At 40.5% G+C, this 72,089-nt stretch overlaps 1 protein-coding gene and 2 long non-coding RNA genes across 10 annotated transcripts; 1 reads left to right on the top strand and 2 right to left on the bottom strand.

The window, feature by feature from the left end:
• Positions 1-31,452: 31,452 nt before the first annotated feature.
• Positions 31,453-40,123, bottom strand: LOC110362094 (uncharacterized). Its single transcript, XR_002419135.2, has 2 exons — positions 34,875-40,123; positions 31,453-33,354 (listed from the first exon to the last, which is right to left on the bottom strand). It is a non-coding gene; the product is annotated as an uncharacterized LOC110362094 (long non-coding RNA).
• A 146-nt stretch (positions 40,124-40,269) lies between these two features.
• Positions 40,270-46,506, top strand: MYCN (MYCN proto-oncogene, bHLH transcription factor). Of its 8 annotated transcripts, none has more exons than XM_065055868.1 (3): positions 40,270-40,449; positions 42,938-43,743; positions 44,994-46,506. In XM_065055868.1, exons 2-3 carry the CDS (start codon positions 43,035-43,037, stop codon positions 45,590-45,592), a joined length of 1,308 nt encoding a protein of 435 aa, XP_064911940.1. In that variant the 5' UTR covers positions 40,270-40,449; positions 42,938-43,034; the 3' UTR covers positions 45,593-46,506. The 8 variants fall into 8 exon arrangements, with proteins under 8 accessions (XP_064911940.1, XP_064911945.1, XP_064911942.1 ...); XM_065055873.1 differs by lacking the exon at positions 40,270-40,449 and adding an exon at positions 40,530-40,710; XM_065055870.1 differs by lacking the exon at positions 40,270-40,449 and adding an exon at positions 40,744-41,448.
• Positions 46,507-57,084: 10,578 nt separating this feature from the next.
• Positions 57,085-59,232, bottom strand: LOC110362099 (uncharacterized). The gene is made up of 3 exons (XR_002419144.2): positions 59,026-59,232; positions 57,677-57,777; positions 57,085-57,272 (listed from the first exon to the last, which is right to left on the bottom strand). It is a non-coding gene; the product is annotated as an uncharacterized LOC110362099 (long non-coding RNA).
• Between the last annotated feature and the right edge of the window lie 12,857 nt (positions 59,233-72,089).

Genomic DNA, 72,089 nt, shown 5'->3' with positions numbered 1-72,089 from the left:
CTCTTCAGATCTTGACCTACTAGAAATCATGGACAAAATGCCACTTCAGACGAGGACAGGAATCTATACTGTACCTGACTTGAGCTTAGTGCACATGGGACATTTCTGACTTCTTGGATTTGCTGTGCTTAAGTACATCTAGTAAGTCCAGTATCAAATAAGACAGATCTGATGCTTTAGCAGCAGCAAATGTTGTAATTCGTGCTGCACAGAGCTGCTTCTGGGATGCTGGCAGCTTTGGGCAACTGAGCAAGAAGTACAAGATCCGACTTCTTCCCATTCTTCACTCTTACTTTGCTCAAGTGTAAATGACTATATCAACATATAAACAGCTCTGCTGGGAAAATTCACCAGCAAACTGTGCCTACATTGTGCTGTTGTGGAATAAAGCTATATAACACACACCCATGAAAAATGAGATACAGCTCTGTTTAATGGTGAAAAAGTATCTAGAAAACAAAGGAGAAAGTTATTCATATATAAACATATTTATAAAAGAACTGTACCTTTTGTATCCTAACAAAATTAATTCCCCATTTCTTTTTCATAACTTCTACCACTTTTTTTTCTGAAAGTGGCAGGACATTGTTTCAGTGACGTGGCAGCAGTTAACAGTAGGTCTCCTTGTCAGACCTGCAAGGAACAGCACCTGACTGCTTTCTGCCTCCTGCAAACCTGTTTAATTGAAAGTGGCTTACCTCTGGCTTTCCTTTGACATCTCCATTAGAGTGGGATAACAATTATTGCAAGGGAAGTGGACCACTGAAAATATTCCAAACATAAAAGACTCAAGAATTTGTATTTCTACTCACTCAAGCCTAGCAGACATGTAACATATAAGTTTAAATGTATTCAAGATCACAGCTTCTCTGCATGTGACAAAGATTGGAAACACAATTCCTAGCTGTAAATATGTAGTTATACATATACTGTACTTGAAAATCTATTTATGTGTATGTCTACATAAATGTGTGTGTGCATAATCTTGAATATGTGTTGTAGTTAGAGATGGAACTGACTTTTGTAGTTGGGCTTGGAGCTGGCTCATTAATTCAATGAGTTATGGTACCATGTTTCTATGACGGGTCTCTTCTCTGACAGTGGTACCCTGCTAGTGCACACACTGTTTAGCCTTGATGCCTCAGAAGAAATCTGTCCTGCAGTGGATTCCTTGTCCCGTGCACAGCAGAGAAAGCATTTTTCAGTTATACCACAGCTGCTTCCTCAGCTGGGATTTAACAAATGGGCACATTCGCCCAAGCCTGAGTGACTAACCTGATTTTCAACCTATACATTGTGTTGTAAGTCAGAATTCTCCTTTAGAGATCTGCTCCTGTTTTCATTGATAGGAAACTTTCATTAAGTTCAACAAGACTGGGTTCTGGTTTCAGTCCTATGAGATAACTAAAATGAGAATACAGTAGCTCACAACTGAAGTGTAATCATCATCTCTATGACAAACTTTTTTGTTTTAGCATGTGACCTGGCATACTGTATTTTATGCCCTGAAACAAAACAAGTGATCATTTCTTTATAATGCATTACCTAGCATGGAATAGAGATATGATGGAGTTTAGGCACCAATGATGTGGAGAGGTAACAACCTTTAATTAGCATTCCCTTTGTTCACCTCATGTCTAATGAAGCAGCAAATTCACAGTTCAGTAGCAAATGAGAGGTAATCAAAAGAAAAATACTCATTTGTTTAACTTGTGCTCATGTCCTTTTCAGATGAAAATCTTTTATTATTGTTTGCTTTTCACTTCTTTCACAGGAAGAAGAATGGATCCTGTGGATAAAAAGAAGTCCCCACAAAAGTATTCAGAACCGGCACCTTGTCAAAACTTTCAGATTGAGATGATCTCATATAAAATGTTGGAACCTCTTTGGTCTGCAGTTTCTCTGAGAAAAATAAAGGGTCATTACATTTTCCTATTATAAATCAACTATTTGATTCCCCTAAGACAACTGGTTTGTATTCTACCTCCAGTGCAAGGTGGCATAAGGCCTCTTCACATGACCAAGTGTAATCTCTGCAGGTTAGGGACCCAGCTGATAGAAAGTGTATGTTGCACTGTTATGAGAAACTTGCTACCTCTCCCTCAGAAGAGACAAATTTCCTGCATCCTGGAAACATCCAGATGCTTTGAAGACCCTCTAAGGATGATAACAGCAATCCTACAAGAGCATTGCATATGGTATTCAAACCATCCTGGAAATTTCTTGGCACACAGTGGTAGTAAACTGAGCTACAACCTGACTTTTTCCGTATTCTAAGGCTGCCCCTAACTATAGCTGCTGATTTGGATGAAGGATTTTCACAACTTTGCACATGTTTCAACAACATGTTCTTTCAGTTACTGATTCTTACTAAATATGCCCACTCAGCTTCTATGTAGGAAATAAAGAAGAATGTTATTTAGAATATTCATATGTATAGATTATCTAGTTACCTCAATAGCTAAAACTCACATTAATTTTCAAATTTGGGATGCTGTACATAACCATCTTGATGTTTGGTAAATAGCCTGCCAAACTGTGTCTTCATGTATGCAAAGTCATGTTAAATCTGTGGAGTGTTTATGATGGTACAACTGGAAGCAGAATCTGTTTCTTTATATGTAAGTAATATTATTAAAAGAAAAATAAATAAAATCTCTTAGAAATTGCTTTCTAGCTCAAAATATCTATTGCAGAGTTGCTTCTTGTCCACCAATATAAGGTTCAGGATGTAACGCAAATGAATGGGAAGAAAAAGAGAGCAGATATGTGGTAGTTGTTTTGCAGGAGCTGCTTTCAAAATACTTCTTACTATGTGCATCACCAGAACAAATTGTTGCTTTGAGCCAGATCTTCAGACCTTCAAATGGTGATTGTGCAGTTTTCTGAGCTCCATAGGTCTCTCTGAGCATAAATATTCTTCCTTAGGGATGAAACATGTGCCTGTGCTCTTCCTGGCTCATTAGGCTTAGTTCTTGACTGGGAAAAATGTTCAGTGATGGCCTCATTTAAATACCATAGGCTGTAGAGCTTCAAAAAGATAATTCATTCACAGTAGATGACACAGATTTGTAACCTTCCTTATGCCCTTTTTATGGAAATGAAATGCAAGACTGACTTAAAATAATTAACACTAGAAAGTGAGGGTTGATTTCCAGTTAAGAGGAATGTGTTGCTTCAGCTCTTCTTTTTTTTTTTTTTTGTTTTTTCCTCTTTCAGGACCTCTTAGATTCACATTTATATTGTTACAAGTGTTAAGCTGTACTGTTTGTGGCCTTGTTTCCTAAAGCTGGACATTTTCTTGAAAAAGGATAATAAAGAAGCTGAGATTGCGAAGTACTGCAGCTTCAGACATGTTCCTCCACAATGTTAACTGAATTTAAGCTCTGAGTATAAAAGCGTGTAACTGAATTTGGGGAAATTGCACATATATTGTCCTCGTCAGCCTTCCCTCTGTGACCCTTGAGAAATATTCCCTCAAGACCTAATTCTCTCTGCCATGAGGGACAGGGGCTTGCAGTGTCAGTGGTATTAGGGAAACGGAGTTACAAGAGATGTTTAAGCTCATGGAGCAGGCGGGTGAGAACAGAAAGACCTCAGAGAGCATCCTCTAAATGGCATCAGTGCATTTGTGAACAAGCCGCTGCGTTACTGACCACTGAGCGAACCCCTCACTGCCCAGGCTGAGGGGCATAAACTCCTCATTAGTGTACTCACGGACCATAGGGACCATTCATTTCCTGACATTGTGAAAGGGTATCACCAACATCAGTTTGAGCAGGCTGTGCCGTCTTCAAATATTAGTTAATCTAAGTCTTGGCAAACAAACAAACAAACAAAACCCACTAAGATAATACATATATCACAAAGAAAGTTCGCTTTCCAACAACAGTAGTTGGTTTAGTCTGTTTTCATGCCACAATCTAAAAGGAAACACTCACCACCACCCCCCTGCCAAATTCAAACTGAGTGTGATTTTATGCTGCATTTTATGTCCTTTGTGCTGCTTTGGGGCAGGTTTTTATTGTATGCAACTAGTAAAACAATATGTTTGTAGATAGTAATTTCCCATTACTACAACCTGCCTGACCCATCGGCCTGGGTGTAAGGAGTGGGAAGAGCAAGGAAGGATATGACAGAGCTCCTGCTGCTTTTCAGAGACACAAGAAAGACACTTGAGCAGTGTAATACAAAATGGAGAGTCCATAGCTAACATTCTCACATCTCTTTTGAATCCCATGTACAATGGATTCACCCTGTGGTGAGCCTAAAAACTGGAATAAACGAAGTCCATCTTATTATAAAATATTTGAGGGTACTTTAAGGTGACAGTGTGACACGAGGATAAAGACCAGAATCTGCCTTATCCTGTACATATGCACAGATGTAAAGGTAAATCAGAGGACAGACAGTGTTGGTCTTTACGAACATTAGATTAGATTAGCATATAAAGACTTTTTTCTTTCTTCTGGCCAGCAGAAGATGCGGTGAAGAGAGGAAAAGCCAGGGACAGAGAGCTGCATCAGCCACTGACGAGTGTTCTTCCCACACCCAGGAACTTCTCTGGGACACCTTTTCCTCACCCACAAAGTCAGCTTCAGTAATCCCTCCTCCCATCACCCCTCCACAAGGACAGCAGTATAGACATGCACCCTAGCCCCAAACAACACTGCTAGTACAGCTTGCTGTAGATGATAACAGGATCATTCAGCCCAGGGATGTCAAACTGATTTTCACCAGGGGCCATGTCAGCCTCGCGGTTGCCTTCAAAGGATCGAACATAATTTTGGGACTGGATAAATGTAGGAGTAGTTACATTTATCCAGCCCCAAAATTACGTTCAGCCCTTTGAAGACAACCGCGAGGCTGATGTGGCTCCTGGTAAAAATCAGTTTGACACCCCTGCTCTAGCCCTAGACAAAGAGTTACACCGGACTGATTTTCCTAGCTCGTACACCCAAACTACACCCTTTCGCCCAAAAACTGAGACAAAATGGCTTTGAAACAGCAGTATGACCTGGAAGCATTATGTGTTTTATGAACTGCAACTTAATTTGTCACACCTCTAGCTCTGCAGCAGAATCATCATACCAGGCACTGTCACAACAAGTAGAGTTTGAAATAGGAGGTTTCTTCTAGGCCAGGTGTGTAGCTAAAGAGATGTTTGCCCTGGAGACAAATCTGAAGGGGAAAAGTGAAAAAGTCAATGAAGCACGTCCATTTTCTTATGAATAAGCAATTTAAAAAGTCATTTATTAATTAATGCAATGAAAAATTCATTTTTAAATCTGTCTGTTTCTTATTTCAACCTCTTTGCAATTAAAAGGGTAAAAATAGTAATTATATGGATATTTAATTTCTTAACTAAAAATATGCAGTTCATGCCAATCATCCATCTCTGCTTAACTCTTGATAGTGCAAGCCATATCTGACAACCATTTGTAACCAAGCTGTCTTTATTTGCAGTTCCATATATGCTGTCACAGAAATAGCCAAGTTGTAGGATTTTGAGACTTAACTCTCCACAATTAAAGACACAGACATTACCTGAATCTGCTTTGCTTCTAAATTTGAAAGGTGTCGACATTTCTTGGAGAAATCATAAATGTTTGATTCCACCAATACTACTTGTTGCTTAGAAAGCTCTTGTCCTAATACTGATCCGGTGTGACCCCAGCTATCTCACACAATTGCATAATGTGAGTTTAGCACATAAAGACAGGCGGTCACAATAAAAGTGCTGCCAAACCCCTTTAGGGAGCCACCCACATAACACAGTGTCACGCTAGTGTGTGTCCAAAACCAGCATGTGGTGTAAGTAACCACACAAATATCTTTTTACTGAAACAAAACTTAAAATAGTTGATACCAGTTTCTATGAATTAAGCTTGCAAGAAAACCTCTTGGTGGGTTCATTTCACGAAACCTGTTCACAGAGAAAGGGGATTGATTGTATCTCCCCAAACCAAGAGAGCCTGTTTCCACGTAAACTCTTATCATATCAAGAGTACATCATGCTACACAAACACGGGGTCATGTGGTCAACCATTAACTTAAATGAAAGGAGTTACGGAAAGGTGTGACTGAGTTCACAAGCAAAATGACTTTGCTTTCATCATGACTACTGTAATGATACAACTATGCACTTTTTTAAAAGCACAGACATTTTTTTTTAAAGCCACACATTTGAAGCATCAGGAAATGATTCATTCTGTAAAATATTTAATCTCCACGCATCAAAGTATTACACGCATGCATTGCACTCATCTTCTCCAGTCATTTACATTCTGCTAAAACTGACATTTAGAAAATAACTAACCTCTGTTATCCAGCTACAGGCACTTCACTAGTCATGAAAGAAGAAAGTTCACTCAGATTGAAATCATTGAGACCGAGAGTGATACTTGTGACAGGAAGTTTATTAAACACCAAGAACAAAGTTTCCTTCACTCGGCTGCAGTGCAGATCTCCTATCCGTGGTACACATCTCACTTTTTCTTCCAAATGTCACTATATTTGTAGGATGTGGGGATACTTTGCCTTTTAATGTCCTAGTGACATCAGCAGAAATCCCACAAGCACAACGTAAGCATGACACGAGATTTAAATTTGACACAGTTTATCCGTCTTCAAGTGAGTCGTATATGAGCAAGAAAAGCAAATGCATGCAATCCTTTTGCAACTTTACCTTTTTCAAAGTGGTAAGTTTTGTGTCATGAATAACATCTCGGTATTTCCACTGGACACTTTTGTATTATATTATGTTGACTTGGGTAATGCAAATAAATCCCATCTCCAGCATTATTCACACTTAGATTCTTGTTCTATGGCTTGGAATTTATTTTGAAGTGGATGCATTTCAGCTCCTCTAGCACTTGCTAACATTTTCATTTGGGGAAAACTGTTTTCATCAGACCTGTCCTTTGGAGAGGCAGATCTATCTGTCACAATGAGCTTGCTTTGACTTCATTTAGCATGAAGGGTTTAATCTTTAACTATCGAGATGTCAGTGCTTAAGTTCTCATGATCCAGCTTCCTTATTTCTGTTCCTAATAGGAGCTGTTGGCATCTGCAGGCTAACTGCTTGTGACAGATCTTTTAATAGATTTTTAATAGCATTTTTAATAGATCAAGATTTTTTTTCCTATATTGGGTTTATCTTTCTAATCTTACCCTGGCTAGAATGGACTATGCACCTCAGGGTCTGCCATAAGAAACCCAGTGATACTTCTTTGTGTAATGGCTTGATTACAAAAAACTTGGAAAGCACTATAATAATGTAGAAAGTAAATTTAGGAATGTAAATCGACTGAAGGTAATAAGGAGCAAAAAGAATAAATGATTATTTGATTCATTCAAAGTCAGCTGACACTCTATAAAGCAACGTTTCCGTTCTGAACAGGACTACACACTTCTTTTTTTTTTTTTATTCATAGTTGTCGTCATTCTCCTGTTATTTGTGGATAACACACATAGTAATAAGTCTGCTAGTGATCATATGTCTAATCTTCAGCATTTTATCCTCATAGATTGAAGGATAAGAGTTTGCAGACTGAGCTACTTGACTGAAACAACATCTCTCTTTACAGGTTATCTCGTGTGATGATAGCTTCAGTCTACTTGCTGCCTCCGGCTGACTACATTCCTGACTAGCTGCAGATCATTTTATGCTATGCATAATGCTAATGCAGAAAAGCTACCTAATTTCCCTCTCCTCGCTCCCTCCACAGCTGTCCTAGCTACATAAAAAATACAGGAAAATGATGTCCCATTTGCAGTCTTCATGTGTTGTGACCAGCAATGCTGATAGAAAGAAAATCCAGAGTATGGAACCTATTGACAGAAGGTACAATTTGTTTTGTAATATGGCCAATTTGCTGTCAGCCTTTGCATTAGGAATCTGTTTATGAATATCTGGGTATATGCGCCTGCTCGTCAGAAACTAAAAATAATAGCTTTAAGAGAGGGAACAGAATTTGCAAACATTTCTCTTTGACATCTGTGGTCTCAGATGCTACTCCAGCCAAATGGGGGCTTGTCAATCACTATTTGAAAAGATCCAGAAAATAGCAGAGTTAAAACAACTCCTTTTTTTCCTTCTGAAAAGCAGTATCATAGCTGGCTAAATAAGGTCTCTACTGGAGGAGTGGGGAGCGGAACAGGGAGAATGTGCTTGTGCTGTAACATGATTCCTTACTCATCAGATGGCACCCATCATCATCACAACCACAGCCTTTCACTGTGCTGGAATAAACTAATTATCTCACTGACAACTCAGGTTTTAATTCCCATTTGTAAGCATTTGTCATGAGCCTTGGTCAGCTAGTTTTTAAAGATTTCCATGAATTATATATTGCTCCCTTTTTAAGGCTGCCTAAATAAGGACAATTACAATGCCCTGGAATGGGTTTCAATAAACACATTTGTGCTTGCTGCTGCCAGACAAGGCGAATAGGACAAAGCTTTTTACAGTGCTGATTGTAAATTAGAGTTCTAATACTCAGTTCTTCTAGAGCTGAAGACTATTCAATGTCCAGGACAATATGCGGGGAGAGATCCTCATCGTGTTGCAAATCAATGGAGCCACATTTTTAAAAGGGTAAGACTGGCCCCACAGAGTTTATTGACTTCAGTAGGGTGCATCCAAGTTCACATTTCCCTTCATTCTTCCAGTCTGAATGTGCATTACAAACACTTATCGGAGAGCAAATTAAAGCCAGGCTTCTTATCACTGAGCACTTAACTGGGATGTTGTTATGACCCTGCCTCCTCTTCGTCTATCGTCAATAAGGAACCAGGGTATATTTGTCACCCAAAAACATGGGCAGGTGGTACAAAGGGCAGAGTCAATGGATAAAATAAAAGTAGATTTTTTTTTTTCCAGTGGGAAAAAGAGCCTTGCAGTTAAATTTATTGTGGAATATGTGTACCTGATGGTATTGCGACAATGTGATACTATCCAGGAGTTGTTAATATTGCATTTATTATTATGATTCAGGGACCTTGGCAAGGAAAAAAACTCTCATACAGAAGTAACTAAATGAAACAGCCCCAAATCCCTCATTTTTGTAGTATCTGCTCAGAGTGCACTGCTCTATATAGTCTCAACGTATCAATGAGTCATTTTTCTTAATGGTGTGCATTGATATTAAATATCAGGAAACACCTTCAGGAAAAGAGCTATTTTGTCGCATCTCCATGTTGTTTTGCAAATTAACAGCTTGAGCCAGATTCATCACTGATGAAATTTTGTTCACTCCATTTGCATTAAATCGAGTTATAGCACAGAGGAATTGGTTTAGGTGCTTTACATTCTAGATCGTCAGCAATCTTTCCACATCACACATGCTTTCCATGTGTTTTACTCACATTTCTGGACACACGAAGGGATAAACAAACAATAGAAACAAGCTGCAGGTAGAGCCAATGTAGCACATTAAAGTTATTTATTTAGGCACTACTTCCAACAAATAATTAATACTCAGAAGTAAAGGCTGGTGTGTATATATGCACTAATTTTACATGACTGTTTCAGTTATAAAAGTACTGTTGCTTTTCTGGTTGCCTATCCAAGCAACCTATGTGATACTAAGTACTATAAGTTAAAAAATATTCTAGTATATAAAAGCTGTACCAGTTGAATACAAAAGAAGCAAATATCTTAACATTCTTTTCCATTCTAACATTTTTTTCAGGTTGGAACAGGTTCTTCCTATTCACCTCTTAGCTGCTGTCAAGGGTAAGGGCACCTTTCATTCAGCATCAGGTAACGTGAAAGCATTTACCTGTTTTTATCAAGTTAGCTTTGATAAACAGATCGGTTTATGGTATTCTTTTCAGTCTTTGAACGTTATTATGCTTCTTTTCTATACTGCTTCCAATTGTTCACCATCTCTTTTGAAAATGTGAACATCAAAATTATACATTATTTTTTTCTCAAGGGGAAAAGAAATGGGTGGGTAGTTACATCTAATGAGCAGGGTCATTTGCAGAAACAAAATCAATTCCCTGTCTATATTCCCTGCCTATCTGTCCACATATCTTTCTAAAAGTTCATGTTTAACTATATGTTAGTTATGGTTTATAAATCCATATAATGCTTTTTATTATATGGCTCTCTCTATGCTCAGAATCCCTTCCCCATGCCAACGTACACTTCAAATTTCCTGCTCCCAGAAAAATTTATCCTTGTTATTAATTATTTCTTTTGTTAATTTTTGTACTATAAGTATAAGCTGCATAGGGCTCTTGGTGGACCAAGGCAGGATACAAGGCTTGAGGGAGAGTCTAAGGTTGAAGGCAATGTTCAGATTATCATTCTACATGACAGGCAAAGATGGTAGAGATCAGGAAAAGCAGTAGCTGTGAAGATGTATTTGTTAGAAGTGGTGACGGCAGACAGGGAAATACATGTTTCACTTCAACCGTGCTGAATTTGATTTGTCAGATGATACAATGAAAGATGTTAGAGAGAGAAGGCAGAACTTTAGCTTCCACAGAAAACTGTATTCGCACCAGTATATAATGCAGATCCAAGTTCAATCCTGGAACTCATCCCCCCACACTGTCAAACCACTCAGCAGACCCCAACACATTCTGACCTTGCCACTAACACAGAAAACAGACAGGGAACTAGCAAAGGTCAGGGACCACTCCCAATTCACAAGTGAGATGAGACCATCCTGACATGAAAGGAAAGAAAATGTAACCCTGTGGAATTGGCCAGACCATGGTAGTTGTCCTCAAAAAGAGTGAGTGGCTAGGTTTTTAGTATGGATGCAGCCAAGTAATCATGTCTGGAGTAGACTGGTGTATATGTGGATACAGAGAACTCTTGTACAAGACATCTAGCAGCTGAACTGCTCTATGTCAATGGGAGTACCCGAAGATTAAATGCAGAGATCAGAGAAACTCAAGAAGAAAGATGAGAAAATCTTCAGAGATCTTAAAAATTAGTACTTAGCTTTAGAAACATGTTTGCATGGGCCAGCTTCCTAAGCAGTTTCAATGACTTTGACTGTACTATTCACCTCAGTAGCTTCCAGAGCACCTTTTATTATATTTGATGGAAGTCTCATCAGTAGTGATTTTATCAACTTCCAAGACATTGATTAAAATGTTGAAAAAGATTATATCTAATGCAGAAATACAGACACCTCTATGATGATTTTCTATTGATAGGAATTCTTGTGATCCGTCAATTAGACAACTCTTAATTCAGTATTATGCTTTATTGTTAGTGTACTGTGTTGTATTTTGAATAATAGTATCAGGCAATATGAAGTCATTCACCCTACAGGAGTCTAAATACAGCTACACAACTGTTTTCTCAAACAATCACGATCTTGTCAGAGTATCACATCAAATTCTTTGAGAAAAACTAATTTTTAGAAAATTATCTTGATCAGATCTTCACCCCTTTTTACCTGAATCCCATGTCAGCTCTCTCTCCCGCTCTGTGCTTGGATTTGTAACCCGCTATTCAGCCTGTAGTTACTCCAGTATTCCTATTTGCCTTTAATGAATAGTGGTACTATACTAACAAGTTAGCAGTTTCATGAAGTCGTCACATTTTTTCTGGAAGTTACAAGTAAATCAGCTCAGGTAAGGTATATAAGGAACCGATTCTTCAAGGACTCTTTGATTTAAAAAATAAATAAATAAATAAATAAAAAATGGGTTCTCTAGAAGATGTTTTTTCAAATCCTTTATGCTACCAGTTGGCTAGTGGACGCACGAAGGATTTAATCCTTCTCAAATTATACAAACTCATAGATCACCTCTCCAAATGCAGAAAATATGTATATACTGAGCAATTCTGTACTTTCCTTATTGTTGCTGCTTTGATCATGTCCAAGTGCTTCACCATTAAAAATTCCAATTCTTACTGCTTTTCATCAGGGGTTCTATCATTATTACGCAACTCTTAGACTCCTCATTTTCCTTATCACGTCAATTTAGTCTCTTTCATTTCAACTGTACATTGCAATTGCATTCTAGTGAGGAGATTTGATCCTCTAGCTGTGACTCACAGAGCATCCTATTTTTAGAGCTCTTTCTCCCACTGGAAAATAGCCCAGTGCTCTGCTAAAATAAAACTTCTACCATACAAACAAAGTTTTCTGCCTGCTCCCCATACTTGTTCATTTTCCAAAGTCCCAACAGCCTTCCACTGCACTTTCTATAGATTAAAAGCTAGACACAATCCACTGTCAAAATTACACTAAAAATGTAGAAGTATTAGAAAGGCAATTAAGAGATATTTTGAAGCAAAAGGCAAGACTAGCTGATCTAGAGAGGTAAAGACTTTCAAATGTAAGTATTAGACACTTAAATAGGGGCCCTAAGACATGTTAATTACACAATTAGATTGCATGCAGAGTATCTGAATAGCAAAACATGCAATTTAACAAGGGTAAAACAGAATTACATTGCTCTTTCACACTAAAGAAACATGCCAGGTAAGCAGAAAACACCATCTCCTTTTTTTTGCCTTTATTTTGGCTACTAGAAATTTTGACATTGTCCTAAATGGGAAATGGAGCAGGGTTATATCCTGAAACATGGTTCCCCCCCTGAGTTCAGAGTGTTATTGCCACGACCAAGCTCATTCAGCTTCTTGCAGCTGTGAGAAAATTGTAAAGAAGTGTTTCTCCTACAGGAAAATAAAAAGAGATGGCTGCTGAACAGCAAGCAAGAAGATTGATCTACAAGCTATGCTAATGTTGTGATTTCCCTGGTATCTGAGATAGTTCTGAAAATGTTTTCAGGAACCTGTTATGCCAGCATAACTGGTTCTGCCAGCAGTTAAGTGTTTACAATTGACAAAGGTCAGCTAGATTTCATGAGTTTCAGTGATGGAAGAATAAAACTCAACATATATATAGTGTTCAAAAATTATAGAACATTTAAAAGCCATTAGCTAAATTTATCTTTCCAGATAATTTCAACAGGCATAAACAATAAGTACATACTTTTAAGAGACTTTTTGCTTTTTGACTGTATTAATGTTGCAAAATTAAAAAGCTGTGATTGTTGAGGGGGTGCTGACACATTCCAGCTTGTGAACTGTCAATGCCCCTGAAGGCAAAGTTGTTTTCTAAACTTCAGCATCTTTAAGGCTTTTTTGCCCGCACACAAAAATGCCAGACATCAAACCAAGATATTGTAAAGGTGGCAAATTTGATGTTATCTGAATTGCTAGGAAACTGCATTAAGAATGTACAAATCTTTACAAGATCTAGGCTTTACATTTCTATACCTGTTGCATGAATTGTTAGGATATAAGGTGGTAATAAGCACTTACTAATTTAAAAGCTTATCTGAACACAATATCTTGATCCTGAAAGCTAGGTGGATGTCTCATCAAATTTCCTCTACTTTTAGTCCCAAACTTCTGGGAAGGAGAACAGTATATTGTGATGTGTCAAACATCTGATCACAGCAGATTACCTGATGTTAAGAGAAGAACATACCAGATTTTTTTCTCTTTGGGGGGCTTTTTTAACCCTTACATTGTGCTTACAGCCAAGACTTAACCAGATCTGGAAAAGAGCACTCGTATTTCCCTTTAATTGTGCCCATGCTCCCCACCTCCATTTTTCCCCTATGTTAGGAATACCTATAGTGATCTGTTTAGTCATTTCACAGAACAAAAATATCTGCAAAGGACCGGAATCACTCACAGCCACACAACTCTATTTCCAACACCGGACAGCAGGGTGAGTGCAAGCATTGTGCATGTAAACAAGACCTCTCTGTTTATACATATATTGTAAGTATTAGGTGCTAGTGAGTTGTTTCTAGCAGATGTAGAACATCCGGATACTATTATATGTGGGAAAAAAAGGGTTGACGACCTACTAGGAATTAATGTTCACCATTTTTTCTCATCTATGCAGGAGTATGCAAATCTTTTGTAGTCTGGTATAGGTTGCTAAGACTATTTGAAAGTCAGAAGAACCATTGTACAATTTCAAAAATGCAAGAACGGATGGTCAAGAAGGTCTATTGACCAAATACACCTCAGTTAGGCTTTATAGTGTATAGCACAGCCATATATTCCTATACATGGTCGGAATATAAATGCTGCCTTTGAATTGTGAAGACAAATTTGGGCACCTACCTGAACTTTGGGAGTGTCACCCATGTTGTGAAAATGGCAGTTGAGTGAGATAATGAAATAATTCTTCAGACATTCTGGACACAAAATTAATGCAAACATCTAGCACTTGCACTCTCAGTCTTGTCTAATTTGGCTTGTACTGGCCACTGTGGAATAAAATGACATTGACTGGTCTGGAAACACAGTTTGGAGCACCTTCTCTAAAAATACAGAGAAAATAGTTGTCATTAGTAAATTAATTCAGCACCGAGAGTTTATCAATTGTCATATCTCTAGAGTCAGACAGAAAACAAAAGCTAAGTAAGAAATAATAAATATACATATTTATAAAGTTCTTAGAAAGTGAAACTTCTGTCTACTAGTTTCTGTTGGTCTATAATGTAGTAAGTGTCAAAATATGTTTCTAATATAACTTATTATCTACATCCATCTACATAAATGTTACCATTTAAATAGCTGTAAAAAGAAACAGATTGCATGTCTTTTCACCATCAATTTATTTAGATGAAGCTAATCTGGGTTTACTACATTTTGTTTTAAGTGACTTTTTTTTTTACTAGTATGATCACTACCATTAAAGTTTCAGAATAACCACCTCTGTGACTTCAGTGGCACTTTGTTATTAAAACACAGGTAAAATGCAGTCATCTCCACCACAGAAAAGGCCAACCACCTTCCAAAAAAACGTCTGCTGAGAATGTCCAGACCAATCCGTACAGTAGCTTCAACAGCAGCCAGCAAGTTCAGAATAAAACCAGGCAAGACAGCTGGAAAGCAGCCAGGTGGCAGCCCTAATTTACACATAAGCAGCAGCTCTTACACTTAATAAACCCGCGTAGCTTCGTGGCACCGTGCCGACGTACATTAGCTGAAAGCCCACATATCCATTCTTTCTTTTCAGTGCTCTTTTTTCCATGTCTGCTGGCTTCGAAAGAGCATGTGTGGTGTCCACCAGCCTGACAGAAGCGTGGCTTTTCCAGAAGCAGTGCTGCCGTGCTTGTTGCAGAGCGGTGCTCACCATTCCCAAGGGATCAGCTGGTTCTCCACACCACGATCACAGCCAGACTGCAACGCTCCGCTGCTCTTTGAGGGAAATTCCATTTAGGAGCTACTGGTACTAATCCCAAACTCACCCACAGATTAGGCAACTAGACCTTTTTCCAGGTGAGTCTCAGACTTCTTATGATTTTGTGTTCAAAAAAGGTGAAGTGCTGTAGTGGAAATAGATGTTACTGCTCAAGGTCATCACAGATTAAATAAGCCACAGAAAATGCCATAAACAATAGAATAAGGTCACATGCAAAGCTGTGATTTTTCTTTTTCCTGGAGTAAGGAAACAAGAATTTAATGTGATTTTTATTGCCTTCCAGAATGCGACCAGGATGCTGCTCAGATGCATCTTATACCTTCATTCATCTGCTGTCTTCTCCCATTGCGGCTCTCAAAAAACCAACCAAGCAACGAAACAAACTAATAAAAACAGCAATGGAGAAAAACAAACAAACAAACAAAATATTTTATAAACAACTAAGACACTGAATAATCACTTTTAAAATAATTTTCTTGGTATTAGCAAAAATCTGTCTGAAAGACTCAGTACAGCAGACTGTGATTCACATTTTGCAAAGGTACCTTTTGTGGCCACCACATTTATTTAGTGAGATAAGGAGAAACTGAGGTTACAAAAATAATGACAATTTGTTTTATCTACGGCAGGAAATACTACTGAAACAATTTGCCAGAAGACAATTACAGGGGTGATGTTAAGTGTCTTCTTGTTGTTGTGAGAGAAGAGATAAGAAAACAAGAGATACATTTTATGGATTTTTTTCTAAGCATTCTTCACATTCTTCTACCTGCCACTTTAGGAGGCTGACCAGCATTCCTTTATGGAGCAAACAGATGGCTGGCACTTAAAAATCTCCTCTTTTCCGTGTTTGGATCAGGACCAGATTCAGTGCTGACACAGTGAGTTATACATTGAGTGGAAAGAATACAGTGGTCAACAGGATAATGGAAACAGAAAGAATGTTTTCTAATCATACCATTTCTTCTCTGAAAGGCTGTTCTTCTTTAAGTAGTCACAATGTTTGACATCAGAAGTTGTTATGTGATGACAGTGAGCTTAGATTTAATTATCATTAAAGTGGCTCTGGGAAATGTCCCTAGCCTTGGTCTGCTTTCTTGGAAGACTAAAAAATTGTATGAGACTGTTCCACACCTCACTTACAAAGAGTAGGACAAACAGTACCTTGTGCCTAATTATTGTGTTTACTGACAGGGTTATATACTACCATTCACTTACCTGTGCACATGAGCTACTGACACCAAGAAATAGCAATAGTATGTAGTAAAAGCAAGTGTATGTTTAATCGGTGAGAGTTTATGGTATGGAGACATGCTCTTCTAACTTGAATGGCTAAAATTCACATTTAAATGCTGTTTCAGGACATGACCACTGTCCCCATCTCCCTTTTTATAACTAGCTAAGCTGAAGTCCACACTCACAGAGCAGTACTGTTGTATAGCTCTCCTGGATCAAAATATTCCATTCACTCCTCAGTCTATCCTTGCGAGAATGTTGTAACAAATCAGGAGAAACACAATTATTCTAAAGTAAGCAACTACTTCTGCGATCTCTTTGGATGGTAATGAAGGGCTGACACCAAAGAACTTGGATCTATTCCTTTCTAGGTGTACTGAGCAGCCATGGAAATCAGACCAGACACTTTCCCTCATTCCCTCCACAGAAGTACTAGACTGAAGGACCCATAACATAGTTCATGGTCTCTATACTAGCTGCTTATTACTCTACTGCGAACGGAACAGGCATTTTTTTTGTCTGTTCCTTTTTTTGTTTTATTGTCCTTTTTTCCTGTGTTTGTTCCTTGTATCTTAACCTGCTCAGATCCCTGATTCTTTGATCCTGTGCTGAACTGAGGTCTATATGGACTGTGTTGAGATTTCAGGCTTCTTCAGATATTTAACCTAAACCTAAGTCCTAAGGCTGTAGCACATTTCAAATGAAACAAGGAGTTTCTATAAATGCAGAACAATTCAACCTACCTACAGCCTTTGTGATAGCAGAAGTCATTTATTCCACCAGTACAAGTCAGCTTCTGTGCCCAGAGTACGTTACATTTACTGATCTTGTAAGGTCAGTTATACCATGTTTAATATTTCTTTAAGACTGAAGATGGAATGGTTGAAGAATATGCTATTTTTGCAGCTGGACTCACTGAAGGATGTTTTCAGGCATCTGATTGATGGCATTCTAAACCAAAGCTATGCATGCATACAGGTGACTCTGGAAACATTCAAAACCTGCCTGTACACCTTCCTGTGTAACCTCATCTGGGTGTTCCTGCTCCAGCAGGGGGATTGGACTAGATGAGCTTTCGAGGTCCCTTCCAATCCCTGTGATTCTGTGATTCTGTGAAGTTAAATAGCTTATTCTCAATTTTTAACTTTAATATTGTTCATTTAAAAAATACATGTAGCTGTCCCTCTAGCTATGTGACAATCATAGGCAGGAAATCATTGGCTCTTCTGGCATGACACTTTTTACATATCAACATTCAGATGAATAAGTAAACAAAATGTCACAACACTCTGAATGCTCTATTGAAGAGGATGCACTAATATGACATGCATGGGAACTGAAAATTCATACTAGTATGTTTTTTGTTTGCAAGTGAAGTACTTTTTAATGTTGTATTGGTTCACACCAATCTGAAATATGAAAGATTTTTGTTAAAAGACTCAAACAATTTTAGCATCACGTAATACAAAGTTTTATGGTATGCCATTAGGCTCACTCCTCTTGCCCTTATTCAGACAAAATGGCAACTATAATCAAAATAGGTTAAAAAAAGGATTATGAAATCAGACCCCAAATGTTTGTTCATTTTATGAGAAAAAGCGAATTAAAAGTCCTGGAACAATGTAAAATATGGATCACTTATGCAAGTAGTACTAATGAATTTGAAGAAGGTCTTTTTAGACTCCCAAGTAAATATATAATTAGGCGGGTTTTATTTACCCAGGAGATAAGAACAGGTTGAAGAAACTTTTAAGGCTCTTTGGCAACTTAGGCAAACTTTTCTGTCTACTATCTGTCTACTTTGGGAATAGCTCTTTATGTAGTGCAAGTAAATGCACTATGGAACAGCAACTGCAGCTACAACCGTATGTGATCAAAAGGTAACTTGAAGAGCTTTTTAATCTGCCAAAATCTCACCTAAACTCGATATGCCCTGATTTAGTAATCTATTATACACGTGGTCTTACAGTTCTTTTTGTTGTTCATAACCTACTGTTTTCCAAGACAGGTGTAGTTAATATGGACTAACACAGCTATAGAGACTGAGGCAGTTCTCTTGTAACTCTGGTTCGAATTCACAATAAATTCTGCAAATTCAGTTTGAGCTGCACTGTGAGGTGCACAGGTGCACTTAATTAAGCGGAGTGATAGTCTGGGACACTAGCCTGCTCTGACAAATCAATGCTTTCCTAGGGTGTGCTGTTCATCCCATCATCTTGCAATTAAGATGCTCTTTGAGTCATCAGTCCGCTGATCACTTGTGATTTGTGCTTTCCTGTCCTGTGTTTATATTTATAGTTCAAGTTGGCTAGAATAGAGTTTGTCTTGTCATTCTGTCATACAGAACTTATCTTGGTCAGGCTGAGGAGTACTTCTAGGGTTTCCAGAATCTTTGACAACAGAAATAGTGAATATTAACATCAACTAACTCAGCCTTTAGTACCTGTGATGAATCTACCTGATAGTTTTTTCAAACTGTAAACCCAATGTTATTAAAAATAATCCAGATGATGGATTCTAGTGGATATAGCCTATCAGGTAGCAGCAAGGGCAGGACTGATGCACAAGGGAATGAGCCAGAAGCTGATGGGGATCACTGACCAGGGCATGGGCCCACAGTACCTGCGCAGGACCAGGCTGGTCTCAAGTGGCAGGTCCCATCAGCAGTCCCAGACACAGTGAGGAAATGAGTCCATGTCTGGGGTCAAACCAGTCAGGAACATTAGGAAGCAGGGCTGGAGAAAGGGCAAACTCCCATGCAGTTCCAGGGTCCATCCAGTAAGCTGGTCAGTAAGTCAGGATGCCAGGAGACAGAGCTGGGCACAGGCTGTTCTGAACATTCAATGTTCCTAAGAAAAAAACAGCCTCTGTGGGCTGGTCTTGCTCCCCAGCTGACATCTTTCAACCTACAAACTGCCCTTAGAATGTCTCTATGACCTCTGTTTGCCTAAGTACTCATACATACAGTACATACATACCTACTCATGTATGTTGCTTATCAGTCCTGTGGATGACAAACAAACATGATCACTGCTTTTAAAAGGCCTTTTAAGACTTTTAATACAGATGTAAAACAATCCCTTTCTTTCATTTGTCATGAACTTCCAGATTTAGATTCACTGTTCTTTGCAGATTAACTTCCCCTGAGATTCTGATCCATCAGCTAGTCAGAAAAGTATTATAATATCCTGGGCAAACTTAACTTCCTTTAATCTTAGCATCTGAGGTTGCTGACATCTTGATGGAGAAACAATGCAACCATTTTTGGCCCTAGGTATGATGTCTTCAAACAGAATGACCACCTCCCAGTCTCTGGCCAGCTTTCAGTAGCATAGTCAGGCAATCCATTACATAACTATGTTCCAAATCCAATTTGTTCTTTAATAAAATGTCTACTGTTACCCATCAATATTGTATCTGGTGACTTTCCAGGGACAATAAAAACCTGTAGCAAGGTCCTTGGCGGATATCAGGAAATATCTAACAGCTCTCAAGTGATCGTACAAGTGAAATAGGAGAGCACAGAATCTTTAGAAACTGAAACTGTGAAATGTACATCAAGGTACAAAACGCAGTGAAGAATTAAAGTGCTTAAGCGTGTTGTCTATTAGTAGATGTTTCCAATGTTTAAAACAAAAATGGGAAGTAATAACTATATCTTAGTAAGAGAGGGAGAGGTTAGTAGAATAAGGAAAAGGGTTTCTTCCCTCATTACTTCTAAATGTTTCTAAAGATAATTTATGTTTCTAGCTCACAAATTATACTTGGAAAGCTGCACTTACTTGATTCAGTAGACTGTAACTGCAAATGCAGCTGTTGAAAACTGAATTGTTTATTCTATTGCTGTGTTCTCTTGGCTGTGACCAGATGCAACCAGCTGTTAACCAGTTGCTTCTCTCTGCTCATCTCCTGGCAACGGGATGATCAACAAGCCCTATGAAATGGTTGTACCTGATTAGAAATAGGAAACAGTTTAGACATTTTCCTAGAGTCCAATGATACAGTGATGCAGTATTTACTTACTTAAAATTATGAATCTCTTCATAAATTTATTTTAGTATGACTAAATTTGTATTTATAGTTATACTATGCTTAAAAATGAGCTTAAACACATGCTCAACTAAGCATCTGTAAAAGCAAAACAGGCAAAAGATACAAACAGAATGTTTTGATGTTGAGTCTTGAAGTAAATTCTTTCAGATATGACCAAAAACATCCAAGGCACTGATTGCATTCCTATAGGTAATGCAATATTTGTTCCTCTGTTCTCTACCATATGGCACACAACTGAGTTTCCCTAGCCCATATTTAATATGCACACCATTTAAATACTGGATTATTATGGGTTCCTCCTTAGCTTTTCAGTATCATGATAGCACCTCAGAACTTTACAAAAGGTAATGAATTTATCTCACACCCCTTCTGTAAGAAATATAATTCTCTCTTTTTATGGAAGAATGCCAAAACATTTAAAATATAATTTATTCTGGATGTCCGTTTTGTTACATATGCACCCTTTTTTTTATAGTATTTTACCAGGTACTAGTACAGACTTCAGTTGCAGCAGTAGTGGTTAGTATTTTTAAGTCTAAGCCCAAAAATATTGTGGCACCTTGAAAATAAAGAACATATAACTCCTCCCTAACATTGAAAATCTGATTAAAAGTGACTTAACGAGCAGAAGGAGGACTAGCATAAAATTACTTTTTTTGCAGGGTGTTTTCTTGCTTAATTGATCTTTCTTTTCTTCTTTCTTTCTTCCTTTCTTTCTTTCTTTTTCTTTCTTTCTCTCTCTTTCTCTCTTTCTCTCTCTCTTTCTCTCTTTCTTTCTCTTCCAGCAATATTCTGCCACTTTCAACTTTTGCACTTGTTCTGAGTAATATTTTGCACTTTATAACACTGATATGGGTTCTGGAGAAGGATCCTTTGTGCTGTGTAAACCTGGGACTCAAGTGAAAATAGGATGAGTTGCCATCAAGAGAGACCATGACATACAGAGAACAGCTGAACTAGGAATACACAGTTATTTTTAAATGTAACATTTCCTTGTAAAGTTAATATTCCTTTAAGATGGCTCTTTGGGCATAATGAGAGAACAAATCCTCGATTATCATTCAACACTAACAATGACATAGTTTATCACTTGGAGGAGCTACAGTTACTACAAATGAAATGAATGATAGATTTTGGACCAACTGAGGAACTCCAAAGATAATTCCATATAACCTCTCTTCAGTTTACACTTAATGGTGAGGTAATTTGCTTGTTCAAACTAAACTTAGACATCAGCAACGTAAAACATCTTCTGTATTTATTTATGTTTTTACTGATTCATGAAATAATTATGAACAGAAGGCCTTTTCTACAGAAATTACAAATATGGCTTTCAAAGAAAGACTCTTTGTATCTTTCAAGCCCAAACTAGTTTGACAAGCATTGAAGAAGTTGACTCTTTGCAGTCCTTAATGATTTCAAACCAGCTGAAAAGCATATCAGACCTCTCTTTCCTGAACAAGGGCATTCAGAAGCCAGCCAAAACCTGTGAATGTTCACCTAAGTGAAGCTAAGAAAGTAGACCTGGCATTTGTTGTGTTCATATTGAGATCCAGAAGCGGACATACTTTAGTGGTGCTGGAGATTGTCTACTACAAACGTACAGAGAGCAGACAGATCATAGAATCATAGAATGTCCAGAATTGGAAGGACCCACAAGGATCATCAAGTCCAACTCCTGTCCTTGCCGATGACAACCCCACAGTTCACACCATGTGTCTGAGGACATTGTCCAGTCTCTTCTTCTACACTGTTGGGCTTGGGGCTGTGACACCACCCTGGGGAGCATGTTCCAGTGCTCCAGCACCCTCTGGGTGATGAACCCTTTCCTAATGTCCAACCTAAACCTCCCTTGGCACATTTTCCCACCGTTCCCTTGGTAATATTGAGTTCTCATTTTGGATCTCTTTCCAGTTTGCTATTAATAAAATCTTCTTGTCTTATTGAGAAGAAATGTTATGATACCACCATGATGTGTAAGAGGCTCTTGGTCTTCTCTGGAATGACATATCCAACCATAGAGGTAGGGAAATCTCTCATTGCCAGAATCACATTTCTCTCTGCTTATTCAAGCATTTTAAATGCAGCATCAATTGAACAATTTCAATATCAGCAAGAAGAGGATAAAAAACAGCTGTAACTTTCCTTTATAACATTGACTACCTCATTATTAACAACATAGCCCAGGAGTTAAATAAAATCTGGTACTAGGTAAAGAACAACAGACTGAAAGTGGACATCATATTGGACAGAATGATCTTTTTTCAGATGATTATAAGCTATCTCAGTCATTTCACCATTTCCTGTTTCTTACATTTTGGAAGCTCTGACTGAGTTCTAATGATAAAGAGACATCAGCACTCAGAGAACTCCAGTGAGATAAGAACTTGTATGTTTTCAGAAGCAAGACCAGTGAACTCACATATATATCAACATCTTAAAGACTAATTTCAGAAATCTAAAGCTGACTCAAAGGTTTAGAAGCAGTAATCATGATGTGGAAATTCTTGTACTACATTTCTATGATCATTAGCTGCTTTCATTTAGATTCCACTTTCATAACTCATTTGCAATGGGAAAGGGGTCTGTATGGCTCTCCAGACTGGTTCTTACAGAATACTCTTCTGATTCCTACAGAAGGCAGTGTAAAGTCATGGTCTCTTTTTTAACCCAAGGCAACCTATTTTCAAGGCATTCCATTTCCTGGATGTGTGAAATATTTTAAGAATGTGACAAGCAACTATGCTCTTATACAGAGAATCCTCACAACAAGGACAACAACTATTTCTATAGGAAATTCTGTTCAGTTAGAATTTCCATAGAAGATGTTCAAGCTCATTCAGGAAGTAATTTCTCAGGATTTTAATGTGGTACTTTTTGGGCTGTCTTCTAAGTATAAATACAAACCAAAATATATATGTAAAAATAAATATAACCTTAAACCTTACCAAAACCGGACGTTGTACTGTACATGAATTTTCTCAGTGTAGAATTTCAGTTTCCAAACCCAGTCATAAGCAATTTCAGAGACTGTAAAAATTGCATCCCAGAACAGTGTTTATCATAATATAGGTCTATGGAATGTCATGATACTTGGTAATTTGCTTAAAATTCATGCTTCTGACAAACTGTGACTATATAAAAAATCTGTGCTTCAGTTTCTCGATCTCATAAATATGACAAAAAACTCAGAAAGTGAACTTCAATGAATAAAATCAGTGAGAAAATAAAAAACAACCTGAAGTATATTTTAATGGTTTTAGGATATCTCAGGACTATGTTGGGACTTGATTCATATTTAAATGTCTGGCATTACCAGCAGTGATATTCCCCTACATGGCAGTTAAGCTAACTGCTTTCATCTCCATTCTATTTTCACAATCCAATGCCAAAGCACAATGTTATTCTTCTACATCTGGCATTTGTAGCCTCATTGTTGGGACATACACTGCTGAAACAATTCTTCGTTTTCTAAAGCAAGTACTTTTTCTAAAGATTCAGAAACCACATTATTAATTTCCCAATTTCTCTTAGTATGCTCATAAAGAAAGACTTCTATATGTCTGCAAATACTGATACAAGAAGAGGCCCTGAAACATGATAATGACAGCTAATAAAATATAAAAGCAAAGCTTTGCTTTCCTGTTGCTTTGCATACACAGTAATAAAACTACTTCCCTGGTAGGGTATAAAGTTAACATCTCTTTCTAAATTGCTTCAGCACTTGTGCTCACAAATGGTATGGTATTAAGCCTAAAGGAACATAAACATTATTTTATGGCATAGTATACTCTTAGTATAGAAATACTGTGTGCTATTCAAGAAAGAGGCTCTCTAAAACACTTTTGAAGACTATGGTCCCCATTTGATTGATGACTTCGAAGATCACAGTGAGTGTTGTCACATACAAAAACTCAGGGCTGACAAGCCTACAGGACACACATTTAATCCTAGAAGGAAGAAAAAAACCTAACAGAGCAACACTGAAATGCAAAAGGCAAGAAGCAGCCGGTTTTAAACTAATACCTATTTAAATGGAGTAGGTGAAAATAGGCCAACTTTTAAAGTAATTTAGAGGAATCTTATTTTTACCATATCACTAATTACTGAACTTTGTGAATTAATTCTGTACTTTAAAAAACTCCATTAGGCATATCTACTTAAGAAAAAAGTAACTGTACATTAGTTCTTCAACACAGAGAATCATATTGCAGCTGTATTTCAGGGTGAGATGCCACCATTATGAAGCTTAAAAGCTATGAAGCTCTACAAGGTACTTGTGAAAATGAGCAAGCACTCTAATAGAGAAGGAATTTCAATTTGAATGAACCAAGAGTGTAACTCAACAAGAGCGCTGCTGTTAATTATTACAGAATCACCACATGGTAATGGAACCCTATTCCCTCCTGACGTGCCTTTCTTACCCTTCCTCTGCAGGGAAGGAGGACACAGTGAACGAGCTGCACAGGATGCATAAGAATGGCCACACTAAAGCAGTTCTAAATTGTTTTCCAACTTCAGCTTCAATATATTCAAGGGGTAGCTAATGTTGCATAACCCACAAGTCCCGCTGGTCACCTAGGAAAGGAAAAAAACGCAGTTAGTATTCGGATGAATCTCACTTTTAAATTTGCACTCCTTTGCTTGGGAATAATCAGAATCTGAGTGACATTCCTTGACTGTAATTGCTTATCTAAACATACTGTCCTGCCAAAAACCACCCTGTCATGCCAGTGGTTTGGCTGCACATTTCTTCCAATATTTGAAGTAAAGGCTCTTCAGCAGAGAAGATGTTGGGTAACAGTTTAGCCAAATAATTACTACTTCTTTGAATTGCAGTAATTCTTAGGAATTTCATCTGATATCAACATCACGTTGTGCTATGCACTTTCCAGACACACTAAAGTTTAGGACAGCGCTGGAGAGTCTATTACCTGAATACAGCGAAAGTGAGACATAGAAGGAGCGAGTAATTTGATCAAGGCTGCACAACAAAGCTCTGGCAAAATTTATAGGAAAAGGTAGATATCCTAAAGTAAGGTTTTAAATATTAGAGCATAAACTATAATAAACACTCATGAAAATGAAAATTAAAAAAAAAAAAATAAAATCCCAAAACTTGCAGACACAATAATTAAATAAAAAATATTCTTTTTAGAATAAAAGATTAAGTGTTTTCTTTTCCAGTGACAGAACCCAGAATCCTTTTAACTAATTTGTTGAGGAAATATGTCACAGTGGAATTTAGTATGACTGATTAAACTATGTTAATACATTTTCCAGCTTTGGGTCCCCAGTCCCATTGCCCTATCTATGACCTTTCCAACTCAGGAATTATGCTACTTGTTCTACTAACAAGCATCCATCCGTGCCACAGGATATCATGGTTGAATAGAAATTATTTGAAGTCCAAGCGCAAAACAAAGAGTACATGACATTATGAAGCATAAGTGTGTGTGCGTGCATTTGCTGAATATACTATCTCTGATAGTGCTGTCACTGTATAAAATCACAATCTAAAAGTGATTTTTAGAAGATTGATCCCGCTCATTTTGACTATGTATAACCTGTAAATCAACCCCATTGCACATTACAGTATCTTTCCTCATAAGGTGTTCCCATGCAAAGGTGGTGTGCAGGGGAAGACAGCAGCTGGGAAAATCATACACCTCTGTAAGTTGCTTGTACGGAAGACTCGGTATGTTATTTCTCACCTTTGTTGCTTCGCATGTGTATCTCACTACCACAAAACCATGTATACATAACAAATGTAATGTATACATGTTCTGCTTGGTGAGTGTTTTCATCACTTTCCATGGAACTGTTACCATTAGGTCTGACCAATTCATTTCCAAGATCTGTTTCTTGGAGGATGGGGAGCTGCACATCTGATCCTGAAAGCATCAGCAGTCCTCCATGCCTTTCTTCTTCAGGCTGACATTGAATCATAAGCTCCAATTTAGAGTCTACAAGACAGAAATAGTAGCAACAGACTGGAAAATTAGTCTGCGCAGCTGCATCATGAATTTCTTTACCAGATTCAAGCCTGAGGTACCAACCCAGCAAAACATGTAAGCACATAAGATAGATAAAGTCATGAGTGAGAGCAGGACAAAGCAATCAATGCAGATCCACGTGTGGCAATAGAGCTTTTATTAAAAAAAAAATAACATCATTTAATTCCAATTGAAGCCTGCCCATTCTTGCTGAACTATATACGGCTTTCCTAATAATATACATGAGGAAAGATGTATTTCTCTTCTCAGTGTCCTGTTATCTCACCACTGTCATCCCTTGATTACTTGGTTCTGCCTTTCATTCAGAAATTCTTGTAAAACCACAGCACCTCAGCAAGAAGGCTGCAAGATGCAAACCCAAGAAAACGGAGTTGTCTTACCACCGTTTCTTGACCCCCCCCATGGGAGTAGTTATGTTAATTACCAAAACTTATTTCCATTTTCACTTGTTTTAAGGTCCCTTTAAGTCTAAAGCAGAGTGAGCTGACTCAGTGTAAATACAGTTCATTAAGTTTAATGCTGGTGTTGTCTGGCCAGTGTTAGTGCAAGGAAAAGTTTTGCTTGCGCTTTCACTACTATTGCTACTGCAGCACTTTCTTTTTCCTTCCTGAGACTAAGGCAGTTTTTTGCTCTTCATGGACAAATACTGCAATCTCAACCTGGATTGGGAAGCAGTGGCATGAAAGAGCTGCTGCTCCATCCTTTCTGGTTCTTATTGCTAAAGGCAAATTATTCTGAAGGGGGGAAAAAATTTACTATTTTTTTCCCATCCTCCCCCCCTTTTTTTTTTTTGCATTACATCAGACAAACGGCTCTGAAAAAAAAAAAAAAAGGTAGAATTTCTACTGTAAATTGTCTGTGATAACAAGAGGCTTTTTTCATTCAAAATGTAAATGCTGGTAGTATCAACATCTGGAAGACTGTAGCCTTAGGCACCATTACAAGAAGCAAGAGATTTGGACAGGATATATTCAGTCTTGCTTTAATGATATGATGGTCTGCCAACATAAACTTCTAAGTTTTGACATGTTTTATTTTGAAAAATGTTACCGTCAGGTGTAAAGGAAATTCCTCTTCACTGAGGAGAGTTTTGTAGCAGTGGATCTGATGACATAATTACTATGTGACTACATATTTCATTAACATCTTTCCTGACCTGAATAAACAAGGAGCAACAAACATTCTTGCTGATGACAACACCGTACACCAGGAGATTTAAATAACAATAAATGGAAAGGATTCGGATGCTCAGTAAGGGCTCCATAAGGGAATTATTTTCCATCAGCATGCTGAACTTTAAATCCATTGCTCCTAATTAAAGCAAGTCAGCCGCTGAAAATCTTCTTACGCCAAGCCTCCCTGTTTTCAGCCTTACTCAAAATCCCCTCTCAAGTCCTCACATAATTCCAAAGCCTTTACTTTTGCCATGCCTCATTTCCCACTTTGATTAAAAACCACTTGTCTCCTCCTGCTGTGACCGATCTGACATTATGGGTGCCACCCTTCTCTCCAAAATTGTCATCATGTTGCTGACACTGCTTAGGCTTCTCTGTCCATCTTTGTCTACTTGGTTCAGTTGCAGCTTTGATGGGACTTCAGAAAATGTAGAATGAGTATGTACTCACCATGTACCCTGCATAGGGCTCTAATGGCAGAATAAAAAGGTCACGTTTGGAAAAACTGAACCTATAATATAGCCTTACATGTTTACATTATGAGCCTTTAACTCCCGAGCAGACATTTCTATGAAGGAGGGGGAAAAAAGGAGGCTATGAAATTCAAGAAGAATTACAGTAAGCACACAGCACACCCAATGCCAAAATTTCCAAAAGCAACACATAATCAGAAGGGTGACCTAAGTACTGCTAAATTCAGCTCTGCAATGCTTTACTACTAGGCATCCTCAAATTAGGACATATGCTGCTGAGTACTGATACTTAGGGGCAAACATCTGCTTCCAAAGAGACCAAAGAGAATCATATGATTCTGTGATTCTGTGATTCCTGAAACCGTTTTTCTTAGGACTTTGGGGCTCTCTGACCCACAGAGCTTACAGTAGAGGAGCATACTTCAAGTGAATAATACCACGATGATTCTGGAAAAGTCTCAGCTTGTTTAAATCAGTAGAAATTTACTGAAATCAACCAGCTAAAAGTCAACTACGACAATGTGAATTAAAATCTTAGAATCACGTTCAAGTAGCAATGTTTTGTAGTAAATGCATCAGAAACACTAATAAATCCCTCTTTTTTCTTGGACTACAGAAAAAATGGAGATTTCACTGATAATCACACTGCATACCCCACAATCCCGTGTACTCGGCGGCAGCTGTTCCTGGGATGTTGCTCCAAAACCTGCTTTTCAACAACTCAGACACAGAGCTTCCACTTTCTCGGGTCATCTTTGCCTCCGTAATCCACATGCATCACAGATGTAAAAAGTCATATCTTCTATATCTGACTCAGTTTGTACTTTTTCACTGTAGCATTAATGTAACACAACATGAGCATTTCCCAGTAGAAGTATTTGTCATTATAACACAGGGCTCAATTCATTCACTATAGAAAAAGTTTGCAGAGCTCCTGGAAGTGGCCAGCTTCAGATAACAAGACCATTGGATTAAATATAGGTTTAGACTTCTTTTTTTTTAATCTTTCCCTTTATCTCCATCCAAATCCCCACTCCCTTTTGGCTGCTGTCACTACAGCACTTCAGATTCTGGCACAGAACCAGTAAAGGAGGTATTTCAAGAGATGGTAAATCAACTTATTCAACGCTCTCCCTGGCTTCCTTTCTCAGAGGTCAAATATGTTTTCAAACCAGTAAAAGAAGTGAAAGTTCTTTCAAGTCTCACTTTGCACAAGGCAGGACAAGCAGAGGGGGGTTTTCCAACATTCACTGCTAACGACATGCAAGGCTCAGAAGAGTGTCTTTTCTTCTTTGAGCCATAGGATATACACAGAAGTTTACTCATTATCTTTTCATATTTTGTCCAAAATGCCAGCTACAGGGCCATCAGCATAATGGGATGAGGAATGTCCACATATATCATGTTTTGTTATCCACCTTTATTTTTAACTCAGATTCCCAAGCCAGCAGCAAGAAAAAATGCCAGCATTTATGTGTATATGAGAACTCTCTTAATGATAATTTTATGAGAACAAGCTTGAACAAATAACACAGTTTTAACATGTCATTATTCTCTCTATATAATAATATCCCAGTTCCAAAGAGGTCAAAACATATATTTTTGTAAATAGATTGAAAAACCTTGAATTCACATTACAGCTAGCAAGTAAATGACTGGAATGGCACATTTCACAGACCAGGTAGAAATGCCATTGCATAACAGAAAGTGGAGCAGAAACAGAGCACACATTTTTATAACCTTGTTAAACAGTGACACATCTTTCCATGTAATTACCCTGACTTCAGTTCAAATCCAAAAGTAATACAATCAGAATAATATAGCAAAATGTGTATATAACCATTCTGACAGCTGGCCAAACCAGCCTCATCTGTTTGTCAGAGGACTAATCACCACTTCAGCATTTCGCTGCCACATGCCAAATTTACCTTTCATTTTTTACAGCACTTGCTGACCAACACTCAGCACTTATTTCCAAAGATGATGATATTCTATGAGAAGTGGTTTCAACTGCTATTTATATGCTTCATTAAATATTTTTGAAGAGTAATATTAAGATATGGGTGGGAAGGAAAGGGAAACAAAAATAGTATCACCACTCCAGGTTCTGGATGGCTTGTCTAAACTAGTCTTAAAAAAGGACTTTATGAAAGTGGTGGTTTAGTCAAACAGAAGCAACCACAACCAATATAGAGCAGCTGGGGGTACCTCTATGGCAGGAGGTAAGATTAAATTATATAATGAGTGTTCTTCATAAGGCATTATTCATCTCACCTTAAAGCAGACATCTAAAGTAAGTCAAATTAATCGAGAGTGTTCTCTATTGACTAGAAAGGCAGCCCATAATGCCTGCCTCTGATGTACATATCTGCACTGTAGCCATCCCTTAAGGTAAAATGAATTCCTGTTTCATTTCAGCACTTAGCCTTACTTTCTAGATAGCAGAATGTTTCTACCTTCATTGCAGAGTATTGTTCCCCCATCACATTCATATAAACATACTGCAAACCAAAAATCTAATAGGCTTTTACTGGCTTAATTAGCAATATTCAGTTTCCCTGAAATTCTCCAAACACTTCACAGAGGTCCTAGTCATCATTATCTGTTTTACAGGTGAGCAAAACGGAAAGTTAACATGAAAGTTAACATGACCTTGCCCAGGACCTGCTGCAGTTCAAAAGGTTAAACTGAAACTAGAATCAAAACCCTAGGACACCCTCTTCCATACTACATTTCATCCTACCTTAGAATTATCATCATCTACAATCAGTCCAACTCTGCTGCCTAATATTTGACAAATTCATAGGTCTAAAAGGTGAGTATGAAGATTAATAAGAAAATTATACAGTGAACAAGATGAGATATCTATTTTATTTTAACAGCTGAAGACAAACAAAACGCTATCCCTGTTTATCACACGGTGCATCCACACAGCTCACTGAAGCATGATGCAGTTGCCTGGTTGGCACTGATTAAGCCAGCACCAGAATGAAACACACTACAGAAGTTTCACAATGATGCTGAGCCTCACAAAGGGACAAAACTTACTATCCTGAGCAGTGAGCCAGGCAAGTACATTTATATATTACATCTTTTAGTACTTGAGCTATCAAGAGTGCAACGTGCTTCACAGATTTGTCAGCCCAGTCTAGGTGAGCTGAGGATGGTCTTCACGCTCTACTGCCCCATGTAGACATATTCTAAATTCTCTGTAATAGCTGCTAACTAAAATAATACTGCGGGTCATCCTATAAGGAAGAAAAACAGTATAGACAAGGACTCAATGTCATTTTTTTAAATGTTTCTGAAATGTACATGTTTTAAACATTTATTATAGGTTAAGTCGGAGTATAAAAACACACTTGTACACACACACTCACATATGTGAACATCAGTATATACACAGATACATACTTCTATATAAATACAACACTCTTCTCCCACTGATATGTTTACCTATATTCACTTTTTTGCTACTTTTTGTAAATACATTAAACTACCAAAGCATGGTCTTTTCTTAATTGCTTGTAAAAGAATAATTTCAGTAATGTTTTTTCCAAAGTACACAGAAATCTGGCCCTGAACACCATGATGCACTGGAAGGAGGATGCCTTCCCAGCTCGTATCTGTGCTGCTCTCCTGCCAAGAACAAGCCTTTTCCAGTGGTCTGAAACCCTGGCACCCAGACGGGATCTTCTGCAGCGATTAATACTGATCCAGCTGCCTGCACCCAGGATACAAGTCAAAGGAGTAGGAATGCCAGCACAATACTAGTACGTTTGAGTCAATGATCTTGCCAAAATGCTACATATTTAGCACTCTGAAAATGGTGCAATGAAAATTGTTGTCAGAAAACCTGGGTAGTGTCAGGATAGAAACAAAACATAATAAATGTTCACCATTATTTTCTTCCTTTATTATAATATAGATTTTAGCTCTTTTGAAATAATATACATTTCTGTATGTGGCCATCTATTCTAAACTCCAATGCTATACAGAATAACATCTGCAGATATCAAGAACACTTCAGTTCTGTTAAACAGAAATTGTTCTTAGCAATAAATTACATCACTGGAAAACAAACATATGCGTTATCAGTACAGAAAACCTCTAGCTAAACCTCAATACTGTAATGGCTCATAAATATTAGATTACTGATGAAAACACATTTAACATGTAAAGTCTGATCACATAAACATAGCTGTGCACTACCAAACCAGGATTACAGTTTTGGATATTTCAGATAACAATAAAACAAGGAAACCTCTCCTACACAATGATCAAAAAGGAAATTAACAAACAGTCAAAAATCAAGGATATAACTGTGTAATAGTGGAAACAACACTAAATACATGTTTTCCATCTTCCTCAGCTCAAAGTTAAATAGCAACACTTTTAATCTCTTTTAATTAAGGGGTGCAAGGACATCCTGCCTTTAACTGCTTCTTCTGCCTTGACACTTCAAGCTACCTAAGTCAATAGTCATTGAGGGCCACCAAATAACTCAATAAAAGCAAAAACAAGTCAGCAGTTTTAAAAGAAAATTGTTTTCTTATGATGCTTTATAATACAATTCAGCCACAGCTGTATGCAACTTTTTCTTCTCTGCTTCATACCCTTTTCTGGGTGGCTACAAGACACACGTGCTGCCCTGTCTTTTTTCCAATTGTACCTTGGCTTGCTACATACTGGGTGCTTCTTGTTCAGGTTTTCTCTCTTTCTTTCCCTGTCACTTTAGGTACTGAGGAGTGAGGCAGCAGAACTGCCTTTATAATGCCATGAGAGACAGGTTTAGGGGGAATTTGACAGCTCTAGGTCTTATAACGTATGTTCAGGTACTTCAGCACATACACAGCCAAGACCAAAGTTACAATACTGATGGGCCCTAAAACATTCACAGCAGAACACTGCAAGCAGGAGGAATCCAATGTTAGATATGATCAGTACAATAAACGGTTAATTATTCATTGAAAAGAAAAAAATAAAATTCATAAACCACATTTGTTGTGGCACTTGCTTCTAAGACTCTCTACTTCTGAAAGTCGGTAATCTGTCAAACAATTTTATAATAATTACATACAATGATCAGAACAAGACACTTCTTTCAGCCTCCTATTGATCATGGCTCACTTCAAAGTGATTTTCTGCCTTGCAGACTGTGGTTCATACAAAACCATCTTGCATTTGCCTGAAAAAACATGTGAATATGTTAAACATATGAATAAATTGTAGGAGTTTCCGAAACAGATGCAAACCTGAGTCTGTTGAGTCCGGTTTGTTATCTCTAGCAATCATTCTTCTCACCAGGAGGTGAACACCTTCTTCGAGGGGCTGAGAGTTTCACAGAAGCCCATGAGAATTAGCCCCAGTGACATTAAGGACACGGGCAGCTCTCTCTGGGAGACTGTGGAAGGCATGCAGAAGGAGGAGGAAATGGTAAAGACATCCCAAGGTTGAGGCATAGGCCTTTGTACAACTCTGCTTACAGCCAGAGATACATCTATAACCTCTGTGCCACGTAAATAAACAAAACTTTGACACGCTGATTTACTAAAGTGGGAATGGCAATAATAATAAAACCATCAAAACTCCATAAAGGCCTTTAATGTGTCTAAAGATATTTTCATTACTGCAGTAAGTGTAAAGCATTTCCTTTGCTGTTAACAGTTTTTTTATGGCAAAGCTTTGAAGAATGTCCCACAGGTTATCAGTAACGGCTCTATTTGTTGCATATAAAATACGAACAAACTACACAATCCAGAAAAGTACTTTCAAGTTGTGGCCCAAGACTAAAGCTGGAATCACAACAGGACAGATCTGTTGCTGGTCTCATCTGGCACAGTCCCAATGGAAGGAAGCCATATCAATTGACGCCAGCTGAGAATGGTTTGATGCATCCCCTTATTCACTCACACCAGTCTATATTATTTTTTTCCCTTTTATGTTCTAGTCACCAACACCATTCAGGCCAGTCACTAATAGTCCTTAAAGGCTAATCTTCCTGTTAGCTTGCATTTAAAAATGAATCTCAGATGCAGGAAATGAGAGCCTTCCTCTCAAACATAAAGCAGATTCCAATTGAAAACTAAAGAATTCACGCTTCAAACCACTCTCCGAGGATGTCTTTCTCTATTGGTAACATTTGGAGATGTTTGAAAGGGACCTAATGAAGACAGGTTTATGTGACTGGTTATAATTTTACCTTCCCAACTCCATATTTCACATTTGTCTCAGTGAATTATCAGGTAAAATATTTCACGATGATGAATTCTTTAAAAGGCTTTGCAATCAATGAAATATTTTGAGCTAAAGTTTCAAAAACAGTCAAGTGAGTTTGCATAAACATGCACAAATGGCTGATTGCTCAAAAAAAAAAAGTTAAAACATTTAAGCACGTATGAACATCAAACGTTGCAATGCTTCAAGCCACTACATGACTGAATATATAATGACAAAGTGGAGGGGGGGGCAGGTAGAAGAAAGACTGTGTAAGAATTGGGGACAAACTATGTAAGTAACCCATTTTACAATATGCTTGAAAAACCCCAAAGATCTTCCGGTGTCCAGTGCCCAGTCTTTTTTGCTGCGGCATTAAGATTTTAACTAAACTAAGCTTTTCAGAGAATGAAACTAATTGAGATCAACAAGTCTTCATGATGCAGTGTCATCGCAGCATTACCAAGGACCGCTGTAAGGAGAAAAACTTACTTGATGAAGCTGCCAGGCCTCAGCAGTCCTGTTCCCACCTGCCTATGACCTGGAGCGGACCAAGAGAAGTGGGAGACTGCCCATCAGCATTGTTCTCTCCATATTCACGAACTGCAAAACATAAGGATGACTGTCCTGGGATTCAATAAATTAATTTTCCAAAGAGTTTTTCCCTAGCTTTAGCAGGCAGAGGAGTAGGTATTGACTGAATAGGCTCAAACCCTTGACTTTCAAAGAAAAACTGACGACCTGTGACGAGATTATTTTATAAAGATGATGACCCTCAAGAGGTCTACCACAGTTGCAGTGGCTGAAGGACGCAGTATAAATTTGCAACATTAACACTGGTAATGAGAATTATTGTGTATTTGCAGCATGGTAATACAGATTAGTGTCTCACTGTGCTGAACATGAATTACATTCACCATATTTTTTTCTTTTAAGTGGAAAATAAGCAACTGCATTGATCTATTTTCCTTAACTTTTTGAAAAAGATTACAAACTATTCTAAGAAAAAACAAGTTTAACATTGCTCTAATTATGTACCATCAAGCCATTTTTAACTGGCCTGCTCACCTGTTACAGAAAAAATACATTGCTGAAGCTTCTGTCCTGAAATGCATGTGCACATCAGATGTGTCCATTGTGTCACATGTATATATAAAACCAGGAATATAACACAAGAAAAACATGAGATTTTATGTCATTGATGCTGTACATCACTAAGTAGCAGACACTTCTTCAGCGATTTAACTTAGTAAAGTTAAACCTTCCTACATATAAAGGAATACTGGCAAGAATGAGAAATGCTTGTAAGTGATTTTAAAATCAGGATATATTTTCATGCTCTACGTATACACTTAGGTGGAAGCAATTACTGTAATAATGCGTGGGGGTTACAATATTGTAAAAGTGAATTTATCCACAGATTTTGTACTAATAATGTTACTTCTGGCAGCTTAAAAGGAGCACTGAGGTATTTTTCTGCACAATCATTTTTTGTGCACAAAGGAAATATTTCAATGTTGAAATGTAATAAATTCATTATTTTTAATTTCAGGTACTTGATTTCCTCTTGGTCTAATTACCTAAAAAAAGGAGAAGAGGAAAAGAGGGGAAAAAAAATGAAACAAAACAAACAAAAAACCACCCAATTCAAGAGTTATGTGTCATTCATTGACATGATTTTTGAACTCAGTAAGCAGTTTCAACCAAACGTTACTGAGGAGAAAGGTCTAAAAAAATCTTTAAACTCTTAATAGTTTTCTTTAAAATTGGGAACCAGAGAGAAAACAGAGATCCTATGAATATTTTAACCAAGAAAAACTTAATAACCTTATTCTTAATTAGATATCCAGAATTATCATAAAAGAGAACCATCAGAAACCAGGCTCTCAAAATTCTGTGTTTCTTTTACATTTCACTTAGGGGTCTTATCTGCAACTTTTTGAAGTTCTTTTTGGTTTATTTTGTTTTGCTTTAAAATACAACTGCAAGATACCAAATGCTTAGATGTTTATCTAGCCATATATAGGGTTTGAAAAATCTGTTGCAAGTAGGTTGTTTTCCTGAGCAACTGCCATCAGCTTCTGCCAAATGTAAAAAATATATTCCCAGTCCTTCTGGTTTTAATGAAAATCTTCCAGAGCAGCTAGAAAGGAAGCTGAGGGAGAAGACCAGCACACGAACGCCAGTCTACACAACCGTTTTCGAAGAAACTGAATGTCCACAAAAAGCACAGAAGGAAGAAAGCTCTTTTTCTTCTCACTAACCATTGAAAGACGGCTTCTGATAGATCTAGGAATACTTAAAGGTGGAGCATTCAGCCATAGTTACCCGGTTAAATGCAGTACCTTCTCTGTTTTTAATAGTCAGAGTGATATTCTATTATCAGAGTATTTCTTATTAATAGTATCGCCTCAAAGTTAGTTTTAATTCAATAGAATTAGTTCTCTGATTACCAAGTACACCTTAAAATGCTTCTGAATGCACAGGTGAGATTGGCTAGTGACCTCTATGGTGACTCTAAGTGAAACAACTCAAGTTTTTCAGTGTCTGTGTTTGTATAATGTCTTGGTCCTGTAAAACATTATACAAGCACTAGGTATTATGGCTGATATTTGAGAGTTTTCATGTCAGAAGACCATCTGCGAATGTAGCACTGGCGATGGCATTATTTGCAGAAGTGACATCCAACATCTTTGAGAGGCTGCACTATTCTTTCCATCTTAATGGATGATGATGATGGGCTCTGCCAGAACTTGTGGGAAAGCAATTGTAACAGTCAGAGGTAGAAACCAGCACACTGGGGAAAAGTCTGCTTCCATTTCCGTCCGTGACACCGGGCAAGTTCCTCACCCTGTCTCACCTGAATGAGGGTAAAACTAATACCAGACTCTACCTTCAGGGAGAGTGTCAAGAGAAATATTTTAGATTACATACACTCAGCAGGTACACAGCAGGGATCAGTACATCTACTTAGCAAGTTTACTGAAGGTATCCAGGAATAAATCTGCTGTTCTACATCTGGCAGCTTTTGTAACTGTTAACAGCTACCTCCAAATACTTAATCCACTTGAAAATGTTACTACTGCTATCCAATACGTAGTGTATCAGGTCCTCCTTTAAGAAAAAAATAAATAAATTAAAATCTCAAGTCCACGACTGTTCATACTTATGTTGTTTCTAGCCCTATACAGAAAGTTTCACATGTCATGTCTGCTGGTTGAGACAGAACAGGGATAAACCATTCCAATTCTGTCATGCTTTTGCCAAGTGCGCTCAGAACACACACCTCCCCCCCAATTGAGCAAACCCTTTATAAACCCTTTTTACAATTCAACATGGAGTCATGAGAATATATATATTACTTCTGACTAGTGAAAGAAAACTCAGAAATGTACTGAAGTTTGGATGCTGCTTAGGAAGATAACCACACTCATAGCGAGTAATACCGCCCTGTTTCTTTTTAATCTTCTTGGTAGTTGCAGGCTGTAAGGGTGAAAGACAGGTATGTGTGGCCAGATAAATTTACCCTACACAGCATTCCCTAATGAATCAATAACGACAAAAGGGCAAATGTTCAGTAGCCCTGAACACCAGTAACTTACCCATGTATTTCGCCCAGGTGTGTATGTCCCAGCTCTCAGCGCAGTGCTTTGTCAGGGTCGTTGTTAGGTCAAATTAAACACCACAGGACCTACTTAAGATTCTCACCACTGCATAAGCAAAAGTATCTTTCAGCCTTTTATACACTTTTTATACATCTTTTTCTACTTTTCCAGATAGAAAATTATTACAATGCCTTAAAATACTTACTACACAACTGGTCTGTATTGGGACACAGTTGTATTACAGCACATCTTAATTCCCAAGTTTTTTTCAGTGAAATGACATAATAATAAATTCACAGTAGCTACAAGTAATTTCAGGTTTCCATTTGCCTTGAGGCTTCTTGATATGCGCCATTTCAGAGACAGAAGGGATCAGAGAAGAAAAAGTAAATGTTGATAAAATAGCCCAAAGTGTCAGCCAAAACAGCACAAAGATTTGCGCAGTCCTTCCAAAGCTTTGCACAATGTTTTCCCTGTCTTTCTCAACTCTACAAGACAAAGCAATAGATCTGGAGCTTTAACATGTCTTTTTACCTAAACAGAGTTAGTGCTTGTAAACGGCAATGTTTCTCAGCGTACTACTTTCCATTTCCTGTCTGGTGGGGTTTTTGGTTGGTTGGGGTTTTCTTGACAGTGAAAGTTACTTGAAAATATTTTTCTTGAGTGTTACCCCTCATAAATGTTCTCATTCAGGGTAATACAAAAGATATGATACACCACAGTAGAACTTTCCTGGAAGTTTGAAAAAAGAAAAAGGAAAATTTTAAAAGGCTCCTGAGGAAATCTAGGTGAGAATTTATAATGGATTAACAATAAATCAGATAGCAGCCTATGTCTATCTATCCCTAAAGTATGGACACATCAATATTTGCATATACAAAAATATTAAAGGAAATGTGGAAGACAAAAAGCATTACTTTAAAGGAGCAAATCATAGAATTGTTTAAACTGAAGAAGGTCCTAAAGGAACAAATCACAGAATTGTTTAAACTGAGGAAGGTCCTCGATTGATGAGTATAAATAAATTGTTCACACATTCAGTGAGACACATACTAACTGTTCATGTCTGCTCACAAGCCGCAACATGTTCAAGGCTACTGAAACGTGAGGGGGAAAAAATATCAACCACCCACACCTTTTTTTGTCCAGCCAAATCATCCAAATAGAAATGAATAAAGCTCAGGGCTTCCACAAGACTTCACATCTTCAAAGTATCGAGCACACATTAGCTAATTGTCTTGAATCCAATGTGCATGAGAGGAATGGAGGCCAAATCAACAAAGTTCAGGCAATCCTGAGTTAAACATCTCAGCAGCTTGCCGCCATGGGACCTGGCTGCAGCCCCTGCAGGAGCTGGTCCAGGGCTCCTCTGCTTTATGTCACGCTGCCCCTTCCACAGCTGACTCCAGCCAGCTGGTACCTCCCAGCCAAGACGTAACTCATGGCGGAGCATCTAAAAGTCACCTTCAGCACCCCCCACCTGAATCACGCTCGCTCAGAAGCTTTGGTACAGAGGATTTCTGTCCGAGGTGCCCTTTCTGCTCCCCACCAGAGCCAACTGAAGGCTCCTCAACAAAACTGTACCCAGTCACCTCCACACTGAGGGGAAACGGTGGGCAGGAGCAAGCTGGGGGAGCAAAGAGTCTAGCAAAAGCTCACTGCCTTGGCTGGAGCTGTTTAAAAGCAGTTGTCACCTTTGGTCAGCCAACCCAGCCAGCCAAGCCTCCATGGGCAGTGCAGACAGGCCAGCCATCGCCATCTTGCCACCTCAAGCAGCCTTGTGCTGCAGCCCGGCCTGCCTGGGAGTGCCCGGCCAGCCCTGCAGCTGCACCGGGCACCAGCTGCCTTCAGCACCCCTCTGGTCACCACAGACAATTCTCAAGGCTGCCACAGGACACTGAGAAGGTGGTGGAGCCTCTTGGCCTTAGACAATGAAGTGCAACAAGGAGGCCGGGGGGATCATAACCACAGGGAGCAGCAGCACCTCCCAGAGCAGCTAGCCCAAAGTCCCCCGTGGGGTTGCGGTGAAGGGGCGCAGGGTTCACTCTCCCCTCTCAGGAGGAGCCTCCGCCTCCTCAGTCGCTTTCATCGACGCCGGGGCCGCTGTCCCCCCGCCAGGCGTCCCGCTGCCGCCGGCTCTGCAGACCCCGGGCCCGGCCCCACCGCCGGCCGAGGCGGGTCGGGGGGGAGGCGGCGCCCCGCCCGCGGCGCCCCCGCCGCCGCACACAAAGCGGCCGCCCGCCGCCACCAGCCGCCCTGCGAGCGACGCCCAAGTCCCCGCCTCAACCTGCAGCCTATGAGCGAGGAGGCACCGCCCCGAGCGGCCGCCGTACCCGGTTCGGGATCGTTCCCGCCGCCGCGCACCGCCGAGGACAGCGCCGCGCTCCCGTCCCGCCGCGTCCCGTCCCGCGGCCGGCTGCGCCGCAGCCCCCGCGCCCGCGGGGAAAGGAGGCGAGAGAGCGGTGGGTGCCCCGCCGCCGGGGGTATGCGCGGGGGCTCCGGGCGAGCGCCGCGCCGCCGCTCCTGCCGGCCCTCCGCAAGGTGTCGCCGTCGGCAGCGGAACGGCGGCGGCTCCCGCCCAGTGGCGATGCCCGTTCCGCGGGGCCGGGCCGCGGAGCGCTGTGCGCGGGGAGCGCGGGCCGGCCCAGCGGCCGCGCCCGGGGCAGCCCGAGCAGCGGCGGCGTGCAAGCCCCGCTCGCCCCAGGGGAGGCCGTCACTCCAGGGTGATTATTGCTAATTATTTACAAAGCCCCGAGTCGAAGCGACTCCCTCATCCAACCACTTCCTTTATGCTTCTTTTTTATTATTATTATTCCTAATTGCCCTGGGTGTTTCCGCGGGAGATGGCGGCCGCGGGTGGGGAGCGGCGGCCCGGAGTCGACGTTTCCCCCAAGCTCGGGAGCCGGGGTGGCGCGGGAGGGGGCGACACAAAGAGAGCGCGGCCGCGGCGGGATGCGCGGGGAGCAGCCCCGGCCCCCCGGCAGCCGGGCGCCCTCGCTGGGCCGCCCCCGGCGGTTTTGCACAGGGAGCGGGACCTCATTCTGCTCGCAGAGAATAAAGAGCGAATGGGGCTTTTGGCGCCAAATGCCAGGCACCTCCCTGCTTGTATGGAAATTAGGGAGGTGGGGTTAGGTTGCTCTCGCCTTTTTTTTTTTTTTTTTTTTATGCTCCCCTCCCCGGGTGTGTCAGGTTTTTTTTTTTTTTGCTTTTGTTTTTTAATGCCTTTTTGGGGGTTAATAATATTCAGAAGCTTCAAAGCCAGCTAGTGACAGTCATCTGTCTGCAAGCAAAGGGTGAATGCAGAGGCTTGGGCCAGCCGCGGGGGCCGGGCGGGCTGGCGCTCAGTAAAGTGCAACATACAAGATCATCTGCCTTTTTTTTCCCCTCGCTTTTTTTTTTTGCTTTCCCCTTCCCTCCCGCCACTCCTCCCCCTTGCAACACCCACCACCATCACCAAGGAGGTAAGAAGAGGAAGCTGCAGGGTCTGGGCTGTAATAAGCAGGAGGACAAAAACCCAATCAAATAAATACAATTCCACATCGCGGTTGAGTTGCTAAACTAAGGAGGATGGGAAGGGAAAGGAAGCGCAGAGGCATTGCAGTTGCCTGAATGGGTTTTTCATTGAGCAGAAGAAAATCTTGGAGGGTATTTTGGTTTTGTTTTGGAACTGTCGCATTGAGATCGCCTGTGTTTTGTAGGTGCCTCTTTACTGCTTTACATTTTTAACGGTTTAATGTTTTTCACGAGTAGAAAAATGTACAATACTGGAAGTGATCAGGGGGCGGGGCAGGGGGAGAGCAGCTGAGCCGGGCTCGTTTCTTTGCATTTCATCATAAGGCTTTTAATGGATTTTTTTTTCCCCCATTTGGTCTCCGTTTCAGCGTCAGCTGTTCTGAAACCATCAGAACGCGTTACCTTAAACGAGCTGAAGGGAGACGCTGAATGTCTCGTTCGGACTTTTTCATTTTTTTTAATGTCTGATGCAACTGAGGTCTCGGCAGAGGAATGGGGCTGTGGTTGACTGGTCGTGGGTAGTGAGTGGGGGGTCCCACCGAGGTAAGGGCAGCAGCGTGCGCTTTGCGAAGGTGAGAAGGCTGGAAAGCTGGCGTGTTTGTAGGTTTGATTGCATGAAGTGGCAAAATGCACAAAGTTGTCCTTGCAACCTCTCCGTTGCTCTTGTCTTAAACTGGAAAAAGGGGGAGAAAAACTTCCCGTACCTTCTTGGCAAATCAGGAGGCTTTGTTGGTGGCTCCGGCGTGGTTTTAATGTGTTTTTGTGCGTGAGATTATTACATAAGCTTGATAATTTCTGTTGCTGCTGAATTTCCCCTCCTCCTCTCTTCCCCCCACCCCCCCCCCTTGTGTTTTGTGCGGATTTCTCCGGCTCGTTTTGAGTGAATGAACTGGCGATTTGCGAAGTTGCAAAGAGCCCCTCCGCCCCCTTTTTTGCATCCTTCTCCTCTCCCCTTTGCACTGCTCCGCAGATGACAAAAGGAGTAAACTTCCTCCACTTTTGCTGGCATATTAAGAGGGCTTTCTGGAGAGATTACGGTATCAAAGCCTTGCATCTGTCTACAGTTACTCGGCTGTTCTGAGCGTTTGAAGCAGTTCGGGGAGAGCAGGCGAGTGCTATGTGCAAAAGCACAGGGGTGCTTTGCATCCTTGCTGTACCTTGCCGGCTGGTTGTGTGTCCTCACGGAGCTCCGCGGAAGGCGGAAAGCTTTGCAAGTGGGAGCAGTACCTGATCGCTTTTCTTTGAATATCTTGAGTCGGGAGGAAAGGTGTGTGAGATGCATTTTTTCTGAACTTGCAAAAGGTTTCCTCTTTCTTGCTGTTGATGATGGGATTTTTTTTTCCTTCGGTTAAGAGGAAGGGAATCGCATTCGTGTCTGTTTGTTTCTTCGTGTTTTAATTGTGTTTTTTTTTATTATTATTATTATTTTTGGTTTAGTTTCAGGTCTTGGGAGAATCTCTCCCCCTTGGTGGAAATACTCATAAAACCTGTACCTAAAACCATTGACCCAGGGATCAACAAAAGGAGACCCGTAATGCCAGGAATGGTCAGTAAAAACCCAGACCTCGAGTTCGACTCTTTGCAGCCCTGTTTCTACCCGGACGAAGATGACTTTTATTTGTGCGGGCCGGACTCCGCTCCCCCCGGGGAGGACATCTGGAAAAAGTTTGAGCTGCTGCCCACCCCTCCCCTGTCTCCCAGCCGGGCCGGGCTCCAGGAGCACCCCCCGGGAGGGGGCCCGGTGCCGTGGGGAGGGGCGGCCCTGGGGGGCTGCCGCCCCACCGACCCCCTGGACTGGGCGTCCGAGCTGCTCCTGCTGCCCCCCGAGGCCGACCTGTGGGGCGGCTCGGACGGAGGGGACTTCTTCGAGACGGGCCTCGGCGTGACCAACAACCTCAACTCCATCATCATCCAGGACTGTATGTGGAGCGGCTTCTCTGCCCGCGAGAAGCTGGAGCGGGCGGTCAGCGAGAAGCTGCAGGGCAAGGCGCCCGCCGCCCCGCCGCCGCCCCCGGGGGCCGCCGCGGGCAGCCCCGCCGCCGCCAGCGGCCGTGCGGAGCTGGGCGGCGCCGTGCCCGAGTGCGTGGACCCGGCCGTGGTCTTTCCCTTCCCCGTCAACAAGCGGGAGGCGGTGGCGGTGGCAGCGGCGGGCGGCGGGACTCCGCGGAGCAGCCGCCCGCCGCGCCCCGCCGGGGACAGCCGGGCCAGCAGCAGCTCCGGGGACGACACCCTCAGCGACTCGGGTAAGCGCCGTTCGCGGCGGCTTCGTCTCCGGGATGGAGCGGGGGGGGCGGGTGGCGGCGCTGCCTGCGGGCGCCGACGGCTCCGCGCCCGCCGCTGGCTGAGCGGGGAGCGGGCGGGAAGGCTGCGCCCCGATTCGGTCCCCGCGGGCGGCACCGGCGTTCAGGGCGGGGCGGCCGGCAGGCGGCAGCGGCGGGACCCCGCGGCCGAGGCCCCACGGGGCAGCGCACCCGGGGCGGCGCACTGGCTCCCGGCGTCGTGTCCCGGCAGCAGCAGGCACGGGGGAGCGGCAGGGCAGGAACCCCCGGCCTGTGGGGCTGTGTGGTGCTGGGGACCCGCCGGGGCTCCCCTACATTCTGCTGCCCCTTGCGGCTGGTGTGCCCCGGGTGCGGGGGTTGGTGGGCAGAGCGAGCTGCCACTGTCACTCTGGGGATGGGCTTCGTGAGGGGTGACTGTGTGTTGCGTTTAGGCGTGATTTGGGAAGGCTAGAGTAGGCTGGTGACCTCCCGCAGCAGCGCTTGCCCTTGCACTGACAGAACCTAAAATGCCCAGAAACATCTCCTGTCCGTGCTTGCAGAGAGGTCCCCTTGGGCCAAAACGTGGTTTTGCATGCGTAGATGAGCTGGTCCGTATGACCATCGCCATAAACTTGGTGATCCGTCCCGGGTTTGAAAGCCTGCTGTCCCTTTAATGTCGGGTTTGACAGCTTTGGGTGAGGAAGCACTTCCAACAGCTGTCTTCTTGGCAGAGCACCAAGCGCCGGCTTAAAGGGTCCCCGGCTGGAGCAGCTTCACCTTCTGCCTCTGAACAAACCCAGCGATTGTTTCGTTTTCCGGCTGCTTTTCTACCAAGCAAGGGCTGTGTTGTGGCACTGTGCATGCCTTTTGTGTCCCAGCTCTGCGATTCCATTCAAAATACATACATTCTGTCTAAAAAGGCTTCTCTGCTTCTGCGATTATGTGGGTGGCAGCCCCGCTTTGATTGCAAATTAGAAGTGTTTTTAAAAAACACTCATTGCACTTATTAAACTTTAAGAAATTACTGTTCTTCAGTCATTTAATGTATATTACATACTTTTCTAGATCTATATCTGACTACAGATGGTAGGCACAGCCTGTTTTTGCCATCAGTTGTTTCATTGCTGCTTTTACTATACATATTTTGTCAATAAATACATCTCGGTTGATACTCCTTCAGAGTGTTTTCTGTGAGAGTAACGTCTATTTTATTTTCCATTTTGTGTTACCAAAAGATGATGAAGATGATGAGGAAGAGGATGAGGAAGAAGAAATAGATGTTGTGACAGTGGAGAAAAGACGCTCCTCCTCCAACAAGGCTGTTACCACCCTTACTATTACAGTGGGTCCTAAAAATACCACTTTTCCGTCAGTCAGGACACAGCAGAATGAACTGATTTTAAAGCGTTGCGCACCAATTCACCAGCAGCATAACTATGCCGCTCCTTCTCCATACATGGAGACTGAAGATGCTCCACCGCAGAAAAAGTTAAAAATCGAGGTGCCCCGTCCAGTAAAACCCACGATCCAACCAAAGTCTAAGAGTTCAAGTCCTCGAAACTCTGATTCAGAGGATAGTGAACGTCGACGCAACCATAATATCCTGGAGCGTCAACGGCGTAATGATCTGCGGTCAAGTTTCCTCACGTTAAGGGACCATGTTCCAGAACTGGTTAAAAATGAGAAAGCTGCGAAAGTTGTGATCTTGAAAAAAGCCACTGAATATGTCCATTCCCTTCAGGCAGAGGAGCAGAAGTTACTGCTAGAAAAGGAAAAATTGCAAGCCAGGCAACAACAATTGCTAAAGAAAATAGAATACAAGCGGACTTGCTGAACTTATTTTTTGTTTTGTCTTTTTTTTTTTTTTTGGCTGACCAGGACAGTCATTGCCACTTTGCACATTTTTGATTCTTTGAAAAAAAATTGTGTTTTTTGACGTTAAGAATGTTGGTTTTACTTCCAATCCAGTCCCAGAAGTAATCGACAAACTATATTATCCGGGTACGGAGCAAATGGATGTTCTTGCAAGGAGTTTATTGCAAGACTACCAAACAATGGACTGCCTTTGTTTTTCCTCATAAGAACTGTAGATGGTGGGGATTTTTTTTTTTTCATTGTTGTGAGCATTTGGAGCTGCTGATGACATCTAGTTGAGTTTTAAAATGTTCATTCCTAAGTTTTATGGTGCTTATGTTCTAACAGATGTTACTTTCGGGGCTGACATTTTGTACCCCTGTGGGAATTTTCTGTAAATACCATCTACACACTTGCCTTTTGTACATGTCTTGGGTTATGAGAGGTAGCTTTTGCTACCAGTATTAGACTGGAAGTTCATACCTAAGTACTGTAATACCTCAATGTTTGAGGAGCATGTTTTTGTATACAAATATATTGTTAATCTCTGTTATGTACTGTACTAATTCTTACATTGCCTGTATACTTTAGTATGATGCTGATACATAACTAAATTTGATACTTATATTTTCGTATGAAAATGAGTTGTGAAAGTTTTGAGTAGATATTACTTTATCACTTTTTTGAACTAAGAAACTTTTGTAAAGAAATTTACTATATATGCCTTTTCCTAGCCTGTTTCTTCCAGTTAATGTATTTGTTAATGTTTGGTGCATAGAACTGAGTAACTGCAAAGTTCTGTGTTTAATTTCTTCCAACGATGTACATTTAGTGCTGCGTCTTATAGCACTTTGAAATACCTCATGTTTATGAAAATAAATAGCAATTACATGATGTGCCATTTACTATTTTTCTTTTAAATGAAGTTCTTTTAAATAAAATGTTTAAATTTGCATTGTTCATGAGATACAAAACCATGGTCCCGTATCTTCAGCACTTAAACTCTCAAATTATAGGTGATGCTCTATGAAAAGTCAGCTAGGCACAACATTTCCATTTCTGGTTCAAAAGTAATTCTAGTAAGAACAATTTTCCTATTCTTTCGTACTTCTGCTGTCTCTTGTGATGTCAGCAGCATTCCAGGCAACTGAATGTACAGCAGTTATTGGAAAGACTCTTGTATCTTGTGAAGACTTCTGGAATATCCACTGTATGCGGAGAATTGTGAGGAATCAGGAACGGCTAGCATGCTTCTGCTCGGGGACTGACCTCAGTGTGGTAGACAGGTGGAGAAGTAAATGATAGGTACACTTGCTACAGCACAGAAAATGAAATATTTGTAGTAAACAAAGGTCTTACTTGACTTGTTCTTATTCTCGTTACAAAAGGCTTATCCTTAAAGCAGGCCATCATTGCTGAGGCGAATTAGTGTTCTTGTTTGTAGCTGAAGATCCTGTTCGTTACTACTTTTACTAAATTAGTAAAAGTAAAAATCCCAGGGACAATACAGACCTACGAAGCATGCGTCAAATGAACAATGAAAGTTGACAGGTGGTTGTCTCAAGGAGTGATGTCATTTGGTGTGACAAGAGTACGACCTGTAAGTGTGAAATCTGTGTGGTCATTTTGGTAAGTGACTTGAGATCAAGAAGCTGTTTTATTTTCTACTTTGTATAGGTATTCCTGACATTTTCTTTTCCCACACTGAACCTGAAAACTGGGTATGGATTAATGAGCAAATGGCCAGTAAGTAGTTCAAGGATCAACTTACAAGGAGCTAGGCTGGGACATCTGCCCCTACTTTAGCCACAAAGGATGTAGCTTTCTTGGTGGTGGAGCTACAGAATGTCTCATATTTGCCACGAGGTAACAGACTAAGAACCATATGGAAGGAAGATTGCCACGGTAATATATGTGCCATATGTTCATGCCCTACAGTAGCTTGTTGGTGTCACAGTAACCTGTGCATTCTTGGTCCCCAACCAGCTTCTGTATCAAGAATGCTGGGAACTGAACTTGCTAATCTTTTAGTGCAGTAAATCCAGATCGTCAGCAGGCATGAATTGGTATAACACTGTTTAGAGTCAGCTAGACCTACACAACTTTATGACATTTGAAGATATGGCCTCAATAGACTTAATATCTTCCAAATTAAGACTTAAGGAACAAAATCGTTCCATAAATAAAGTCCCAGTCTTTGACGTGGACTTGACCATGCTTCTTAAAATTTCCCAGAACAGTGGAAAAAACAGTAGAAGACAAAGCCTCAAGAGACAATTGGTGTGGACAGTCACGGGATGCATTTAGTTTTCCTAGCTGTAACAAACAAACTTTTCAAACCCCATTGTATAAGCAATTTTTATTGAAGTACTGTTCTGTTTTTAAACAAGGTACAGGTTACATAAGCCTTCTTGAAGGGGAAGGAAAGCTTTTCAAATGTCCAGTGAGTTGTCTTTCTAATGCCTGCCTGACTCACAACCTGGGCTTCTTAACCCAAGCTTATGGTTAGACTTAGTATAACATGGAAAAAAAAAAATGTTACAGCTGTATACTGGCCCTGTGTACTAGCCAAATACTTTCCTAGCCGATGCAAATCATATTCTGAACAAAAATAAATCACAGAATGATCTGTCACTTTACAGTCCAGGAATGTACTGCCTCAGGATTGAACATGCAAAATCGAACGGAGATTCATCCCCCTCCCCTTCCTTCCCTTCCTTTCCCTTCCCTATGGTACAACTCCAGGGCCAAAGTCTAGGTCACACCAGGTTGCTCAGGGTTATATGCAGCCAAGATTTGAATGTCTTCGAGGATGGAGTTCCACAGTGTCTCTGGACAACACATTTCAATTTTTGACTGCTATGATGGATATAAACTTTTCTACTGTTTGGAATTGTCCTTGTTGCAACCCCTGTCCATTGCCTCCTGTCTTTTGTGTTTAACCTGTAGAAGTGTCTGGCTCCACCTTCTCTGCAACCTGCCATTAGGTAGTTGAAGACAGCAATTACTTCTCCTTTCTCTTCCAGAGACAACCCAGTTCTGCCTTGCATTGTTGTGGTATCCAAGCATTTAGAGTATAATAAAGGTGTCAAATACTTACATTTGTTTGGATATTCAACACAAATCCCATCTGAAAGACTCTTTTTTTCTGCGTGCATGTCTTGGCCTGATACTTTTGAATTCAGTGATAAGCGTCCAACTGCTGTCAGTGGAGAGAGAATCTGGCCCCATACGGTTCAGAAGTGCTCCCATTTACTGTACTATTTGCTGCTATCTGCTGCACTACCAGCACTTCGGGTTAGTCTTTTTTTTTTCTTTTCTTCTTTAAATAATTTTCAGGAGTTAATAGGTTTGTTTTCATACTGTTGCAGCAAGGAGCAAGTTGTCAAGGACACATCTTTTTGTAAACAAAAATCTCAGCTGTAGGATGTTGTTAAGTTAAAATTGTTAAATAGAAGATGATGGTTTTCAGTTCTTTTGTATTTATAGAATTGAGAGGTGTCGGAAAGATAGCTTTTGAAAAGAAGAGGTAAACAATTCACTCTGTACTATTTTTTGAAAAATCAGCACCCAGAAGGCTACATAGGGAAGGACATAGCAACAAAAGATGCTTCTGCATGCATATCTAGAGTGTGAAGTCCATAAGAATTCAGTCAAGTAATGAACAGAGACACTTTTTTTTTTTTTTTAAGTATACATACCTACATTTGTATAACGAATGCAAACATATCTATCTGAAGAATGTTAGAAAATATGGCAAGTACCTCAAACAGCTTATTAAAATGCAGGTATTGCCTGTTCCTGAAGGGAAAACTGAATCAGAGTGATTGCAATCTTATCTGACCTGCTATAAAAATTCCCAAGTCTTTTTTCAGACAAGACAGAATCTGCTGATGGAATCAGATGGTTTCCTCTCAGATCACGTATCCCAGAGGTTGCTCTTTCCACTTTTCTGTTTATTTTCTTAAAAAATACCTTTAAGAACACAAGGAACTTGAAACCCCAAAATGAAATGATTCCTCCATAAACCTGTATAAGTAAAACACCAGTGGGAGAGCTTAAAAAAGTGAAATGTGTTAATGATGTCATTACCACTGGGTCACCTGTTGCCATGAGTGCAAAGGAAAATGCATTTCTCAACCCCCAAGCTGCTGTTACAGCAACTTATCACCAGGTCTTGGCAGGACTGCTCGAGATTTCATGATGTGTATAATTTGCAGAGGGCACATTTGCCCCTGGTAAGTATGCTGATAAACCAAGCTAGAATAAAATGACTTTAAAAGGATCCCATTCCTAAGCCTGAATTTCCTGGCTTGTGGCTGGTTTAAATCAGAAGATTTAATTTTATTTAAAGTTTTACATTTGAGATAATGAATTTAACGACTTTTTAATGTACCATGTTGTTTATTACACTCTTGGCAAATGCTTTGTGATTTATACCTGGGTTCCTTTCTTTTCCTTGTCTCCATTCCCACTTCCTTTTTCCCATGCCCCTTTTTCTTCTCCTTTATACCTAAACTACCTGTGTCATCTCTTCTGACAGGAGGCCAAAAGCCATCAAACTTAAACAGATCTGAGGTGTCACAAGCACTCCTTTAAAGTAATCAGGGATTTCAGTAGAAACACAAGATACACAGCACTTACAGAAATCTCACAGGAAAATAATGATTCAAAACATGGAAGAGAAGTTGTTGGGCCAGCACAATATATTTTTATATATATAAAATATGCATATCTATAAAAATATATCTTAGTTATATATATTTGAGCAACAATCAACTTAGAGAATATAAAATGAATTCTTGATCTCTGAGCTGTGAAGATTCCTTGTATGTATGCTGTATGTACAGATTTAACATACAAGCTGTATGCACACAAGGGATTCCATATGTGTTGATTCATGAACCTTATTAGATAAACCCAAGTGTGTATTTGAAAAGTACCAACACTGACCACTTGGTCCTTTGAAGAAAAAGCAAATGAAGGCATTTTGTTTCCTGTATTTATGATCACAATATGAAACACCTGCATAATGAAGAAATCAAACAAAAATGTACCTACCAAGTAAGTACAATTAATGGCAAGTATCTTTTAACTCCATGATGAAATGGATGGGTGTGTAGACTTATCAGACTTAAAATTTATCAGAGTTATAACTGAATTATGACCTGTTTGTTACTGATCCTTGAACTGTAAAGTTACATTTTTTATGTGTAATCATTGTTAGGCTCCAAATATACAATTACAGTTCTTCCATCTGACATTGTTTAGATATTGCATGGTGGGCAGAATCTTATTTTCTCCTTCTCACACCTACACAAAGCTCATTTATGGGGCATGTTGATAAGTTTCAGCTGACAATATTTTAAATTAAATGACAGCATATATCACATTATTTTCATTGTAAAACGAATGGAAGAAAAACAGAAAGTAGGTGAACATTTTGAAAAATCACTATTAACTTTTACAGGTAGATCTGTTATTTGACCTCTTGTAGTTCTCACTATGTCAGTGTTTCTCATCACTTATTTCTATAACCTTACTCCAGTAGTCCTTATAACTTCATTTCTCTGTTCCTTTAAAATAATGCTTATATTCACAGTTCCTGCCATCTTCAATAATTGTTCTATATCACCCTATGTCAATTCTTCCTTTCTTTCAAACACTTAAATGAGTCACACCTTTTTTTGCTTTGTGGTCTCACCTTTTCTAGTAGTTATATTATGTGTTACAGTATTTTTTTAAATTTAAGTCTAAAATATGGGGTCCCATTCTGTGAGCTGCTGAACACTTGCTGACTGGCTACAGGTCTGTAGACTTCAGCAGGAGTGTATAATATAGGAGCTCAAGAACTTCCAAGACTTCTAAATGAAACCTATAGGTATGCCAGGTTACATTGTTCTGTATTTTATATTCTTTCCCCTTTTTTGAGTTCCTGATTTCTTACAGACATTTGTTTGTGAAAGACTATAAAAACACAAGCATGCGGTTAGAATAAAATAGGTGGAATAGTGCATATTAAGTAATAGTGTTCTACTTCTGTGAGTAGTACCTTTCAGAGACTGAATGTTATTCTTCTGGAGTAATTTAAACATATGTATTCACTATTAACCCAGGAGCAGTTAAGTTACTCATGAACTCTTTTGGTAAAGAAAATTATACCTTTCTTTTCTGCTGCTGGTGTTAACAATATGCAGTGCTTGGATGCTTTAGTTAAGCAGGCACCAGTGAAAATAAATAGCAATTAGAAGTGGTCAAGAGTAAGGCATTTGGCTGTCTGTGCTACTGAGCGTTTTTTAAATTAATGTTTTTCCTCCATGTTAATAAAGAATGGCAATAAAACAAAACAAATCTTGGATGCCTAGTTTATTTCTTATCAGAACTCTTTAATTTTCAAATTTCAGGAATCAGTCTAGCAACAAGTGTCAAAGTAAATAAATACTTTGTATAATGATCCATGTAATTCTATAGCTTTACAAGAGTGCCTTTGGCATATAATGTGTGTATCATCACTTATGTGTTTCCCTCAACAAAGACTCAGCTTTTGAACACTTGAGAGCTTGGTCATCGAATTGTCACCTGAAATTCAAGCTGTTTATTAACAGGCATGAAAAAACAGAAGGAACACAGAGATTAAATGACTTACCAATAGTTAAAGAAAAGGTTAGTAACTGTTGAGGGCTGACTTCATATCATGTGCTACTATATTTGATGACTTATGCACATGACAATGAAGGATGCTTTTGTGAGAAGTTCTAATGAATAATGTCCTAATTAAACCCCAAACCTTGATGATAAATGTTATTTTATCTATTTATAGCCTATCTATATTCTACCTTGGAACAGAGATTCCTAAACTTCCTCTGTGCACAACCATACTGCAACAACATCCAAACGTATGTATTTTCAGGGGGATATATTCACCGTGCCATTGCTGCTGATGGGATGTGTGCACAGTGTGGGAGTCCCAGACAGGAGAGCCAAGCTCACTCCAGAAGAAAAGTCCTTGATTTTTCTTTCATTGGCTGGGGAATAGTGACCCAAGAAGGGATTTTACTTGTGCATTTGCTTTAGTTGCCCAGAAAACTGGTCTGGTATAAAGTAGTGTAGCACCTCTGGAGTCAATGGCATTAGGACAGATTATGCCAGCTGAGGAACTGGAATTGAAATAAATTGAGAAACCTGATTATAACTGTGCCATTGTATATGTGGAAGTATTTGAAGTCCTTCAGTGTTTCATTGTGACCACATGTAGATATGATTTTTAATGCCCTAAACCTCCTTAATCAAGACCTTAGTTTTTAAAATTGTTATTAAACATCTTTGCCCAAAGTATTTTTATATTTGATATACCACAAATGTCACCTACATCTCAGCAAATATGTGATTAAAGGATATAATCTCTCAAGAGAGGTTTATAATCATTTTAATTACCCTGGACTTAATAAAAGGAGTTAAGGGATTTAATAAAAGGGCATTAAGAGATTGCCAAAGGGTTAAATATATATATTTTTATAAGAAAAATGGTAAAGCTTCTGTGGCTTTGAGGTGGGAAGGTGAGAAGGCTTAGTGGGAAAAGAGGAGGAGGTGAGCAAAAGTCAAGATGAGGATTAGTGTCAATTAAGCTTCCCTTTGAACTTCCTAACTTGCATATGCAGAACCTGACACAGCTGAAAATATTTGCAATTTCCTGGGCCACACCGGACCAGAGAGGTTGGTGTACAGCTCGCCAACCTACAGGAAACTGTAAGGGTGCGAAATAAGGATATAAAACCAGCCAATTTCTTCTAGCTCTGTGCTAAGCTATTTTGGCACTAGTTCAGGGGAGAAGATCCGGAGTGCATGAGGGAATTTTGGGAGTCGGTAGATGTATTTCTCAGGCCTCAAACATTTTGTTTGGTTTTGATCTACCTTAGATCAAAACTAAACAAATTATCTGTTCTAATCCTCATCTTCTGCTGTTAAGTTTCAGGTTAGCACAGAATTTAATTTATTTCTAGTCTTCTGGAACATAATAAATGTAATTAGAGATTAAAACATGAAAGTGAACCGACAATCTTCAGACAGGAAATTCTATAGCTCTTACAAAACAAGGCAAAATCCAACATACAAACACCTAGAACATCACCTCACTTCACCCTTACACTGAATCAAACCTGAAGCCTTATCCAGAGGGGTAAGGTGGAGATCCAAGTGTAGATATCTGAACATAAATCAGCATGAGTTCTCTTGAAGGTTTTGTTGGCAGGAAGTAAAATGAGTTGCTTAGGTTTTCCAGTTGGGGTTAGCACACATTTATAATGTGTTTTCCATTTCCTAACACTACAGTCTTTCAGTGCTGGGCTAAATCCTTTCTCCTGGTTGTGGGCGTTGGTCTAAGCCTCGGGGATAGACATTCTGCACAAGGAGACACAGAGGAGTGCTTTGGGACTTATAATGCCTGTTTTCTTCTGTACAGCATCCTGGATAGGAACAGATTCCTTGGACAATTTTATATGACCAGGTATGATATCCACATCTTATAACCCTTTCCCCTTCTCTCTGTCCCCAGAGACCACATCTCTGGTGTGCAGGGAAACCTGCTGCTGAAGTCAACATTGAGAAATGAAATTTAAACACGAGAGAATGCAGGAGAAGCAAATCTGTGCCCAACTTTATCATTCAAAATACCAAGAAACCTTCAGGTAAATGGGGTAATGTAACATTATTTAAAAAGCCAAGGTCAACATTTGTTCATACGTAACTGTGCGTATCTCTGCTTTCTTTATTCCCACCTCTTTATTTATGAGTGAAAGCTACAAAAACTGGGCCCAAGGCACTTAACTCCTCCTATATTGTGTACAATGCATGGGGATGTTCTTTAAATACTAAGCAAGTTCTAAGTTTCAGAGAGATTTCCTCTAGCATGAAGGCGTTAGGATAGCTGAGAGAATATGTGTGATTACCTCATGTTCTGTTCTTTGATCAAAAGCATAATTGTTTCCTCACTTATTCAAGATGTGCTAGAAATGCAAAACAATAGCAATTTAAAAATTATTTTTGTCAAGCAGTGACAGGAGATGGCAAGAAAAATGGAGCAGCAGAAAACTAAGTATATTTTAGATAACTGGTATGTTTAATTAGGTCTTGTAGCAGAAACAATCTAAACCAGAATTTTAAGAATTTTCAGCAGGTCCATACAGCCACACTAGCTTTGTTCTGAATTCTGTGCCATTCTAATTCAAACAAACACTGCCAAGCAAAATATATGTATTATTCTGTTAATGAATGAAACCTAGAGGTTTTTAATGCTTCTGTTGAAATGAGATTGATTCACTGCAGAGTAATTCAAGGTTGTTTCTACTCTTGGCAGAAACAAACAAACAGACATACAAACAAATAAATCCCTAGGCATCTAACTTGCAAAACAAAACAGCTTTTTTTGTTTGTTTGTTTTTTACACCGAAAGCTTCTCATAAAGAGCAAAGCTAGATTTTGCTTGCCTTTTCTTTTTTTCCTTTGGCTAAGAGCTTAGGGCCTTTACAGTGGAAATATAACATACAGATTGTAAACCTTCTGACAAAGGAACTGTGTTTTCGTTCACTGTGGACAGCAGTCAGCTCTACTGAGTTTCTGTGTCTTTGAAAAGTTTTTCCAAGTCTGTATACGTTGCAAAAAAAATAATAAAAAATTCAGTGGTATCTTTACACGGACAGGTTAAAGCAGTGGGGGCTCTAAGCACTTAGCATTTCATGTTCCATATTAGTTAACTCCAGTTACCTTGTCTGTCTTGGTTACTGGTTGAAGCTGGGGCTGCGGCACAGCAGCGGCTGATGCACAACTAACTGTTGGCTGACGTGGATCCACCCTCCCTGGCAGCCAGTAGTTAGATTGGCTTAAATTGCTGTGCAACCGCAGCTTAAATTATCTAACCTGAGTTAGGTAACCCAAGTTAAGAACACACCTTTCTTTGTGGTGTGTTTCAGCATGACTTTAATGTCGGTGTTATGTTTCCCACTAAAACAGAGATTGGTATGGAAAGTGAATGTACTCGGAAGAACACTACTGAGTTCCACTGGAGATTTAGCCTTTGGCCACAACAGGCACGGCCCTAAGTCCTGAGAAAATTCCATATACTCCCTGTGAGTCATTTCTGCATACCTTGCTCAGGCAAAGCTTCCACTTAACTTAATAGGATATTTTTAAAAAGGGCCAGACTAGGAGTTACACAGGATATAGCTGTCAGATTGTCAGATCAAGAAAAGTTAGTTGGCTTTTTTTTTGGGGGGGCGATGGGGAGTATGGGAGGGGAACTACACTGTATTTTCATAGCATAGGCAGTGGAAAATGTCACTTTTAACAGTATTAGGGGTTTAAAATTGTGTGTGTAAAAATGCATGGGCCTTATTTTTAAGGTTTTTCATCATTCTGGTCCTGCTTTGGATAAAGCACTTAAGCCCATGCTCCATGTTAAATACATAGGCAGTACTATGAACTTAAATTTCATTACATTACATTTAAGCACACGCTTAAATGACTTGCTGGACTGAGACCAGAATGCTTGCTGAATCAAACTGAAATACAGCAATGTCTGTTCCTCCCCCTTAAACAAACAAGCACTAAATGAAATACAATAAAATAACATTCCCAGAGAAATCTTTTGCCTCAGAAAGAAATGCTGCATTGTTGTATTAGTAATTTGTCTAATGATCAGTATGTGCACTGTTCATACAAGTGTAATGCAGTAGTAATTAAGTAAGCCTTATGATTTTATCCTCATGTTATATTGGACAGAGTTTCCTAAAGGAAGAAAGTAAAATGAAACTAAGTATGAAAACAAAAGCTGGAAATATAATTCCAAATTGCTTGACATAGACTAAGTAATGATACTGCAGTCTGTACAACACCAGTGGAACCTTGAAAAAAAATCTGTATTCACTTGCCTCAGTGCAGGGTGTGCAACTCAGGACTTGTAAAGTGAGACTCACCTCACAGAGCTACAGATGCTTCATCAAGGCTTGTGAGTTAATGTCTCTTTCTGGTGTAAACTGTAAAATGCGAATAAGGCTAGTTATTAGATATTACAAGGGAAATGTGTTGATTTTTCAAACATGCTGAAAAATATCCCATCTGTTTTCTATTCTACGGAGAGCCAATTCAGTATATTTTGATTTTTATTGTGCTTTGTTACTGGCAGCATTACATGTAATGTATTGATAAATGAGCCAGAGTAAGAGAGTGGAAAGACCATAAAAGAAGGAATAACAGTTGGACAATAACAAAAATAATACCAAATACCTGGGAAGCACATGGCGAAACAGCAGGAATATTTTTTACTTCATTGGATTATGAATCAGGACCTAAACCACAGTGAGCTCTTTTTTGGGGGAAGGCAGTTTTATTGTTTTTCTTCATCTAAATATGCAGTGCAGGGTTTACCAAAATTTTTTACATTTACATCCACATATTCATGCAGAACAATATTTTTATGTCCTTTCACGCTAGGATTTAGTCCTCCAGTAAATCTGTGATGCTCCACTGACTTCATTGGAGTTATGAGTACGCTTCCATGGACAGGCTTCCTTGGTGTTTCAGGCTCCTAAATGCTCCACAAAGCTTTCTGCTCCTTGCTGTGCTGAGGTGGGCAGGTAAGGCAGAAGGACTAAGTGACTCATGCAGAGCTATTGAAGAATCAGAGAGCCACAGAATCATAGAATAGTTTGGGTTGGAAGGGACCTTCAAAGGTCATCTTGTTCAACCTCCCAGCAATGAGCAGGGACATCTTCAGCTAGATCAGGTTGCTCAGAGCCCCGTCCAGCCTGGCTTTGAATGTCTCCAGGGATGGAGCATCTACCACCTCTCTGGGCAACTTTTGCCAGTGTTAAGGTATCATGGCTTCAAAGTAGAAACTGTTGTTTCCTAATCCTGTGCTCAGATTTTCCCTCTTCCTCTCTTGTAGTCTTTCTTCCCCAATTTTATTTCAAAGAAACAAAATACCTTTTGAAAACCCTCTTCATATTCTGACCCATCCTCAATTTCTTGCGCTGAAATTGTGAGTTCACCAGTAGTCTCTTCATTTGCTCACCTTAGTTGTGAATCCCAGACCTAATTCCACGGACTTAGCCCTGGATACAAGAGTCTCATTTTCTAGGTGCAGAGAGCAGGATTGGGCCCAGACAGGAAGGTCTGTTTCAGAAATGCAAGATTTTTGTTTTATTTTGTTTTGAACTTCTTAATCCTATTTGTTTTTTCTTTCTCTTGTTAATGTTGTTATTGTACTATAAGCACTGTAAGTAATTAGACTAGCAGAAATTACGAATGTCATTAGTGAAATTAAACAGGTAACAACTAACTGAGCCTGTTCCCATTCCCACTGAAGCCTATTGATTGAGCATTTGGATCTGTCAGATTATCTGTGAGCTAGCAAGTGAAAGAGACCCAGGACAGACACACCGGCAGCAGCCCATGACTGTCCCCACTATTACATGGCCAGCATGCGTCCTGGCTGGGCTTTGACACAACCAGAGGTCAGGGGCAAATGGGGGTTAGCACAGGCCAGGGAGCACTCCCAGTAAGGAGACTGGATGTGGCCACTCTGTGCTGGAAGGTAAGGGGACTTGGCGGTATCAATGCACACAGCTATGGGTAACTGTGTATGATGCCCCGTGCCATGCAAGTTTGACGTAAGTCCAGAGACAGCCCACTGAAATTATTGTCGTAAATATAACAAAGATATTTTCATGCCCTAACAGACAAAGAATGTTTCAATTTCAGTCTTTCAGCTACTCTTACAGCAACCAGACTCACCCAAATTTAGATGTCTTCTAACAGAGCTTTTCTTTTTATACCAAGTAACTTAATCAGTTGCAGCTCATATTCATGTGTGGTGCCACAAGGAGTATTTCCAAGGTCAAAGCATTTCTCCTGCTGTCCTGGCATTTGAATATTTACAAGTCCCAGCTGATGTACAGAGCCAGGTATGAAATCCAGCCTCCAGTTTTGCCTCTCAGCTCTGTGTCTCACCCCTGCCTGGCTCCAGGACTCTCTTCCTCATTCTTTTTGGCTCTTCTGTGAAACAGGAATGTAGCCAGACAAGGCTGTAATGGCTTACCTTCTTTCTTCCTTTTTTTTTTTTTTTCTTTTTTCCAGAATTGAGTCTTGGATGCAAAATGCATATATAGTCAGTGGATTACTTTCCCAATTGAAAGCTTCCCTGCGGTGACATGTGCCTGGTATCTCTTAATTAGCACACTCTTTCTGCACACAGTGAATTATCTTCAGTTCAGAACATTCCTAAGAGCATTACTATGTTTTATAAATCATGATCATAATAAATATTCAATGCATATACAATACATCAAACTCAAAATCTCTAGGCCTCCTTTGGATCTTCATAGGACTATGTATGACATATTACCAGTAGAAGTGACATACCTGGCATTTGGAGATATTTTTCTTAATTACTTCCTCCTATGCCTTAGGTTAGGATCTTGTCATCTTGCATACACACCTGCAGAAAATCATTGAGCAGACAATTCCATACAGTCCTTTATTATGACACAAGGACATTTGTCCTTTGTGACACAGAATTCTTTCAGTGTCACTTGGTAAGTCAACATAATTATACAAAGATACAGATTTCTGCTGAGGAACAGATTCCCAAGAGGTTTTGAGGAAAGCATGAATGTTTCTTGGTTGTGCAATAAGAACCAATTGCTTCTAAAAGTTGTAAGATATTCCATGGAAGACTTGTACAACAAGAGACATTGGTCCCAAAGGCCTAATTTTGTATGGAGAAAGGGCTGTGTTGTAAGAAACTGTGCTTTCTGAAGATTTTGTAGCTGATAGGTGGTAGGAGACTTGAATGTATTTCAGGGAAGTGCTGCTTTTTCTATAAAACTTCCCCAAAATCTTGACTTGCTGTCTGAATGGTGAGTGGGGTTTGTTGTCTGGGTGTAAAGACGTAGGAAAATACTTCCACTTGGTAGGAAAATGCTTCATTAAATTAATGTTGAACTTACTAGGAGAGGATGGGGTTTTTTATTTGCATATAGAGACTGCTGCTGTATTTGTCTAAGTTTATGACTGTGTCCACTCCTCTTATAAAGATTTCCTTGTTTGTGCACAGCTGTAGAAGTCTTACAAGTGGGATAAACTCCTCCTGCTGCAAGTGCACAAGGGAGGCTCTGCCTTTGCTTTCCCTCGATTTCAGAGTGGCAACCTCAGGACAGCTCAGTTACTTGTCAAGAGAGTTTTGAGGTGCATTAAATCCATGGGTTTTTTTGTTGTTGTTGTTGCTTGTGGGGAGGAGGGTTATATTTGAAAGCAGAACCAAGCTGAAAGTTGGAAAATTTGGGTGTAAAACTGAGAGGACTGTCCCCAGGCAGGGACAGAAGCCCCTCTCTACCAGAGTGATGAGGTACACACTGAAGTCTAACCTCTACCACCCAGACCCAGGTCTAAAATGATGACAGGAGAAAGCCCAACAAATTTCCATTGAAACCTAACCCTTGATATTTTAGCACTGTGCCATCCAGCCTTTACTGTTGAACCTGCCCCTCCACCTGGGTGGCCAGGGAGGCAAAATCAAAATGGAGCCTGAACACCTGGATGGTGAGGGGGGAATGTGCCTGAAGGGGCACTGGGGAGGTAACGTGTCCTGATGCCGTGTTGTGTGCCATTTTATGCATTTCAGGGTACACTCTTTTTGGGGGTGGGAAGGTAGGCAGACAGCCCACAGGCTGGCCAGCGGGCCCTTTCCCTCCGTAGGGCCCTCTCCCTCCATAGGGCTCCCTCCATAGAGGCCGCCGGCTGGATTTCCAGCCATTGTTCGTGCTGTTGCCGCGGAGACGGGAGCAGCTGCTGGATGACGGGCCCTTGGCCGCCGTCCCCGGGCGGCTCGACCGCCCTGGCCGGGCTGTGCCCGCCGCCAGCCGCTCACCCTCCCGCTGCCGGCGGTGGCATGCCAGACTGTGCGGGATAATGTTTACTAACATCGGCCACATGGCTCCCTGCGTACCGCCACTCTGCCCAAAATGTGTCAGTCCTAGCGGAGCGCCAGGCAGCCAGCCAACCTGCTGCAACGTGCCGAAAAGTCTGTCAGCGGGGGCTGCCGCCCGCCATCCCACCAGGGATCGGTCCTCACAGGCGGGGAGGGCGGCCAGTGTGCGCCGCTTCACATGCCCTCCTCACAGGCCACCATGTATGGCTACCTATAGACACACCTGAGTTGGAGGTGTGCTTGTTTAGGGCAGCTGGGCAGGGCAGGCTGTCATGTCCCTCCCAGCACAAGGGGCTCCCATAAATATTGTGTTTGACACTATCGATATCATACTGCCACATCCTTCCTGGCACAAGGGGTTCCCCCAGATGTCAGGTCGATATCAGCAATGGGGCTGGAGGCGATGAGCGTCCCAGTGCTGACAATATTGTTTAATGTGTAATGTGTACTTTTACTGGCATGTTGTTGCTCCAGCAAATTTACAACAGGAGCTTACTGCTGGAGCTGACCTTTTTTCCTTCAGCCGGGGTAATGAATGTTGCTATTTAAATGCTCTGCCTCCACAGCCCGTGTGCTTTAGTTTTTAAAAGAGTAGCATAGTACCCAGGGGAAGCCTTTTGTTGCCTGGCTGTGAAACCTGAATACAAACTCTCCCATTGGAAGCTTGAGAGGCAGAAAATAACGACTGAGAATAGATTTACAGAGTGTAACTTAGCCTAAATCATGTCACAGAGATAGAAAATATGGATCAGATCCTGAGTTGGTGTAAATCAATGTAATTCCATGGAGCGATGATGCTTATACCAGCCTAGAGCTGGTTGTTGCTGCTTAAAATGCAGAGTGAGAACCATCCAGCAATAGCAAGGAGAGGTTTAAAGAAGGCGAAATGACAAGGAAGTTTCCTGATAGGCAGAACATAATAACTTAAATTAAAATATGTTAAATACAAGAATGTCAGTAAAAATGCCTTGGAATCCTTAAATATATATGACTACTTTAGGATCAATATATTTCTTATTCCTTATTCTATATATTCCTCACAGTTTGAATGGCCAGCTCCAGGAATATAAGGCCTTCTAGTGTGAAATGGATATATTAACACAAAACCATGGAAAAGAGCAGTATCACCAAATTATCAGTGGCACATTATGGAGCTTGTCCCTAGAAAGCCTACTTTTCAGAAATAGTGTGTTGCAAATGGGTAAAAAATATGAAGTTAAGAAATCACAGATTTAAATACAGATATTACATTTCAGTATCAAGTAAAATGTCTCATGAAAAATTCATACTCATATTATCCATCCCATCTCTCTATTCCTAAACTGATAGAGAACTATAGTCATTTTTTTGTAACTATAATCGAAAGACTCAAAAGGCTCCAATAATATTTTTTAAAAGTTTTAGGATTTTTAGTAAGGAGTTGTTAAACCCTTGAAAAGTGACAAGAATAATAGGATATAGTTGGAAAACTGAAAACCTGGATTATTTTCCACCATCTGTCCTGTGCTCCCACCACATTTCTTCTTTCTCTCATTGGGGGAAAATGTGTTTTGTTTTATTTGTGGATGTGAATTAAAATGTTTTGAATGTAGAGTCCTTGTTTATCACCTTAGTCTGGTGGTACACAGAGTACTCTCCAGTGGCCAGACAGACCACTAGACAAGATAATTCACACTTCAATTAAATATAAGAAAATTTTGATGTCACTGTCCAAGATATCTAGATCCCACTAAAACTTCAAATTGTGTCTTGTTTTTTGCCATACAGTGGAAGCAATGTGTGTACATTTTGCAGATGGGGTCCTAAATCCTTATGAGGTAAATTATTTCAGTTTTAGCAGAAGGCTATTTTTCTGTGATTTCTCATAAATCACACAGTAGTCAATTAAAATAATCGCTTAAGTACAACAAACTCTCACTGTACAGAAATACTCCAGCTGGCTTCTGGTGAGCCAGAACACCAACCAGCACAGGGTAGTGCTGTATAAGGATATACCTCTAAACTTGGAATGCAGAAAAGCATTTAGGTGCATAGAATCACAGAATAGCTTGGGTTGGAAGGGACCTTCAAAGCTCATCTTGTTCAACCCCCCTGCAATGAGCAGGAACATCTTCAACTAGATGAGGTTGCTCAGAGCCCCGTCCAGCCTGGCCTTGAATGTCTCCAGGGATGGGGCATCTACCACCTCTCTGGGAAACCTGGGCCAGTGTTTCACCACCTTCATTGTAAAAAATTTCTTCCTTGTGTCCAGGCTGAATCTCCCCACTTTTAGTTTAAAACCTTTACTCCTTGTCCTGCTGCAATAGGCCCTGCTAAAAAGTCTGTCTCCATCTTTCTTACTGGCCCCTTTTAAATACTGAAAGGCCACAAATAAGGTCTCCCTGTAGCCTTCTCCATGCTGAACAACCCCAACTCTCTCAGCCTGTCCTCACAGCAGAGCTGTTCCAGCCCTCTGATCATTTTCATGGCCCTTCTCTGGATCATTCAGATCTTCATCTTTAGAGCTCCAGTGTATGTTTAAGCACTCAGCAGACAAAAAATGAAGTAAAGATAAAACAACCAGTTTCATGTCTAAGAGACTTCAGTCTCCTAATATTCCAGTTATTGCAACAAAAGGACTATTGCTGAATGCAGGGGAGGTGTTAGACACAGATGACCAGCAATGCTCCAGTATCTTAAGAAACTTCTGCAGTGCCTCTAAGAAGCTAATTCCAAATGACGTAGAAGAAAGTAGAGAATTTGAAGGAAATGCATCCTTAGCCTGACATTTTCTTGTTTTCTTTTGCTTACCTTTTGTTCTGTTGTTCATTAAACTCTGATCCCATTAAAAGCTGAAAAAATAATGACGGATGTGTATGTTAAAGGAGCATCTAGGAAGGTCTTAATATAATACACGTCAGGGATACTGTCAAGCCCCCATTGGCACAGGCTTTGATTCAGGGCATTTGCAACCTAAATAGCAGAAGACCTGTGTCATTTAACAACTTGAAAGGATTGGTGTTGAACCAGTAATGTACAAGCAAATGAAGAAGCTGATATAATTTCAGTCAGATAAAGACAAATCTCAGCAAACCTCTGCCAAATCACAAAAAACCTCTGCCCTTCTAGAAAAGCTTTTTTATTTTTTGTTTACTTTTTTATTTTTGGTCAAAATCTCTAAATGCTCAAATTAAAAGACAGAAGGAAAATAAATAAATTATAAAGTTCAGATATTTTTACTTTTCTGGATTTTGTTTGCTTGTGTTTTTTTGCTTGTTTGTTCATTTTGGTTGGTTGATTGGTTTTGTTTGTTTGTATGCTTGTTTGGGGTTTTTTTAGCTTGAATATTAACTTTTTCAATATTTTTTTTTTCAGAAAAACAGTTACTATTTTCCTACTCATAATCTTGTGTGAATGTCACCAACAGGCCTGAAACCTGTGTATGGATTCATTAGCCAAACATGAAGCCAGGTTGGTTGCTGCGAACACAGTTTCTCTAACTCTAGCATGTTGGCTCTCCCATTTCTGATGCGTTCTCTTGACACCTCAGCTATTGCAGTGCCACAGGAGCTGCACTCACTGCCTTTGCCAGACCCCTTCATATTTTGCCTTGCCACTGTTTCTTGTCCCCGTCTCTCCCAGAGCAAAGCTGCTTGAAGAACTGGAGAGGAAGGTTGCCTGAACTTCCTTATGAAGCAAAGAGGGTCACGGCCACATGTACTGGGGCATCATGCAGAGACTTGTGACCTTCCTGTTGGCTATTTTATGTGAAGATATCCAGATAAAATTACACACGTCTGCAGTCATATTTAGCACTGAATGCAAACAAGTTTTGTAATTCCACTGTACACCTTGACATTGCTGCTTCATTTTCAAGGAAACCTTTAATTGCAGGTTAAAAATTAAAAATTGTTATTGGAAAATTCCATTTCTTCAGCAGCTGAAATCTACAGTTTCATTGTATTAGCAATGATTTGTGATGAAAAAGGAATCCTGCGTATAACACCTCTTTTAAAATCAAGTCATCAAGAAATGTGGGTTTGGAGTAAAAAAAGTTAATTGCATTTTTAGATTGAACTGTGAAAACATTCTGCTTCCTCCCCTTTAGTTCTTTCTCATCCACCAGAAACAAAATATTGAAGAAACCAAGAATTCACTTCAATGTTGATAAAAAAGTCTCAATTTTTCAACATTTTTTTGCTAAATGTAACTAGATTTTAAAAATCAGAAAATAAAGCAAACACAAGTATACAGGAAAAAGAGTTTTGATAGCAAAATGGGAGATTTCATATAACCCAAGACAGAATTTGGGAGGGACGTGGATTCTCTTTTCTTGGTTTTGCCAGGAAAATGAACACTCTTTGCTCCATTCACAACTCTGACCACTGTACAGAAGCTTATTTCACCCCTTTTTTTACTTAGGATTTTGTGCTAAGACTGGTCTCTTGACAAGAGATTTGGATTCACTGTGAGTTTTCCTATGAACTGAACTGTCTGAATGACTGTGCAAGTGTCAGTCCTGGAGTGGGGTCTGAGGCCCAACTCACCACCTGTCTGCATTGTCTGTTTGTGTAAACTCCTTCAGTTCAGTTTTGGAACCATCTAGCCCACACTCCTGGCAGGCTGGTGGATCTCAACACCTCGCATCCCTTCCTTCTGCCCATACTTCTTGCTGTTTCTGGGACCGATGGTGATGCATTCACAGTCTTTTAGATTGCTCTGGAAAATAGGGTTAATAAAACTTCTCCTGTCCACTTTTTACCCCTCTATAGAGGGCTGTCCAGCAAAGACGCAGTATGTGGGGCTATAGCATAGGCTTTCATAGCCATGATGGACTAATCTCTAGTTACGAAATGGAGATTGGCAGTGTAGACTGTGGCATATTTTACTAACGAGAATATGAAACATCAGTTGTTTTGCAGACATCAGTTGGCATGGTTGGAGTGGATCCTGGGAGAGTAAATAAACCAGGAATCCATCTCGAGCCTGTTACCAGTCTTCATTCCCCGCCTCCTGCCACTTTCCTAGCCAGGAGCCTGAGCTCCTTTGTTTCAAAGCAGTGTTCCCTCTTGTCAAACCAAGAGCAACAGCTCTCTCTGGTTGCTGGCAATAAATAAGAAATGATGCCATGGTACGTTCATTGCTACTCTTTAACTGCAGTAGGCAGTCCAAAAGCATACATGAGATATAATCATGCTCCCTCTGTTTATTATGCAGCCATATCCTTTATGCTGTAGGTCTACTTGCTGTATACTGTTGAATACACAATAATGTCTCAGCCAAGAGTGTCAAAGTGTCACCATTATGAACCAGTTTCAGCACCCATCCAAAGTGCCACCATAATCATAGTTAAGAAAACTGTTTCTGAACTGGACTTATTTAAGCATTAACTAATTTGGACATTCAACTTGGGAAAGAAGGATATAAAATGTGTGCAGCTTCAGAATTTACCATGCATCTGGATACAAAAAGTGTTTCTACAAAGAATTACAAAGAAATTCGGAGATATTACATAGAATGGCGATGAGAAAAAAACAATGGCCCATATTACGAAATAAAATATTATTCCAAACAGAGACCAAAATAATGTGCAAAACTGGAAGGTATTATATTATTTGTGTTAATAGAAAGAAAGCAGCACAGGGAAAAAGCTTTCATGGTAATTCGTGAAAAAATGTGGGTTAACTAACCTCGAAGAGGAGCCTTTTAAAAATCTTCTTAATATTGCTCCTTAGAGAAAACACTCTTCTCTGAAAGCAAAAAACAAGCAAAAGGGAAGAAGATGGGTTCATAATGTTCTTGTTTGGAATGGAGGCCAAACCTGCACAGCTACTTTTTAACGGTATCAGAGTAAACAATTCATACATGAAAAACACGCTTAAAATAATCCCAATATGTATTTGGAGCTAGAACATTTGGTCTGCTGCTTAGAGAAGCTCAGCTTTAAAGTGAACTTTTATAACAGTCATTAAAAAAAAGTTGTTGTGGTTCTTCTGTACTGGAGAATGAAAATCTTATTTATTTATTTATTTATTTATTTATCTCTGAGAGGTGTTTTGCATGTTGAGGATCAGCAGCAGTGGTGCAGGAAGAGCGCTAGCACTGCTGGCCTTCTTGCTAGGAGCTTGATAGTCATGTAAGGAGTAGCCTTGGAGACCATAGTACAGAGAGAGGTTGCTGCAGGAGCAGAGCAGGCACCTGGTGGTCACCACTGGTTCACGTTCTGGTTCCGTATCCTTGCTCTAGAAGGACTTAGCTGCAACAGACTTTTCTGCTGGAAGAGTTCATGTCCCACACCTGCACCAGCTCCAGAAGGCAAGCTGATGCAGGAGGGTGGCAGCCAAAGAGACTTTTGCTCCTGCCTCTTCTGTGCTACCGGAGTGGCAGGAGGAATACATGTTAGTATCTACCTACTCAGATATCCCCCAGTGTTGTCAGGCAGTTGTGTGATAGAGCTTGTTAGGCCTTGATGTGCTTTTTATGATCGGATCACACAATAACTACTGAGACCTGAGTTCACAGAAGTGATTATCCTCGCATGGACCTTGTTAACAGACTTGTGTAATTTCTATTCTATTCTATTCTATTCTATTCTATTCTATTCTATTCTATTCTATTCTATTCTATTCTATTCTATTCTATTCTAGCTATCAGTGGTGTCTGTTGCTTATATTACTGTAACATTTTTCCTTGCACAAAACAAAAAGAGACATTTTCATTCCTTGCTCTCCCTCAAAATCTCTCAACATGAAAAAGACAAATGAATAAAAGAGGCAGTCCAAGGTAGTTTCACCAAGGCTGCAAAAACGCTGCGTACAACTGAGCTCACAAATTCATCTTATGAAGTTTCAGATTTAGTCTTGACACATGGATGAAGGTGTATTTTATCAAAGCAACAACAGCAATTGCCATGTGTATTATACAATGACATATTACTTTTACTTCAGAAGGTAGCCAAACTTCTTCTGTGAAGACAATTTCCTTCCCCTTCCCTTTGTACAGAACTACTATAACCACCAAACGTGGAGTTGACTTTTTTTTGGGGGGGGGGTACAAGTGGAGGAAGGGTGATGTTTGCTTCTGTCATAAAACTTCCTGCAGAAACTCCTGAAGGAATATTTCTCCTTTTCCTGAAGAAATATTTCTCCTTTGAAGCCAAGCATTTGAAATCCTAATGTAAGCCTACCAGGTGAACCAATGCTTGTAAGCCCTGGGTCTTTTAAGAGAAGCTTCTTCATTAGTGTTTTGAGACTCTGGTGAATAGCTCACTGCAGCTCTGTTTATATAGACATATGGTGTGAAGAACACTAATACAGTTGTCTGTGCACAACTGTAATAAACAATCTGCTTATTGTGTATTTTTTTAGGCAACACTTCATGCTGTCTAACAGGTGGCTCCAAGTTACAATAGGCACACTGTCGGAGTAGAACAAACCCCATTTACACAAGAGCCTTGACGGGAGATAGTGACTAAGACAGCCTGCAAAATCAACCTTAGAACGTGATTGTGTAAAACACTGTTAATGCCACGAACCTCTAATGAATATGAGCCTTGCCTTTTACATTCTCCTGTTGCCCTCAATCTATCTCAAGGCCAGTAGAGTTAATTCCTCCCAATGAATAAATGCCTAGAAACATTTAAAAATCTCTCACATATTGTAAGTCTCAAGTTTATGGATACAATGCAGTATGATTTATATAAAAAAATTGAAGCGATTTTTATTTTAAGTAGCCTGTGAAGTTTCATTACAGGTTTTCAATTTGTTAGGACCATGGTTTCACCTGTAACCTCAGATTTTTCAGTGTGTTTACACTATGCATATTTAGGAACATACTGTGGCGCTAAGTTTGTTCGTTTTCACTGCAAAGGGGTTAAGGTGAATCATCCATTTTTTTCTCTAAAGATAAACTTCTGTGACGTTCCTCATTTCATTCTCCTTTGTAATCTTTCTCCCAGAAATTTTCTCACCATTCACTGGTTCTATTTGCTAAAATTTTCTTCTTGGATATGCAATCCTGGAGCACTATGTCTCTGCTTGTTCTGCAGGAAGTTGGTGTTTACAGTTGTGGGCTTGGAGTGGTTTTATCTTCTTGTTTTGTCTTTATTTATTTATTTATTTATTTGGTTGGTTGGCTGGTGTGGTTTGGTTTTTTCTTTTTTTTGATTGGTTGGTCATTTGGATGGTTGGGTTTTTTTTTGGTGGAATTCCCCTGGCAGAGAGGGACATTTGCAGAAAGACACTTCTTTAAATATTCTGGAGCTCTTATTTTTGACACAATACTTGATTCAGCTCTCATTGATGTTACAGAGGTGTATCAGGTTCTATCTGAAAAGCACTAATGATAATGAGAATAAAATGGACAGTCCTATCAACACTATAAAGCTGGAGCACAAATAATCATGTCTGCATAGTAAAGTGGGCAGTATTTTATATAATGTACAGAAAAGTACCACTATTCTCTGACTGTAATCCATCTCAATTAACTTGTTATATGGAGGATGTGAGGATGTGGTGCAAGCCCCACCTACAAGGTCACATAGGAAGAAGAGGTTGACTCCACATCTCAAGATTGCCTCTGATAAGAAAGAAAGAAAGGTAATTGTAGTAGGTTATTGCCTTCTGAGAGGGACACAGGGCCCAATATGCAGAGTTGACCCACATCATAGGGCAGCTTGTAGTCTACCTGGTGCCCAAATCAGAGATATCACCAGGGCACTCCCCAACCTGGGGCACCCAACAGACTACTACCCACTGCTGATCTTCCAGACAGATGGGGAGGAAGCTGCATCCCACAGTCTGAAGGGAATGAAGAAAGATTTCAAGGCATTGGGACACATGGTAGAAGAGTCTGGGGCTCAAGTGATTTTCTCTTTCCTCTTTCCATTTTCGAGTGACTACGTGGGATGGAATAGAAGAATTTGGTCCATAAATGATTGGCTACAAGACTGGTGCTACAGGCAGGGCTTTGGATTCTTTGATAATGGCTGGTTTTATAAGACACCATTCCCGACAGTGATATGTGGGAAAGGTTTATCTTGCAGGGGCAAAAGGATGCTGGGACAGGAATTAGCAGGGCTCATTTGGAGAGCTTTAAACTAGACTCAAAGGGGCATGGGGTTGTATCTGGGCTTGCACCAGTGGGGCATCACTCTAAAGTTGATGAAGACTGGGAGGCCTCCCATGCCCCTAGGGTGAAATCAGTATGCTCAGCTCGCTCCCTGAAATGCCTGTACACCAATGCATGCAGCATGGACAATAAGCAGGATGAGTTAGAAACCTGTGTTCGGGCAGGAGACTATGACCTGGTGGCGATTACAGAGACATGGTGGGACAGCTCACATGACTGGAATGTGGTCATGGATGGCTATGTCCTTCTCAGGAAAGACAGGCCAGCCAGGCGTGGTGGTGGAGTTGCTCTCTATGTGAGAGAGCAACTACAATGTATTGAGTACTGTCCAGGAGCAGACGAGGAGTGAGTTGAGAGTCTGTGGGTGAGAATTAAGGGGCAGGCTGACAAGGGTGATACTGTTGTGGGTGTCTATTACAGGCCACAAGATCAGGGTGAGGAAGTTGATGAGGCCTTCTACAGACAGCTGAGAGCAGCCTCACAGTCACAGGCCCTGGTTGTCGTGGGGGATTTTAACTTCCCTGATGTTTGCTGGAAGGACTACTCAGCCAGCCAGCCACAGTCCAGGAGGTTCCTCCAGTGCCTTGACGATAACTTTCTGATGCAAATGGTGGAGGAGCCGACTAGGAGAGGTGCACTGCTGGATCTCATCCTCACTAACAAAGAGGGTTTGGTTGAAGCAGTAAAGGTCAAGGGCTGCCTTGGTTACAGCAATCATGAACTGGTGGAGTTCAGGATCTTGTGTGGCAGGAACGGAATAGCAAGCAGAATTGCAACCCTGGACTTCAGCAGGGCAAACTTTGGCCTTTTCAAACAATTGCTAGGGGAAATCTCATGGGCAAGGCTGCTTGATGGTAAAGGGGCCCAATATAGTTGGTTAGCATTCAGGGACTGCTTCTACCAGGCTCAAGATCAGAGCATCCCGACATGTAGGAAGTCAAGGAAGGGAGCCAGTAGACCTGCATGGTTAAACAGGGAACTGCTGGGTAAGCTCAAGTGGAAGAGGAGAGTTTACAGATCATGGAAGGAGGGGCTGGCCACTTGGGAAGAATATAAAGCTGTCGTCAGAGGATGTAGGGAGGCAATGAGGAAAGCTAAGGTCTCCTTAGAAGTAACCTTGCGAGAGGGGTCAAGGACAACAGAAAGAGCTTCTTCAATTACATGGCAGATAAAACTAACATCAGAGGCAATGTAGGCCCACTGATGAATGGGGTGGGTGCCCTGGTGACAGAAGATACAGAGAAGGCAGAGTTACTGAATGCCTTCTTTGTCTCTGCCTACACTGCCAGAGGCTGTCCTGAGGAGCCCCGTACCCCTGAGGCCCCAGAGGAAGTCAGGACAATGGAGGAGTCTGCCTTGGTTGATGAGGACTGGGTTAGGGAGCAATTAAGCAATGTGGACATCCATAAATCCATGGGTCCAGATGGGATGCACCCGTGGGCGCTGAGGGATCTGTCTGAAGTCATTGCTCGACCACTCTCCATCATCTTTGCTAAGTCGTGGAAAACGGGAGAGGTGCCTGAGGACTGGAGAAAAGCAAATGTCACTTGAGTCTTCAAAAAAGGCAAGGAGGAGGAGCCAGGTGACTATAGACTGGTCAGCCTCACCCCCATTCCTGGAAAGATGATGGAACAATTTATCCTTGGTGCCATCTCAAGGCATATCAAGGATAAGAGGGTCATTAGGGGCAGTCAACATGGCTTCACCAAGGGGAAGTCGTGCTTGACCAACCTCATAGCCTAGAGAGATGATGGCAAAGCATTGGGTGTGGTCTGTCTTGATTTCAGTAAAGCATTTGACACAGTCTCCCACAGCATCCTTACAGCTAAACGGAGGAAGTGTGGACTGGACGATCACGTAGTGAGCTGGACTGTGAACTGGCTGAAGAAAAGAAGCCAGAGAGTTGTGGTCAATGGGGCAGAGTCTAGTTGGAGGCCTGTATCTAGTGGAGTGCCTCAAAGGTCGGTACTGGGACCAGTACTATTCAGTATATTCATCAACAACTTGGATGAGGGACTAGAGTGCACTGTCAGCGTTTGCTGATGAAACAAAACTGAGAGGAGTGGGTGACATGCCAGAAGGCTGTGCTGCCATCCAGCGAGACCTGGACAGGCTGGAGAGTTGGATGGGGAAAAATTTAATGAAATATAACAAGGGCATGTGTAGAGTATTGCATCTGGGCAGGAACAACCCCAGGTTCCAGTATAAGTTGGGGAACGACCTGTTGGAGAGCAATGTAGGGGAAAGGGACCTGGGGGTCCTAGTGGACAGCAGGATGACCCTGAGCCAGCACTGTGACCTTGTGGCCAAGAAGGCCAATGGCATCCTGGGGTGTATTAGAAGCGGAGGGGTTAGTAGGTCAAGAGTCGTTCTCCTCCCCCTCTACTCT

The sequence above is a fragment of the Columba livia genome, chromosome 3 (assembly GCF_036013475.1).
Source record: "Columba livia isolate bColLiv1 breed racing homer chromosome 3, bColLiv1.pat.W.v2, whole genome shotgun sequence".
Taxonomy (NCBI): Eukaryota; Metazoa; Chordata; class Aves; order Columbiformes; family Columbidae; genus Columba; species Columba livia.
The sequence above is the reverse complement of the archived record's forward strand: the minus strand, read 5'-3'. Positions and strand labels throughout refer to the sequence as shown.

Bases quoted from the DNA above. Each gene is read 5' to 3' on its own strand.
- MYCN (XM_065055868.1), top strand. From the start codon at position 43,035: ATGCCAGGAATGGTCAGTAAAAACCCAGACCTCGAGTTCGACTCTTTG. The intron at 43,744-44,993 runs GTAAGCGCCGTT...TGTTACCAAAAG, and splicing joins CGACACCCTCAGCGACTCGG to ATGATGAAGATGATGAGGAA.